The following is a 60030-nucleotide window of genomic DNA, read 5'->3' as shown; positions in this document are numbered from 1 at the left end:
AGTTAACTTTTTTCATCAAAAACGTTCTTACAGATAAAATGTTCGTATTGGTCTGTTCCAGTGTAGACAACAACATTGGTAAGAAAGGTAAATTCTGATTGTCGCGTGCCTTAAACGTAAAAACGAATGAACAGATTGTTTGATATTTTAAAACAAATAATGAAAATATATCTTTGCGGATGACATCAGCTTGTTGTCCAACAAAGAACAACACACACAGACAAAACTCACTCGGCTCACAGAAGAAGCAGAAATGACTGGCCTGACCATCAACATCAAGAAGACGGAGGTCATGCGGGTCAACAACAAGCAAGAAGCCCCACTACAACTACATGGAGAATGTATTACAGAGTCTGACCGTTTCACCTACCTTGGCAGCATAGTCAGCAAAGATGGAGGTACAGATGAAGATGGAAGAAGCCGAATAAACAAAGCCAGGCTTGCATTCCACACCCTAAGACCTATCTGGAACTCCAAGGCTTTGTCTCTACACACCAAGATCCGCATCTTTATCAGAAATGTAAAGTCAGTCCTTCTGTATGGATCTGAGACATGGCGAGTGATAAACACCATCACTAACAAGATACAGACATTCGTCAACAGATGTCTGCGTCACATCCTCAACATCAGATGACATCAGATGGCCAGAGGAGATCTCCACTACAGACCTGTGGGAGAGAACCAACCAAAATCCTTCCAGCCAAGACATCAAGAAAAGGAAGTGAGGCGGGAAATGGGTTAAATGCTTATCTTGCTCACAAGTTAGTTCAAAGAGTATGTAAAGCTTTTGTAAAATAAAAAAATAAATTCAACTTTCTTCGAATCATTACAAGATTATAGTTATTTAAACGCTAGCAAAAATAGTCATTCATTTCCTCTGACATAAAAAGTAGGTCCGCTGCTATGGAAACTTCATCTGAAAGCTGAACAGCAAGTGGTTCGTCTCTCACTCACTCTATAACAAAAACAATACAAAATATTCATCTAGTGTCGGTTCTCCATTTGGTGAAAAACTCAGAATTTTAGTAAAATTCGTGAAATGGAAACATTGTGATCTGATTATAGATTTACAATAAAAAGAGAATTTACTGTCAGAACTCTTTTTAAATTAAGGATGTTTTTATTTTGATACTGCAAAAATCGTTGTTTTCCCATATGCATCTTTCTTAAGAATCTAATCTTCCGTTGGCAAAATTCAGTTAAATTCTGGTATATATTTCCTTTACAAAAAAGGAAGGTGGGTGACATTTGCTTTCAAAATGGTCGTATTTCTTATTTAATTAAATCTCACTAAATGGTTTGCTTCCTAAACCTACCTGTTTTGTGATGGAATGAAAATTTTCATAAACATTTTCTTCTTCATAGCCCAGATTGGAATAGCAATCACTAGGTGCGGTTGCTTGCTCCCTATTTGCTAAGGAAGGAAGTAGCTTCCCATTGGTGGATGTCAAAGGTTGTTGGCAGCTGCTCTCATCTGCACAAAATATCACTAGGACTGGGAACAGTTGCACTTCTACATGTACACAAATTTATTTGCAGTAAAGAAGGAAACTCAAACCATGAGATGCTGTCGACTAGACTTTGCTGACAGATGAGACAATAACACATGATAAGTTTAAACAGGATAAGTGAAAACCAAGACATCAAAAGAACAGGAGGACAAATAACATTTCTCTAGATTCATGTATTTTAATTTATAAAATTTATTAAATCTGACTACACTGGATACTTTGTGGACCTACCTGTAACGTGGATAGAACCAAAATTTGCATAACAAGGCTCTTCTACAGATGCCGCATCTACATACACTTCATTGGCAGTGAACGCTTGTTGGTCCATTACGATTTGAGGAACGAGGTTGTTTTTTGTGAATGTCTTGGGCTGTACACAGTTCCTCCCACCTGCACAAATTATCATCCAAGAAGAGCCACATGCACAATAGTCACACATCTAATAATAATCTAAGACTTGATGCTACGGTCTTTAAGGACAAGTTTAACACCACAAAAAACTAAAATATTTTATACAATTTATATCGCAGCTTCCAATACCTGTGTTGGTAGGACTGTAGGGAAGTGAAGCTATAATGTGTTCTTGATAAGTTTTGACATAAATGATAGTTCAAAATGTCTACGTAAGCAGCTCAATGACTCGACACACACAATCAGCAGGTATGGAGGCAGGTACATTGTCAGCTTCTAGTTTGCCCTCCTCCTTAGACCCACCAACACCGGTCGGAAATCCAGGGCTTGACTAATGAAGGTATATGCAATGTTCTTCCACCCTCACCTTCTTGTCGACCAGATAAAATTATAAACAGGACAAGAATCCTCTTTGGACTGTTAGACTTGTTTTGACAAGCACGAATAGTTGTCTTGTTGTTGCCTATGTGCCTACCTGCGTCATTAGAGTTGTCTCCACTTTTACCGGGTCGAGCCATGCAGTAAATATTGTCAACAACATCAAAGGCCGAACTATACACGGCGGACGGTGGCTCCAGTGGGATATCAGGCGTGGTCCCTCTTCGTGTATAAGCCACATCATGTGTGCAATTGCTTTTACCTGCACATTGCAGCATTCAAAAGAATTAGGATCCACCGTCGTTGCTCTGAGGACACAAGTCATACAGACACGTTGATCATCATCTTTTTTTGTTACTAGTTTTTAAGCCACCATAATCGATTAAAAGAACTCAAAACTGAAATTGGTACTTCTTAGTTTTCATTATATTCTCTTACGGGTTCCCTTTACCATTCTTGTGTCTTTGCTGACAATAAAAGAGAAAACAACTCAGATCACAAGTCAGTTTTCTGCACCATCACATCAAATTTCGAGTTCTAGAATTAGAGTTCAAAGGTGCGATTCCAGCTGATTGGGTGGATTCCCCATAAATATACAACAGCATCTGTTGCTGTTATTCATATTTATTCAAAATTCTATTAACACCAATGGAACATTTTTCGTCTCACTGTATCTTTTTGACTAACCCTGTATATGTTGTAAGCAATTACAGAACAATCGCAAAAGCAGTTTTATTTTACGGTAATTCATAATTTTTAACGTAATAGAAATTATTTATATTATTATTTTTATCTTTACACCTAATTTTTGTTTTGAATATCTTTCTTTTCTTTAAATTTCCTTTTTAAGTTTGTTTTCTCGAGGCGTTTATATCTAAGGCTGGTGTCTAAGACAGCTTTGGGGTCTGGGTGAGGATGTGTATTTGCGAATGAATACAGTATATACAGAAGTAAAATGTGGTAAAAACTAAAGGGAAAAGTGTTCTTTGAACACTTGGTGGCTCACGTCTTAGCTTGAACACAACGACGAGTACGACAACGACAGTAACTACTAAAACACCACCCACAACGCAGACAACAATGATGATCACAGACTTGGTGGTGGCAGATTTTACTCCTGAAAAAAGAAAAACAGAGACATTGTATAGTGTGTACACAATGTTACAATCCTTCTGATAAACGATTAGTGAAAGCTTGCATATTGTTTGGGTTGTTTTTAAATATTTCTCCCTCTGTTGCTCTCTCTGATCATCCCCGTGTTGCTTCTAAAGCAAGATCTTTTTACTTATTTTTTATGGTTTCGGAATATCTTTGCCATTAGTCTTAAGATGTTCCTCGTTTTCTCTCTTTCGTTTTCATGCTCTTTAAATTAAAAGAGAAGACAGGCGATATGACAGTCTCTATTCCTCTCTCTCTGTAAGCTACGCGGATTGCGTGTGGTTTGCTTCTAGTTAATGTTTTATATACGTTTTTGTAGAAGTCTCGTAAAAATCAAACCAAAATAATGCTAGTTGCCTTTTTCAAGCTGTTTCTCAATGGGACGTAGTTAATACCTACAAACCTATTGCTCGTTAACCCTAGTTCAAGGGTTATGAAATGGTCATTAACGCTGATCATGAGGTTAGGGAGGTTGTTCGAGTTGTTACATTTGTTCTTAATGCTGCATCAAATGTATCCAGGTATTCAATGTATAGGTAATGGTGTCTAAAGCAACAAGCGTATACTGACTATATTTTCTTATTGTCAACATACTGCGTATAGTAAAATGTGTCCGGGTATTGCTTTCTCACTGGAGACATTTTAGGTAATCATTAGGAAAATTCTCTGCAAGAAACATTTCGCAAAATGAGGACTGACAGAGACTTAGCTAATGGTTACCTGATAATTTGCTGTGCTCACCTGTAGAGCTCGATGTGACCAAATCACGTGATGTCGGTGTACTGTCTGTAGTTGTGTCATCGCTGCTTGCAGTAGCTTGATGAAAAATACATTAGAAATACAACGAAAGATTTCATTGGCTGTAGAAAACAATGTATTGTTGCCATTTAATTTTATAACATTAATATTATACCGTCGACGACCTCATTTCTCTTTTATTGGTGTTCTGTGTAAACATCCAATCAGCGTTTGGAAATTTGTGAGTAGCTCGGGGAATCGGACAACAGGGATTGCCACCCTCGTCTATACCTACAGTGTGTGCATGTGTGACCCTGACAGTCTTATTAAACAGAATATTCGGTGAAAGAACGGTAGTTGGTAGTTGTTTCTAGCTTATTTCTTCAGAAACAGTATGTAAAAGTATTTCTAGACAGGAATGGGTACAAACAGTAAATACTGAAAGTACACCAGTCCTGCCACACGTGTGTTAGTCATCGTGTCTCTGGTGATGGTGTGAGGCGTGTGTCGCCTTTTACCAATAGGATTTCTCGGAAAGACCATCTGTACAAGCTGTCTATAAAAATGTGTGAAACTCTTTATGATTGCGTGGACTAAAGTTTGACAGAGAGAGTGGCTCAGTAGGTTTAAAGACACACGAGCCGCTGATGACGACAAAAGTGTCCGATGTATGTATATAGGAACCACGCAGCTTCCCTTGCTAACTTTCTCCAAGCGTAGTATTTATGTCCGACTGTACACAGCAGTAATATTATACTATAGGAGGCTGTTTTCTAGCTCGGGATGAAATTATTTTTTCTATATTTTCTATGAATGTACTACGGAATGCAGCTGATTAAAGGAGAGTCATTTAGTTTTTTAGACACAAAAACTCGATGACACACTCTGCTTTCTCTTTGTTTCACTTGTGGCTACACCGGTTTTTTTCTTTAGCTTTTAGGTTTTTGCGAAACGGAAAAGCGGAAATTGTTTTATTTTTACATGCCTGTTGTTTTATATATTGTTTGCAACAATTTAACCACCGCAAACAGTGTTGTATAGCAATACAACGACTGTATCCTCCGAGGCCTCCTGCGTACAATAGTATTCTAAACTTTAGACACATAAACGAGGGACATTTCTGCCTTTATGGGTAAATGGTTTCAAATTATCTACATCTGTTTGCCAAAGTAGATATTGGTCACCTACTGGACTCTGTGCCATCAGTAAGACATTTACTTCTGTTGCCAGGAGTGGGTATACAGATGTAGCTACAGCCACCGTTGTTTCCACATCCGTTTGGCCCTGTGACAATGTACACAATGTGAAAATCTAAATTATTTAAAATAGCAGTTTACTGACTGACTTTTGAATAATAAGGATAACAGCTTACATCGATACTCACATCTGAGCTTTTTACAATATTGCATTAAGGCGTATTTACTTTTATATGGTATTTCCATACAAAATTATTGATGTCTATTCTAAAAAGTTAAGACCGCCCTCGTACCTTTGTCTTCTGTTTCCTCTGCGTAGACATGTACACCATTGAATCGTCCTCTATACCAAGTAACATCATCTTGTTTTGTACCGTTTGCTCCATAGCGATGAATTACTGACCAATTTTTATTTGAAAATCCGTAACTGGAAACGTAAAATGAAAATGAATTGCTATAAAAACACTCTAACGAGCGCACATACACAGTATTTCGATTCTGCTATTTTAAACGATTGAAAAATACAGATGGAAATAATTTGTAGCAACAAATAGAACTTTTACTCTCAAAGAGTTACATCCTTTACTAACTGACTATATACAATTTTGAGAGTTAACAAAATGCCTCCAGTAATTGAATTAGATTATTAGTACTGATAGAAAGTTTTCGACTTAAAGTGAGTTTACAAGGTGACATGTAAGTAAAATGCGTAAAAATCTACCGACTGCCAGTCTGAAATGAAGAGTTGGTTCTGATAGATGTCCATGTCGTAGAAGAGTGAACCCTTTACAGTTAGAATCACCGAAGTGCTTGTGCCTTTCAAATCCACCCAGCCTACCTTCTGCGTGCCTCCATCTGCCCAGTACAGTCTGCCAACTGCACACGCACGTCACCAACATATATATATACACACACTCGGGCACGCTTATGTACGCATGCGTGTACTCACAAAGATAACAGACAGTCAATACTTTCTACATATTGGAAGAAATACACAATGCAAATACTCACAAGCAAGCAACAATTCTCCAGATATAATGATATGATAACAAAGAAGAAAGGGAAAAATGACTAAGAAAAAAAATAAAAGGATGAAGAAACAGATGAGGGAGAATCTCACCGACTGTGTCGAGAGCGATGGCGTTCGGTTGGTTGAGATACTCGCCCCCTGAGACCAGAGTCTGACGTCCTGTACCGTCATAGTTGGCTCGCTCTATGGTAGGTGTGGCGCCACGGTCACTCCAGTACATTACCCTAGTTTGGTGTTTTCACCCAAACAAATGAAAGGTTAATATTTAAACATTCATTTATACTGACTGCAGTAATAACTAGCATTATACAATTAAACTATAAAGTGTTGCAAAATAGGTGTTTGTGCGCGTGTGTGTTTGTGTTTATACCTGTGCAAAACCGTACTTTTTTACCTTAAAACTGTTCATGAATACTTCTTTTGTGAACATGCAAAGAGAGTACGTCTGTTTTATTATTTGTTGTTGTTGTTGTTGTTGTTGTTGTTGTTGTTGTTGTTGTTGTTTGTTGTTGTTGTTGTTGTTGTTGTTGTTGTTGTTGTTGGCTGAGACAAATTGTACAACATAGGCAGAAAAAACATCCTTGGTTAACAGAATTATTCTTTAGATCTTTGTTACTTAAAGAAGGCCAATAACAAAAATGGAAATCGCAACAGCAAAGAATGTATCAATTGCAAAATACTGAAAAGTGACATCAGGATGAGGGTAGATAAGTAAAGATCGAGGAGCAACGCTGTAATATAGACAAGGGAGTAACACCAAAGTAACGTCACCTGCTGTAGACCTTAACCATTATAGGTCAGCACAAAATATAATTTCTCAAAGATAACAATGATCATCGGAAAAAAACCACAAATAGATGCTTTACGAAGATTTAAAAAAACTGCAGGTATTCATATTATGGTTCATTATAGACTATACCCTCCTTATCCCTAAAGCGACACCTATCCACCAGCAGACCTACTAGTCCTATGGGGAGAGGCCAAGACTGATCTACGAAATGTACAGGCAAAGGTCATCTGGTGTTGGTGGCTGAGCTTCTCAAGATAAGTGTTGAAGAAACAATCAATGCCATTATTGCCTTTTAAGAAATAATTTAGGGAACCAAAGAAATTGTACAGTCACTGGCATGTACCCCTTTCAAAGAAAGAAACAGCTAATACTTCCCAAACTACAAGACCATAAGGTTAATAGTCCATCCCAGCAATGCTGTATAATCAGCAATAGTCATGACGAATTCGAGGGAATACTAGAAAAAGAGCAGGTTAGTGACAGGAAAGGCTTGAATAGATGTTCATTACTTTCATCCTGAGAGAGAAACATATATAACATCATAAACTTCTACATTAAACAGTATTGAACAAGTGGGTAGAGATATGTGACGCGCAATTTCACTATCAAAAAGCCCCTTCTTCAAGTTATTAAAGAATTGTACAATCGCTCAAAGATGGCAGTCCTCAACAGCTGACTGGGTGAGGTAATTTTGTTACTTCCAGGATGTGCATTCTTTATTAACACAATTTCCAAAATTTGATATTTATTTACCCATTGTGTTTGTCAAGTTCAATGTCTTTCGGCATGTCAAGCGAGGAGTTGATGACTATTCGATGAGTGTTGCTGTACATGGTGATCATGCCGATGACTTTATTGCCTGCGTCTGTGTAGAAGATGAGCCTGGACAGTGCGTCTACACACAGACCGTCTGGTACAGAGGCTGGAAAATATTATTTGTACTTTTAATTATTTAAAAGTTATTGTAAGTTTATCTTTTTGTTACTTGTTTATGCTTTTCCCATCATCATCATCATCATGACTACTTAGGCAATTATTTGATGAGTCTGATCAAAAGATCATTCTAAAAAGAACTTCTTGTAAATCTTTATACAAACAACCTCGAAAAGAAACTAATATTTGAAAAAAAACATGTTTAAATAATGTCAAATTAAAAGTAAAACGTTGTCTCTCTGGACGAGTCAAGGGAAACTAGGATCACCATATAAGGTCGTGAATCGTAACGGATATGCTGCCAACGTTCAGAGAAGTAAGCCAAGGCGGTTATAGAAATAAAAAGCAATGCCACGGTTATCATTAAGCGAATAAATTCTTTATAAATGAATAATGTTCAGCTTGTAATCATCTTAAACGAAAGAAAACATAATTAGAGAGCAATCTTGATTTATATATATATATTTATTATTTATTTTGAACGACGCGAGTTACCGGAGCTCAAATTGCGATCAAGACGAACGTCGCTGCCATCAATACTCGCTGATCTGATCGTCTTCTCTGCTCTGTCAGTCCAGTAGATGCGACTCTCCTGTTGGTCGTAGTCAATCGCATCAGGGTCTTGCAGTCCAGGGGTAGAGATGCTAATCCAGCTAAATATGTCGAGTTCCCGGCGGAAAATGTTCGGAGGTTCAGATGCAGTGAAAAGCAAGAACTTCTGAGGGATTACATCTGTAGATAATAATCGTCTACATACATTTAAAGACATTAACAAAGATAAAGTCGAGCTACATAAGGAAATAACAACAACCTGTAATCTCTTTGATGTAAGCTGACTACAGCTCCATACATTTTACATATTGCGAAAAAAACAAGAACAGACAACCTACATGACGTAAAGGCTTCACGTCCTTGTGCACTTGTCTGCATCCTTCACTCCCTCCCCCCACTGCGCGTATCCACGGTTTTTGTTCACATGTCACAAAAAATATGAACAGGGGAAGGAAAATCTTGGCTGGCTACAGTTGATTTCATAAGAAGTGTTTTGCTGAAGAACAATTTTTCTCTCCAATTTGGGTATGAAAGAATGTGTTCGTGTGTCTCTTTGTCTGTACCTGTCTTTGTGTGGTTTAATTAGTTTTAACCCTGATCTAAACAGTTTTTGTTTCAGAAACAATAAAACTTAATCTTTATTACGTTTATTGCCATTCAAGGTGGTAGATTTTAGACAAAATAAGATGTGGCGATCATCCAGAAATCAAGTTTTACATGATCTACAGATTGTTGACTCCCTTCTTGAGAGTAGAAACGTGTTTTCAATAAACATTTTTCTAAGCTAAATTTTATGTTTTTAACATGTTCACCAGATGGCTGTTTATCGATACTTGGCTGTTATACGCTTCCATTAGATATAAAATATTACGAAAGGCAAGTGTTTCTGACCTGTGGCATATTTTGCCTGAAAACCAGCCCCGGGTCGTGAAGAATCAGAATGGAATTTCATCCACATGGTGTTTGACGATGATCGTTGTTGATGCATTGTTGTGTTGCAGTAGTGACCCATATACGGTGACGTATCAAGTCCGCCATCTCTAATCTTGGTGAGAAGAAAAATGTATTCTGTCAAAGTATACACTAGACACTTACTGCCATCCTCTCACTAAAGATGTTTTGTGGGGGCGGGGGAATGGGAAATTAATTTTTTTATATAATTAGATAAAGCGCCGTTCAAATTTGTTTAAACTACTGCACATCTCTTTCCAAAATTTACTCATACACATACTAACATGCACAGAAGGAGGTCAATCCCTTAAGGTACGAAAATCCTTTCACAAATCTTTCTTTTTTTTTTAATCATTTTCATGGAAAGGAAACTGAACGAGTTGGCGGACGGTAGCCCAACAAACACTATGGTACTTGTCTTCTTTTTTATATCAGAGTTCCTAACTTGATAACGATGGCATCAAAGAGGATTGCCTTAGAAAGAGACTTTAATAAAAGACTTGTAATCGCTAAACGGTTAATAACATTATTTGTGTGTCTTAATGCATGTCTGTGAAATAGCCTAATGAGTTTGTTGTTGACTGATTTTCTGATTTCTGCAATTATGTTTTGTGTATGTTAGTGGATAGACTTGCATACGATATGCGTTTACACTGTGGAGTTCTAAGCGGGTAGAGAACACGGATGGTATGTTAATTAGGCGTGACGTCACTATGTGACCTCGCTATATCAAGGCTAACATTTGTAGGCGTGTATCTCGAGAACGACCTAACTTAGACTTTAAGAGAATAAGTGTCTTTAGCCATTCTTTTCGTTTGTCTCTATCTGTTTGGGGAAAATGGACCATCTAACTGGTAAAGTGCTAGAAAATGCCATAAAGACACACTTTATAGAGTCCATTAAGGACTTACTGTGAAATCAACTATCGACTAAAACCTCGAAAAGCTTCAGCTTTGAATTCTACTCATACCTGCAAATAGTCGTGGTCACAATTCTCCGTGTCATCAGCGAGCGCAAAATGGAGAAATGTCAGGGTTATGCGATATCCTGTTGCTGCTTTGATAATGTAAACACAGTCCTGGTTGGGCGGGTACTGACTCGGGTACCATGGAGACGTAATGGAGCCGGATGGAGCATTGTATACACCGCCACAAGCTACAAGACAAACAAAGTTGAGACGCCGAATGCATTCTTTACCAAATCTCATGTATTGCCCTATAGAAGATAATAATCAAAAGACCTTTCAGTTTGTTTAATTCATGATTTATTTAATTGAAAGTATACTAAGTGTTTGATAAGAAATAACATGTATTAAGTGTGTTGTTACTTTAAAGAATATTTTACTTTTCTGAGAAACTAATGTTTATTGAAGCAAAGATTGCGCTGCCAAGTGTGTTTAGTGTGTGGGTGGGTCGATGGTGCAGCAAACGCATTAAATAATAATTGGTAACAAAATCAATCACTTACTTATAAGGACTAAGGATTATGTTATATTGTGTATCATAATGTCTCTCTGTATAAACAATTACGTTTCGATTACCTTGCACTCGCTGGTGAACTCCAAATGCAATAAAAACCAAAACAAGTGGCGTGATCATTGGGTTCGCTGTAATAAACAAAGTCTGATTGACCTCTCCATGTTCATTTGGTCAAAGATTTAGAATAGATATAGTGTTTTTTGAATTTTAAATACTTTGAAGCATAGATACCATTCGTGTAATTTTCTCTCTACTAAGCGAAAATTTAGTTTTCTTTCTCAGAAATTTGAAATGTCAAACTAAGACAGTGAATGCCTGATCCCGCTGTTTGGATAAGACAATAGGGTTATTCAAGTAAATACTGGCTTTAAATGCCAAATCTAGCCCGTACCTTAATATGTAGTTGATGCTTAAGGACAAGCGTGTTGCGTCCGGTTATAGAGTGGTTTATAAGTATGGCTGTCAGACAGGTTATATATTCATCACACGCTTTTAATTTTTTCCTCGGACTAAATGGACCTGAATAAACTTTTGGGGCTGCTGATAACATGGATTAAACAATAATTAAGTTAATTTACGCTCTATCCTTGATGGTGACGATGACGCCGATGACGCCGATGACGCTGATGACGCTGATGATGATGATGATGATGATGATGATGATGATGATGATGATGATGATGATGATGATGATGATGATGATGATGATGATGATGATGATGACGACGATGACGACGATGACGACGACGATGACAATGACGATGACGATGACGATGACGATGACGATGACGACGACGATGATGATGATGATGATGATGATGCACACTTACCACGAGATGCGATTTCTTCGACTTGCTTAAAGAATCTTCTCCTTTCAGGCAAGTCCACAGTATGATGTGGCTAAAGCTGTGACAGCAACATCAATCCTGGTTTTTTTTAAATTTCTTTTTGATTAAGATACAGAAGAGAAAAGAACGAATTTACCACCTCCATCCAAGAAGTCATGCGTTGTGAACATTCACAAAGTACAAAAGACATCACTTCCTCGTCTGACTGGAACACAGGCGATCTATTGGTGGAACAGACGAATTCTGACGTCACGGCTTCACAGACATTTGATTGGTTAAACATACCAGGATGTCAGTTCAAGACTGGGCGTTACCCACAGATACAAATCCTGTTGTCTTGTGACTGAGTCCATCATAAAGTATATAATATATACAAGTTATATGACATAACACGCGGGAGTGTCTCAAGCTTCCCCCCTCCCCTGACCAATGACTCGTCTGTGATGGGCTGACCGTACCCGTACCCATGATCGTACCCGTACCCGCACCTAGAAACCTTTGCTGTTTTTGCTCCTAACACCCTTTCCCATAATGCTAGTTCTTCTTCACACCCTTTCTTTTTTACTCTATCATGTTACCCTCCTGTCTTGTTCTTTGGTTCTTCTTTGTGTTTTATGTATTTGATTTTATTCTTCATTAGTACTGTTGGTTATTCTTTTATAGTTGAAATGTTATTTGTTTATTTTCCTGTCCCTTGTATGCTGTCCATGATTCGTTCTTGTTAAGAGCTCCCTAGGACTGCGAGTATGCACTTTACAAATTTTGAATTTATTATTATTATAAACTCTCACAACAACTTTAAGAGACTGATAGTGTTTATGCTTTGACTTCTGCTGTAATTATTTTATCTCATCATCTTTTGTTTTGCTTGACCTTTGTTCGCCTGCAGCACTCAGTCTGTTCGCTAGCTCAGGAAGTCCAAACTTCACAAACAGTCGTCACTAGGTTTCATTTGTGCTCGGTTCGCGATAAACACCAGTGAGCAGAAGTGTTTCCACTCATCGATTTGTGGCTGAACAATGTAGATAACACCGTGATGAGAGAATCTTCTGACTAAGCTTTGCAATTCCTGAAGAACACGTGTCTGAATGTGTGCAAAAAAAAAAAAAAAAAAAAGAAAGAAAAAAAGAATGATAATATCCGTATGAATTTCTTTTGCTTGATTTTCCCTGGATAATTGAATTGTATCTGTCTTGTGCTATAGTGTTTGTATCATTTTATTGCCTCTAAAATACTTGTCTGATGTCTATTAAAATCGTGTAACGCGATGGAAAGTATTCATTATAAACCCCGTACATTGTGTACAAACTTCATATTTACACTAAAGGTTCTAAAAAACTTTCACAAATCGATATTTTTAACAAGAAATGTATGTATATCAGTTTTAGAAAATAAACTTTGCTCATTTTCTTAGTCTTGTGCAAACAGGACACAACAACACCAACAACAAGAAAGAGAACTTAAAGAAGTGAACAACAAACATGATCTTTACGTCTTCTACTCATCTGATACAATACAGACACGATGTGAAAAGTAATCATTGAGACAACATGGTAAGTTTCATGAAACGATGACAATGAAACCATTCATCAAGAGTCATCTTCCAGAGAGAAACAGCTCACAATAAGAGATAATCTGGAAAATGACGAATACACACTGCAATATATTTGTTCCCCCTTGTAATATGGTTTTATGAAATAAACATTGTCAGTCTCAACTCCTTCTGTGTTATTTTTTGATGCTTAATTTCGATGTGATTTACATGATCTATTTAAAAGCAGCTAAAACTATGACTATCCATCGTTCTTTCTCTTGGCTTGTACATAGTACCGCCATCTCCTCCAAGTCAACAACACCCTGTGGGTCGCGAGCTCGTAGACACTGGGACCTGACTGTCATGGAAGGTCTTTGACCTCTGGTACCGTGTGGTGGAGACATGAGACAACACTTTAGTAACCCTGGGGAAGATATGAGGAGAAGCTTTCAAGCTTTACACAATATTTCGCTGGTGATGAGTAAGAGCTCATAAAACCTACACCAGACACCGTGTTGTCTTTACACAATATTTGTCTGTGGATGAATAAGGGTTAATACTTCCTACAAGAGACACCATGTTGTCTAGCTTCATATTGGGTTCTGACCACTTGACTACATGTCTCTCAGCTCCTAAAAACTAACGAGGCTGGCTTTTATCTCAGTCAAACCGATGTCGTATTAGAGAGTTGCTCTATTGGTTATTTCCTTTTCAAATCATTTTTTTTTGCTCTGTTAAATAAAATTGTGAAGCTCTCCGGTCGGTACAGGTCTCGTAAGCCGATGAGTTCTTCCGGCTTAGAGATTTTTCTCTCTGATTTCATTTCTGTTAAAATCCGTTTTGATACTTTGCTTACAATGACAGGGCGTTGGAAATAAAATGTTTGGTGCAATTTTATTTCTTTCTTTTTGAAATGTAAATAATGTATCTGAAACCTGCAACTTTTTAAACACTCGCATGAAATGTTTAAGCCATGTTTGTCTGTGTTTTTGTTTTATCCAGACTACAACTCCTTGCTTGCTGGCTGCCTTGTATACCTTCTTCACAAACTCCAGAAAGTACAGAAGTCCACTGCACGGCTGGTTCTTAGAGCGGGACACGTGACCACGCCCTCCCTTCGTTGTCTACACTGGCTTCCCATCCATTCTGGCATCCAGTATAAACTGTCCGTGCTTTGTTTTAATTTCTTCACTGGCACCTGCCCTGATTATTTCTCTGAACTGTTCATCCCTTACACTCCAGCGAGACAGCTCCGCTCCTCGTCTGATGATTGTCTCCTTACTCTTCCTGTCACCACCACCACAACATATGACCACAGGATAAAATTATTGATAAAGTTATTGTGCAGCCAAACAATGGAACTCTCTCCCTTTCCATATCCGCCACCTACCCCACTATTGAAAACGCACCCCTTCTGTAAACATTACTCCCAACAACCTTTCCCATAATGCTTGTCCTTTGTCACACATTCTTCCTTTTGCAAACATCATGTTACCCTCAGTTCTTGTTTTTGGGTTCCTCTTTGTGTTTTCTGTATTTGATTTTACTCTTCGTTTAGTGCGGTTGTTCATCCTCTTACATCTCATGTTATTTGCTTGTTTTCCTATTCCTCGTATGCTGTCCATTGTCGTAAACTCTAGGGTAGAAGCACGTGCAGATGGTCAGAGGTAATAATTTCCGCCGCCTCGGCCTATCACAGTCTCTATACCTCTACAAAATCACTCGACATTTACCGCGTGCACTTGTACTAAACTGTTTACTTAATTGTAATTACGCTTTTAATTAACTCGCTGAGCCTCCAGCATGCATCACCACAATAAACAACTCAAAGCAATTTAGTATATCAGAGAAAGTTATTAATCGTCGAGAGGATTATACAAACTATAAAATTATCAAGGAATAACAATAGAACAGGCAAGTTTGCAAACGATCTAATTCTCTATCTTGGCTAGTTGTCCAGATTGTTCCGCTTACACTAATTAGTCACGTGGCATACATACATTTGATTGGTCAGTCACATCACCTGACATAACACAACAACCAATCACACCACAGCTAGTGTGTGACGCAGTTCCCAGCCTTCCAGCAATACTCTACTAATTTAGTTGCCTGATTGTCTAATTAATGTTGTCTGACTGTCTGGCTTCTGTTCTAGCTCTCGTTGGGTCAACATTCCCCCTTCTCTGACATCATCAAGGCACGCATGTTTCGCTCGAAGGCTTGTCTGTTACGACGATAGCGCCCTCTGGCCACGTCTGTCCTACATCACGTGACCGTCAGGACGTGAATGGTCTAACTTGCTCACAAGTTAGTTCAGAGAGTAGCCAAAGCTTTTGTAAAATACAAAAATAAATTCGACTTTCGTCGGTTCATTACAAGATTATAGTTATTTAAACGCTAGAAAAAAATCATTTCCTCGGACATAAAAAGTAATCCCGTTGCTATAGAAACTTCATGTGAAAGTTTCAGAAGCTTTTGCTGTCGGTGAAGTCAGAACTTCAACTGAAAGCTGACGGCCAGTGGTTCTTCTCCTACTCTCTCACTCTACAACAAAAACAATACAAAATATTCATCTAGTGACGGATCTGCCTTTGGTCAAAAACTCACATTTTAAGTAAAACTAATGTGAAATTTAAAAGTTTCTCGCATAATTTCTGTAACATTGTGATCTGACATTAGCTTTAATATGAAAAACGAATTTACGTTTGGAACTTCTGTTTAATTATGGGTGTTTCTTCTTGATATCACAAAAGCCGTTGTACTCCAATGTACACCTATATTAAAATGAAATATTCGGTTTGCCCATTTTATTTTAATCCTGGTATATATTTCTTATACGAAAAAGGAAGATGAGTAACATTTGTTTTAAAAATGTCGTATTTCTTATATATCTCACTAACTTGCATACTTCATGAACCTACCTGTTTGTGACCGGAATGAAAATCATCATAATCATGTTCTTCTTTATTGCCCAGATTGGAATAACCATCACTAGGTGCGGTCGCGTGTTCCCTATTCACCATGTATGGAAGTAGCTTCCCTTGGGAAGATGTCACAGTTTGTTGACAGCTGCTCTCATCTGCACAAATCATTGTCCGAGAACATGTACCGTGAGATGCTGTCGACTAGACTTTGCTGACAGATGTGACAATATCACATGATAAGTTTAAACAGGATAAGTGAAAACCAGGACATCAGAAGAACAGGAGGACAAATAACATTTCTCTAGAAGTCTAGATCCATGTATTTTAATTTATAAAATTTATGACACCTAATTACACTGGCTACTTCGGGAACCTACCTGTAACGTGGCTAGAAACAAAATCGTCATAATCAGGTTCTTTTACAGATGCCGCATCTGCATACACTTCATTGAGAGTGAATGCTTGTTGGTCCCTTGGGATAGGAGGAACGAGGTTGTTTATTGTGAATATCTTAGGCTGTTCACAGTTCCTCTCACCTGCACAAATCATCATCCAAGAAGAGGTACATGCACAAGAGTCACACTTTTAATAATAATTTAAGATGATAGTCTATATACCCTGCTTGGTGTGACGATCTGTCAACTGCTCCACCCTGACACCCACAATGAGCAGGTATGGAGGCAGACAGTCAGCTACCAGTTCGCTCCCCTCCTTAGAGATATCAACTCCAGAAAGAAATCCAGGGCTTGACTAATGAAAGTAATAATCTTCCATCCTTACCCTCATCTCGACCAGATAAAATTATAATCAGGACACCAATCGTCTATGGACCTGTTAGACTTGTTTTGATAATCACGAATAGTTCTCTCGGTGGTCCTACCTGCTTCATTGCAGTTGTCTCCGCTTTTACCACGTCGAGATTTGCTGTAAATATTGTCAACAACATCAAAGGCCGTATGTGATATGGTGGGTGGTGGCTCCAGTGGGATATCAGGCTTGGTCCTTCTTCGTGAGGAAGCCCTATCTTGTTTGTAATCACTTTTACCTGCACATTGCAACATTCAAAAGAATTATTATCAACGGCCATCGCTCTGTGGACACAAGTCACACAGACACGTTGATCATCATCTTTCCATTGTTACTAGTTTTTTAAACAACTATAATTGTTGAAAAGAACTGCATACAGAAATTTGTCTTTCTTAGTTTTCATTATATTATTTTACACTTTATGTTTAACCCTTTGGGGTCATCGTCGTCGCAAAAGATAGAGCAGCGCAAAGCACACGTGGTGAAGTAAGTGTTTGACATTCAATCTTCTGTATCACCATCATCACACCGAATTTCATGTTAGAAAATTAAGACCTAAGGTTTAAAGGTATGATTCCAGCTAGTTGAATGGCTTGCCATAACTATACAATATTAACTGTTGCTGTCATTCATAGTCAAAATTATGTTAACACTAATTGGTTATTTTTTATTTTAAATATTGATATTTTGTAATAATTATGTATATATTTTGAGCAATTATAGGGTAATCACAAAGGCAGTTTTATTTTCTGGTTCGTTCATAATTATGAACAGAATCCACATTATTTATTTTTTTATTTTTATCTATGTACTTAATCTTTGTATTAATTATCTTTCTTTTCTTTACACTTACTTTTTTTTAATTTCGTTTCCTCGAGAAGTTTACTTCTAATGTTAGGGTCTGCATGAGTTTCTATGTTTGTGAATGAATACAGTATGTGCAGAAGTAAAAGGCGGTAAAAGCTGATGAGAAAAGTGTTTGTTCTTTGGACACTTGGTGGCTCACGTCTTAGTTTGACCACAACGACGAGTGCGACAACGACAGTAACTACAACAACACCAGCCATAACGCAGACAACAGTGATGATCACAGTGTTAGTCATGGCAGATTCGGCTCCTGAAAAACAAAACAAAAAAACATTGTATAGTGTGTATACAATGTTACAATCTTTCTGATAAATGATGAGTAAAAGCTTGCTAATTTGTGGCGTTCTCACTTTCTCTCCATCTGTTGCTCCCTCTGATAATGGATGTGTTACTTTTAAAGAGAGATTTTGTAACTAAAGTTCTTATCTTTTTGAAATAATTTTGCCGAAGTCTAAATTAAAATCAAACCAAAAAAATTGCTAGTTTTCGGGTTCAAGCTATTTATTAATTAATGGGTCGTAGGCAAGACCAGCAAACCTGTTGCTCGTTAACCAGAGTTCAAGGGTTATGAAACGGTTACTAACGCTTATCGGAAGAATGGAGAGGCTGGTCGAGTTGTGATATTCGTCTTAAATGCTGCACTAAATGTATCCACTGCCAGTCTTTGTCATCTAGCGATGTTTCACTCAGATCGTCGCGTATACCCTGCTATTTATAGAATGTGGAGGTACTAGGGAGAGGTACCTCAAGAAGGACACGACAATTCCCGGCACCAGAAGTAGTCGTACTAACCCTCCTATGAAGTAGTGATGTAGTTGATATATATATATAGGTAATAGTGTCTAAGGCAACAACCTTATACTGACTTTATTTTCTTACTGTCGTCGTATAGTGTATAGTAAATTGTGTATAAGTATTGTATTCTCACCCGAAAAGTTTTAAGTAATCATCAGGAAAATATTGGCTGTCCAGGAAACATTTTGCTAAAATGAGAACTGACACAGAATTAGCTAATGGTTACCTGGTAATTTGGTGGGTTCACCTGTAGAGCTCAATGTGACCAAATCACGTGATGTCGGTGTACTGTCTGTAGTTATGCCGTAGGTGCTTGCTGGGGATTGATGAAAAATAAATTATAAATACAGCGAAAGTTTTCATTGATTGGAGAAAAAATGTTTTGCTGTCATTCAATTTGATAACATCAGTTTTAAAATGTCGAAGACCTTATTTCGTTTTTATTGGTGTTCTATGTAAACATCAAATCGACGTTTGGAAGTTTGTGAGTAGCTCGGGGTATCGGACAACAGGGATTGCCGCCCTCGTCTATACCGACAGTGTGTGCATGTGTGACTCTGACAGTCTTCTTAGACAGAATATTCGGTGCGAGAACGTAGTTGGTAGATGTTTCTAGCTTGTTTCTTCACAAACAGTATATACAAGTATTTTGAGACAAACACGAGAATAAGCTCTCGAAGTTCACCAGTCCTGTCAGACGTGTGTTCGTCATCGTGTCTCTGGTGATGGTGTGAGGCGTGTGTCGCCTTTTACTGTCACTCGTAGGAAAGACTTTTTGTATAAGCTGTCAACAAGAGTATGTGAAACTATTTATGACTTAGTGGACTAAAGTTAGACAGAGAGAGTGGCTCAGTAGGCTCAAAGACACACGAGCGACTGACGACGACAAAAGTGTCTTATGTATGGACGTCAGTTTACATCATCGTTCTTATTGGAAGAGTAGGAGAGGTCTCACAGTACGATAAAAGTATTGTTAAAAAAACTTTATATGTATATATATATATATATTTGGATCGTTTTACCACATGAGACTGAAGCACTACAATCTTTAGAGAAAAAGAACAGATATGTGCATGTCATTAGCAAAAAACATGTTTCTCTATTAAAAATATGTATTCTGCGTCAACGTTATGAGTAGTTTTCATTTCTGAAATTTTGAATCAGGACAGAAAATATTGATCCCGCACTCTTCAGTGTCTCTCTGTTTTCTCTTTGTCTTACTTATGACCCCACTCCGTTGTTTTTTTTATAATTTTTATTCATTTTTTTTTTTTGGTTTTGTTTTTGCGAATCGAAAAACCAGAAATTGGTTTACTTTTACATGTCTATGTTTTATTTATTGTTGTGGCAATTTGACCACCGCAAAGTGTAATAGCATGCGATTAACATTTAACAAATAGTTTCATGATACAGTGACTATCCTCCAAGGCTCTTGCGTACAATAATAGTATTTATAAAAGTAACTTTAGACATATAGACGTGTGTAATTTCTGTATTTTTGGATGAATGGTTTTGAATTAGCAGAGCTGTTTGCCAAATATGTATTGGTCACCTACTGGACTCTGTGCCATCAGTAAGACATTTACTTCTGTTGCCAGGAGTCGGTATACAGATGTAACTACAGCCACCGTTGTTGTTTCCACATCCGTTTGGTCCTGTGATAAGAGACAAGGTACCCGAACTGAAAATATAAACAGCTAAAAATAATAGTTTTTTGCTTTGATTTTTTTTTCAAAATAAGGCTAAACGCTTACATCGATAGTCAAGTCCTAGCTTATTACAAGACTGTATTCAACATCTTTACCTGTGTGTGGAGTTTCCAGGTAAAACTATTGATGTCTACACTGAAAAGCATTTAATACCGCCCTCGTACCTTTATCTTCTGTTTCCTCTGCGTAGACACGGATATCATTGTATAGTCCTCTATATATCGAAACATCATTTTGTTTTGTCCCATTCGTTCCATAGCGATGTATTACTGACCAATTTCTATTAAAAGAGCTGTAAGTAGAACTGGAAAAAGAAAGTGGATTGGTATAAATAAACACTCACAAACACACATAACTACATGAGTAGACACACAGCATTTATCTTCTTCAATTTCAAACATCCGAAGAATAAAGATGGAAGGAATTTGTAACAGCAAATAGATGTATTTCACTTAAAGAGCTCCATGCTTTACTAACTGTGTATTTGGATTTCTGAGAGTTAATAAATTATGATTTCTGTAGTACTTTAATTATATTATTAGAACCATTAGTGAGAACTTTTCCGACTGACAGCAAGTTAAACGATTGTCATGTAAAGGAAATGCATGAAAATCTACCGACTGCCAGTCTGATATGAAGAGGTCGTTCTGATAGATGTCCATGCCGTGAAAGAGTGATCCCTGTTCAGTTAGAATCACTAAAATGTTCCTGGCTTTCAAGTCCACCCAGCCTACCTTCTGCGTGCCACCATCTGCCCAGTACAGTCTGCCACCTGCACGCATGCATGTACTCACAAAGATATACAGACAGTCAAAACCTCCTACCCATTGGATGAAATATACTACCGGGCAAATACTCACAATAACACGAATCTTCAGCTGTAATAAAATAACACAGAAGAAAGAAAAAAATGAGTAGGAAAGTACAGATGGACGAATGAAAGGACGATGAGAGAGAATCTCACTGTTGGTGTCGAGAGCGATGGCGTTGGGTTGGTTGAGATACTCGCCCCCTGAGACCAGAGTCTGACGTCCTGTACCGTCATAGTTGGCTCGCTCTATGGTAGGTGTGGCGCCACGGTCGCTCCAGTATATTACCCTAGGTTGGTGTTTTACCCCCAAAATGAAAGGTTTCTATTTAAACATTCACTTTATATTAAATTGTAGTTATAACTTATCATTATACATTTAAATTATAAAACAAAATGTTTGCAAAATATGTGTCCGCACGCGCGTGTGTTTGTTTGTGTTTATACCTGTGAAAACCGCACTTTTTTACTTTAATGAAACTTTGCAGAAATACTTCTTTTGTAAAAATGCAGAGAAAGAATATTTGGTTGATGTATTTAGCTCAGTTAAGCTAGGCAGCTTAGGCAGAAAAACAAACTTTCTTGGTCAACAGAAAATGTTCTAGATCTTTGTTACCAAAGAAAGGCCAGAAACAAAGAAAACGCAAAATATAACTATCTACAAAGTCAATAATAGTTAAAAGTAACATCAGCAATATAAAGGAGAGGGTAGATAAATAAAAATTGAAGAGCAAAGCATCACCTGCTGAAGACCTTAACCAACACAGATCAGCACAAAATGTAAGTTTTCAACGAAAACAATGATGACGAAAAAGACCAGAGTGAGCTGCTTTACGAAGATGAAAAACTGTAAGTACCTCTTCATATTACAGTTAATTATAGACTATAAAATCCTATCCTCTAAAGCGAGCAGACGACACTTAGACACCTGCAGACCCACTAGTCCTATGGGGAGAGGTGATGATCTACACAATCTACAAGCAGAGGTCATCTGGTACTGACAGCTGAGCGGCTCAAGATAATTGGTCAAGCAACAATCAATGCCATTATTGCTTTGTACTAAATAATAATTTGGGAAAGCAAAGAGGCTCAGTACAATGTCAGGGTCACTGGCCAGTTCCCCTTTTAAAGAAATAAACATCAAATAATTTATAAACAACAGGACAACAGGACCATAAGGTTAATAATCATCAGATTCAGCATGTCGTGTTTAAAGTAATCAACGCTCGCCTCAGCGACTTTGAGGAAGTGCTAGAAAACATTCCAGACTTAATAAAGCAAAGGCTTCAATAGATGTTCATTTGCTTCATTCTGAGGGAGAAACATCTACAACATCAACAATATCTTTATATTATACAGTATTGAACAAGTGGGTACACGCGCAAATTCAGTATCACAAAGCCCCTTCTTCAAACTATCAAAGCATTGTACAATTCCTTAAAGATCACACTACTCAACATCTAACAGGGTGAAGTCATTCAAACAACAGATTTCGTTCTTCAAGGATGTTCATTACCACCTGTTCTTGATAACACCATGCAAAAAAAAAAAAAAAACCTTCACAACCACTGTGTCCATCGGCATGATGATCCTCTGTAGACTGCACTTTGCAGAGGACTTTATCTGAGCCTGTGACTGTGAACGGTGTACGGCAGGTGAGACTGGGAATGAATTTGTAGATGCGTGATCGAATGACTTATGGAAAATCAAATAAGTACTATATATTTTGTAAATGGAATGCCAGTCGTTCACTAAAGGAGTGAAACATGAAGGTGCCGAGACATGCTGCTTGTTGGAGGGCGACTTTGCCACAAAACCTGGTAGGTTCAGTTTTTGTATTTGTAAAAATATCCCAATGTTCCAAACCTTTGAAGCTGCAATTCAAATGTACTAGAGCAGGGGTGGGCAATTAATTTTCCCAAGGGGCCGGATGAGAAACTGGGATGGTTCTAGAGGGCCGGACTAATATAGTTAACTCAGTTTTACCCAATACTGTATATATAGTATATTTACTGGTGGGCGGCCAGCGGGCGGGCCGGTCAGAGACAGGAGGCGGGCCGGATCCGGCCCCCGTGCCGGCGTTTGCCCAGGTCTGTACTAGAGTCTACCTACAATTGATATTTTCACCCAATTTCTAGTGTAGGCACAGTTTTGGAGTTAAGCGAAAGGTCGGTGCTCTCCTACACAAGGAACCGTTGGCACAGGAGCAACTGTTCGTGAAGGACGCGGAGTAAGTGCTTTTTCATGTCTTAGGTGGAACCCCACATCTGAGGAGAAAGAAATAATGTGTTTGTTTCCGTGTCTGTTTAAGTGTGTGCGTGGGTGCGTGTGTTTGCTTCAGCAACCTTTCCAAAGTCAGAAATCTGCGAGATATCGTGAGGTTATTGACGATCACTGTATGGCTTATAATAGTTCTTGTTTTCTTTTTTCAAAAAGGTCAGTAACCATGCGATCAATGATGTTTTGCTTTCTGTATTAAAACAATTTTGAAACTTTTTATGTTTTTACCCATTGTGCTTGTCAAGCTCGATGTCTTTTGGCTTCTCAATGGTAGAGTTGATGACTATTCGATGAGTGTTGCTGTACATGGTGATCATGCCGATGACTTTATTGCCTGCGTCTGTGTAGAAGATGAGCCTGGACAGAGCGTCTACACACAGGCCGTCTGGCACAGAGACTGGAAAATATTATAAGTATTTTTTATTATTTAAAAAAACCAAGTTCATCTTTTTTTAGTTTCTGTTCATGCTTCTCACATTATCATCATCATCGTCGTCTTTGTCATCATCATCATCATAGAGCCGATTATTTGTTAACCCTTATTTCATCGAATACTACAGTAGTAAAAGGGAATTCTAAAAATAACTTGTAGATCTTTACACAAACAACCTCCTAAACAAAAGTAACATTTGAAACAAAATGAATGTTTTACATAATGTCAAATTTAAGGAAAAACCGTTGTCTCTCTCGACATCAACTGAAACCGGGATCACCATATAAGGCTGGGACTTGTCACCTACATGTTCCCAACGAGAAGAGAAACAATCCAGGACGGTTATGCGAGAAATAAAAGACAATGCCATGCTTATCATTAAGCGAATAAGTTCTCATAAATGAGTAATGTTCAGCTTTTAAATATTTATATACAATTTATTTATTTTTGATTGACACGAGTTACCGGAGCTCAAATTTTGAACAAGGCGAACGTCGCTGCCATCAATATTGGCTGATCTGATCGTCTTCTCTGCTCTGTCAGTCCAGTAGATGCGACTCTCCTCTTGGTCGTAGTCAATGCCACCAGGGTCTTGCAGTCCACTGGGAGAGATGTTAATCCAGCTAAATATGTCGATTTCCCGTCGGAAAATGCTTGGAGGTTCAGATGCAGTTGAAAGGGTGAACTTTGGAGGGATTATCTCTGCAGATAATAATCGTCAAAATCTTTTTGAAGATATTAACAAAGATAAAGTCGAGCCATATATTTTACATATTGCGGCAAAAACAAGAACAGACAACTTACATGTCGTAAAGACTTCCTGTCCTTGTGCACGTGTCTGCATCCTTTCCTCCCCCCACTACTCGTGTCCGCCGTTTGTGTTCACAAGTCGCAAAGAATATGAACAACGGAAGGGAAATCCTGTTTGGCTACAGTTGACCTCATAAGAGATGTTTTGTGAGACACGTTCTTATCACTTATTGCTGAAGAGTGTGTATCTGTGTGTCTGTGTCTATGCGTGTGTTTGTTTGACTTAAATAGTTTTAATCCTGATGTAAATAGTTATTATGTAAGAAACGAAAACACTTTAATTTTCATTACTTTTATTCTTTACCGTTCAATCGTGATCGACTTCAGACAAAATAAGATATGGCGGTCATCTAGAAATCGAAGTTTTACATGGTCTACATACTGTTCCCTCCATTCTTGAGAAAAGGACTGTGTTTCCAATAAATAATTTGTTCTACGATGAATTTCTGTCTTGATTATTTAACAGATGCCTGTTTGTAGATACTTGGATGCTATACGTTTCCATTAGATATAAAATATGTCGAAGTGTTTTTTACCTGTGGTATAGTTTGCCTCAAAGCCAGCTCCGGATCGTGAAGAATCAGAATGGAATTTCATCCACATGGTGTTTGATGATGAGCGTCGTTGGAAAATTATTGTGTTGCAGAAGGTACCCATATACGGTGACGTATCAAGTCCGCCATCTGTAATCTTGGTGAGGAGAAAAAATACTCTGTCAAAGTATACAGTAGAAACTTACTGTCATCCTGTCACTAAAGATGCTTTGGGGAAGCTGGAGGAAGGGGAAAGGGATTTTTAAAATAAAATTGGATAAAGCGTCGTTCAAACGTTTTATACTAAAATCTCTTTTCAAGATTCACTCATGCGAATACTAGGATGCACAGAAAAAATTAAAACCCTTTATGTACAGAGATTCTTTGTCACAAACCTTTCCTTATTTTTTCAATCATTGGAATGGAAGGGAAACTGAACGGGCGGGGGACGCAAAGGGGCAAAACCTATCGTGTTGGTCTTCTTTTTTTATATCAGAGCTCCCAACTTGATAACTGCTTTATCAAAGAGCACTCCATTAAAAAGTGACTTTAATAAAAGACTTGTTATCGCTAATTGGATTTTGTGTTTCATAATGCAGTCTGTGAAATAGGCTAATGAGTTTGTGGGGAAATAAGTTTTAGTTTGATTTTATATTGATTTCTGAAATTAGGATTTTTGTTGACGTTAGTAGGTACAGACTTGCATACGATGTACGTTTACACTGTGGAGGTCTAAGTGAGTAGAGAGGACCAATAGTATGTTAATTAGGCGTGACGTCACGATTTGGCCTCGCTATATCAAGGCTAGCATTCTTAGGCGTGTATCTCGAGAACGAAAGGGACGTTAAGGGAATAATTAGCTTTAACCATAGGTTTGTTTGTTGTTTTTTTTTTTGTTGTTTTTTTTTTTTTTTGTCTGTATCTGTCTGGGTAAAAGTGGACTATCTAAATGGTAACGTGTAAGAAAATGCGATAAAAACACACCTTATGGAGTCGTTTAAGGACTGTGGACTCAACTGTCGACTAAAACCTTTAAATCTGTAAACATTTAAACTCATACTTGCAAATAGTCGTGGTCGCAATATTCCGTATCATCTGCGAGTTCAAAATGGAGAAATGTCAGGGTTATGCAATATCCTGTTGCTGCCTTGATTATGTAAACACAGTCCTGATCATCCGGGTACGAGCTCGGGTACAATGGAGACGTAATGGAACCGGATAAACAATTATATACACCACCACAAGCTAGAAGGCAAATATAAATTTAAGACGTTTTAGGGATTAGTTATCAGGAGTCTTGTATTTCCTTATATACGGTAATCATCAAAAGGTCTTTCAATGTTTTTAATTCATGAATATTTCATTGAAAGTCTGTACTGAGTGTTTAATAAGTAATAAATGTAATAAGTATGCTGCTAATTAAAAAAATGTTACCGGGTATATACATGTATAAAACTTCAGGACAGTTTAAGAATGTGGAATTACTTTTTGATTACCTTGCACCTGCTGGTGAGCTCCAAATGTAATAAAACACAATATAAGTGGCGCAGTTATTGAGATCGCTGAAATAAAAAAAGCTCTGATTAACCTCTTCAAGTTTATAATGGATTTATTGGTTTGTAATTTTAAGGATTTTGGAATATATTTACCATTCATGTAAATCTCTGGCACAAAATGTCGAATCAGTTTTCTCCACAGAAATTCAAATATGAAATCAAGAGAACGACTACCTTATCTGGCTGTTTCGATTGTGGCGGAAGGATTTTTCAATTAAATACTATTAAATGCTTTAAATAATGTAGCAATCTCTTTTAGTGAATACTGTTTGTTCTTCTGAACAACCCTTTATCTGAGCTTCCAGTTGTATCATAGTTATTATGTGTATGATATCCTGTACATCTGGAAGAAAATGTATATGACTTTCATGGATAGTCTCAGTGTTCTTCATGGAATTAGTATCTTCCACCAATAACAAGCAAAACTCTGTTGTTATGTTGTGATATGTCGAAAGTAATCGTTGCTGCAATGCGCTTGTAAAAATGGTATTTTAGCATTCATTTCATAAGATTTTTATGTATACTCGCTTCCAGAAACTGGATAAAGAGGACTTACCAAGTGATGGGAGTCCCTCCATCTGTTGCGAGACTTTGCCGTTGATGTCAAGTTGTCAGACCTCAGTACAGTGAGCGCAGATGGAGCTGAGCTTTTATTTGTCTGTCTATCAAGGATGTAGAAAAGAAGAGACATTTAATCAGGTTCCTTTTTTGTCTTTAGTCAGGTTTGTCCATTTCACAATCTCAGTTTATTCTTCGTGTGTTGTACACTGGCAGTTAACCGTATCTTTGTATCTTTATTATTTTCAAATGTTCAACATCTTGTTTCGAGGCGCAGAGTGCAAATTTGTCATCACTTATGAAAAAAGAAATTATACAATTATTTGGTTTATGGGGAATATTGTCCAAAATCCTCCGAGCTGATACTGAATAGCTGGAAGAGTGCACCTTGACGGACAATTAAACTTGTGATAAGGATCTCTTTTAGAAATTTTCGTTTACCTGCAGTTTTTATATTGTAAGTTAATTTGATGTCAGTAGCAGATATCTCTACCTTAATCTATAAAGGATTAATTACCATTGACGGCCTACAAATTAAAAAAAATAATTAAAAAAATTAGATTATTGTTCCTTGTTATTTTTTAATGTGACACCTTTCGTTTTCCTTAAGAACAGCCTTTTGTCTTTAATAACAGTTTCGCGCTAGTGTCGGGTGTAGGTCACCAGGATGAAGGAAAAACAATGATCTCTAATTCCACTGAGGCAAGGTGATAGGCGTAGTTAACACAGCCAATTACTCGAAAACTCAAAAACTCCTAGCCCTTCAATTAATTCAGTTTTTCGAAAATCTGAACATCTCAAGTACCGTAGAAAAGACAATATTACACAATGGGCATTTGTGATCAAAAACTCATTTTTGTAAGTTTGCTGTAAATGTGTGATGACCACACAAGATGGAAGAGCAGGAGAGGTGGTGTGTGCTGTCTCTGTTGTTGAACAGCAGTTGGCAGACATAATACAGAATCACAGCAATGATAGAACTTTTCAAATGTGAAATTAGAAAACCAAACTCTCAGACCACCTGCAATTTCAACATATCTCATGAAAGTTATGAGTTTTCTCCAGCGGTATTCTACGCATGCGCGAAAAGCCAATCACAGTTGTCAGCTTAATGAACCCTGACCTTGATCTCTTACCTGCTTAGTCATTCTGTCTACAGTAAAACTCTACACCAAACCACTCATCCTAAAGGTAACACTTAACATAACCCTACCCAATACAATTCGTATTCTTTTTCCAAGCTTTTACACTAAAAACATAAAATAGAAAAAGCGCAGCATACAACAAGAAACATATCTCTGTCCAAACCCGTGTGTACCACTCTCACTCTCTCTGTCTTTCACACACACACACACAGATTATTTCCCCAGAAGACAATGTCTGATCATCGTCTTTAAGCAATGACTAGTTAATCAGTTGAAAAGTTCAAGACAAAATGAGCAGACAGAACTGATTTCTTTGGGGCCGAAATTTAAAAGCAAATAAATAAATAGTAATGCCACTAAGAATGAAAAATTGCTCCTAGAAACTCAAAGTATGAAAAAGTCCCCTCTCTATTAATATCTGAAATATTTCCAAAATTTTAATTTATGTCGTTGACCTACAATTTAAAAATGTTTTTTGGTTTTTCTTCCTTCCTTGGTATGTGACACCTGACATTTTCCTTGTCTGTAACATTTGGTCGTTAAACTCTAGTTTCTCAAAGTTATTTGAAGTAGATCTAAAGAATAATGAATGAAAAATTATAGAAAGTTTAGACTTTGATGTTGTTGTTATTGTTGGTGTTGGTGATGATGAAGTTTCTAGCACAATAAGATGCTGAAATGCGAGCAAAGTTGTTTGTGGGTGTAGCTACAGCTCGCCACACTCCAGCGAGAAGTGGTTTCGGGTTACAAACATTTCTGGTAAATACATCGTAGTAGTGGAACTTTTTTAATTCCTCATTTGGCTAAACAAGGAAATGCTCGTTACATTGTCCAATACGACTGTGTTCTTTTTATCCTGTGATCTTCTTGGGGAAGGGACGGCAGCTTTGAAGGAAAAAAAAACAAAGCAGCAACAAGGGCTTTACTAGAGAACAAACGAGAAGCCCATGGACAGGTTGTCCTGTGTGTTGAAAGAACGTGTGTGGAGGTGGTGTGTGTAGTTAAGGTGATCACCTACTAGTGGGGAAGTAGAGGGCAGGGAGTTACAGGGGGCGCAGGGAAGGCGGCGTTGGTGGATGGGAATGTGGCTGGTCGGAGAGGATCCCTGCAATATATAGGACTCCATACTCTCTTCTATCAGTTCATATTTAATTTTTAAATTTGTTATGTTTTCGATTCAATGAGTGTATTACGCTTATTAATTTATTTGTCTAATTGTAATGTTTGTTTATTTGATAAAATATACCTACAGGCTATACACTTCTCTAGTTTTCAACAAACTCGATCAGGTTGGACACGGAGCGAGCGGTGCTGGGTACTGGAATGAGTGTTGGCAAACCTGGACACCATGATTTTTACACCTTTACGACTCTTTGTCTTGTTAGCATCGAGAAGACTTTCCCTCGTGCCACCCACCTGTCAGGTGTCACCTTGTCCACACCTTCTCAACTGAGGGATCCCGTGGTATCGAGGTCCAGCTCAACAGGTGTAACTTGGGACGGGAAGGGACACGGCCATTCGGGTGATCTCGATGCTAGAAACTGTCATAGCTTGAGGTCTGGACACAACAGCAAAATACGACAAGAGAAAGGTGCTGCACATTTCTTGTCTGCATCAGTGAGCAGAGTGCAGTGCAATGGCAGTGTCACCGACCATAAAGCCTTTACACGAGTGATTGAAATCCCCTACTCTTTGGTGTAGGTCTGATTCGGTAGGCATGACAATGTCCATGTGGACATGATGCACGCCTACATACGATAAACAGACTTACCTTTTCTCGACAAAAAGAAATTCTTACTAATCGAAGAGGGAGAGCCAATTCTCGAAATTTTAATAAGCCATTCTTTGACACTACCGAGTCCTTGTACTATTTCTAGCAAACCTGTAGCCAGTGCATTTTTACTTGTTAGTTCTTCTGTAAGATGAGAAATTAAGAGATACTTAGATGGAAAGGGTACAGATATATCTATCACAGTGTCATCAGATTATCAGGACTGGACAAAGGAGCTAGAGAAAATCAGTTTTTTTTTTATTTTAACGCTTTATTAACACGATTTCTCTGTTTTTATTTTCATTATTTATATTTCATTATTACTTATATTACCATTCTTGTTTCAATATCCATACAAGTGGTTGAGTTAGTTGTGTTTTAAAGCTTAACATTCCGTTGTGCGAGCGGTTCCATTACACTTCTATCTCTGTCTTTATCTTATAACAGTCACGCCAGGTAAGTTCTTTAAGTGGGAGGACAACGGGGAAAACCCGGGTGCAAAACCTTGTATCTGCTATTGTGTGGAAAGAAGGAATGTTACACGCGATGCACATTCAGCTAGGCTATAAGGTTCATTTGTCACCAAAAGTAGTTCTTTACAGGTAGGTTGGCATTGTGTCTGGAAATGTGGAATGATTAGACTGCAAGTGTGCTGACGAATGCGAGTCTGCTGAGTCCTGAGAAAAAACACGGTAAGAATGAATAGTACTATGTGAACCTATATTTATTGTTTAAATTTTGAATTAAGAGAATGGAGTTCAGCCTATAGGTATAATTATTCCAATAGTTTTTTTATGATAAAAGGTTCTCCTTTGGGGAGAGATATGAGGGGCGGGGGCGCACTATTAGTCTCTTCCCTAGGGTGCATTAGCCTTGTGTCGGCACTGTGCGCCATCTTCTCCCAACCTTCACTGTTATTGTGAATTTCAATATATGATATATATAGCAGTTGAACCCTTAATGTAACTTAGCTTTGCTAGTTTTGTACAACTGACATAACTCACGACTGAGTATTCTGTTGAGTTCCAGACATACTGTCCTAACAGTTGAGCTCGAAATCGCCTCGGTCAAGCTCCTCTCTCTCTCCTTGTTTATCAAATTGCCTCAAAGCATGTTACTTGTTGACCCCAGTTCTTGTGCATGGTCAACCAATCTCTTTTGCCCCATGTAACTAGGCAGATTTTATTTCTGAACAATACTTTAGGGATTAGAATATCCCCACCAGATCCAGGACAAAATATTTCTTTTGCGCTGCCTAGCACCAGCCACCCATCAGGCACACTTGTTGGTGATTTCTTGCCATTTTCGACAATCTCGATAAGGTGGTACATCCTTTGCAATCCAAAGAGTCATGATATATCAAGAAAACAAATCATTAACAGAAAAAGCTAGAGACAATTTTGATATAGATAAACTTTAATAACTCGAGAAATTAGTTTTAAAAAATCTTATCAATTGCTGTTCTTTACTTTAAAAAAATGTTTCGTTCTAAGCGATGTACTATAAGATGATGGGTCGCCAGTTTGCTCAGAAAGAATCGCTCATTGTTGCTGAAAGTTGAGATGCTGATCGGTGACTGTTTAAATCTGTATAATATCCCCTTGAAAGCTTTTTACGAAATGTGAAGATCTGTAAGTAAACACCGAACGACTGGCTTTACTTCGCTCTGTTTACATGGCACAAACACGAGCACGTGCGAAGGTTTGTTCTTGATAATATAATAGACCATTTTTTTTGAGACTCTGATAGCCGTAAAGTATAAGTATAGTTATAATTTAACAACACACACACACACACAATTATAATTACAAACATTTTTTCAAAGGACAACCTGATAGTCATGAATATTCATGTCTCCACATCGCTGGAGTTTATTTGAGAGATGTTTGCCAACAGGCAAGCCAATGTAACGAGCTTTTTTCCAAGATTGACCCACGGTTGGCCGAATCTTGTGTGTTTGCTGGGACATCACACGAAAGTTCGTCTGCTAACAGTCTCATGAGGATATTGCGGTTACTTGGCGGGAGGACCCACCGGGTGTTTTTCGCTGGAATATTTCGAATTTTATAAACATTGGGAACAGAGGTAGTGCTAATAAATTGTAAAGTAAGAAAAAAAGCATTTACTTTTTCTGTATTACTTTTTTGCGCTGCAGTCGTAACTAAACATAAGTTCAAACATTTTGGTCAGTCGCCTCAGGACAAGTCTATGTAAGGAAAGACATTCCTGCAAGGAGCTGGGTAGTGCGACAGCAAGTTGTTGCGTGCGTCGTGCAAATAAATTACCGTCATTACCGACGGGCGACAGGATACAAGACACAGGGTCCTGAATAGGGCAACAAGGAAACAACGGTAAAAAACGGCTAAAACACGGTGAATTTATGTGATTTATTTTTTTTTAAACACGGTAAAATCATGGCATGTGCATAGCCTTACTTTAAGGCTACAAAGTCTGACGGAAGTTCATTAACTTTTGCATTAATGTTTAACATGCATGGCTAGGTTTGTGTCGGTAAATGTCTGACATTCTAGTCCGTTTACTGCCGTGTGCTGGCTTATGCTTTGTTCCGCATCAACAGTGTTTGTTGGATTAAAAGCACCGAAAGCCTAAAGCAAACAATGTAGTGGAGCTGTCTATGCTTGTAAACCAGAAATCGTAGGAAGTAACGCTCTGTTTGATTTCTTTCACAGCCATTTGTAAACAGCCATTTGTAATCAGCCATTTGTAATCAGCCATTCGTAATCAGCCATTTGTAATCAGCCATTTGTCAGCAACCATTTCGTCTTGACAATCACAGTGTCAGCTCCTGGAATTGCGGCAAAGTTGTTGAACATTAGAAGTTTTGCTTGATGCGGATCAAACAGCTTGACTACCTGCATAATTGCCAACCCTGGATGTGTGAAACGATTAGTGGAATGATTTCTCCTGTGTTGTTGGTACAATCAAAATAGTTCTCATGGAAAAAAAAATGATTGTTATGCCATCATCGGGAAGCTTCCTGAAGTCCTGTTTATTCCTGTTTACCCTGTGAGGGTGCAGACAGGTGCGACAGCCAGTAATGTAGACAACCCAAAGAACAAGCTGCAGCCTCTGCTAGGCATCGTGAGGCTGGAGGAGATGACCAGCGCCCAGATAGTGGATCTCGCCCTCGCCATTCAGGTCGGCAGATAACAGTGGAAGACAGCTGCACAATGGAAGAAAAAGGAGAATTAAAATCATCGCCTGACACGTCTGGAAGAACTGAATGTTATATCGCGTGAATTGTTAACCAAACATTTTCACTCCATAGAAAGCTTGAAGTGATCCAAAACCAACCACAGTTTACTTTAAATGTATACGACCAGCAAGATAATCATAATGACTCAGATGACGACGCTGACGATAATGATGATACAACGACTACAATGGCGATGACAAAAATAGTTGTTTCTATTATTAACTATTATCTAATCCCAAGATGTCTTATATCACTTTGATCCTTTACCCGTTTTCATTTCCCAAAATTGCATGAGAGGGTACAATGAGACTCGAGCTCTGACTAGTCGGTGAAGAAACAAGGAAGTAGCGCTATCCGATGTTACCTCTCTGTCCCCCCTCTGCTCCACTTTTTGAGGTAGAATTAAAAAAGCGGTGGTAACATTCACCTTAAAAACTTTTTAAAAACCCGACTACTCTACTTGCAGGACGCATGAACTAGCTCCTAACACAAGCAAAGAACAGTTAGTAAGTTGTGTTTGTAGCTATCGATACATTTTTTTCTCTTATTTGTGCGGATGCTAATTTCTATGCTTTTATCACCATGGTTATTTGGATATTCAACTTAAATTTTGCAACAAAAGTAAGAACAAATGCGTTGGGAAATTAAAAAAAAACTTAGACGGCACACAAATATTATATTCTCTAATAAAACTATTTTAATTTTTACGCTTTGACGCTCCCTATGTATTTGATGAATTTATTACTGACTTTTGTATGAAGCTGATAAAATGCACTTTAAAATTTACAGCGATTTAGTTTTTAAAGTTTCAAGATTTACCTTAATATTATTAAATTAAATAAAGCAGAACTCTTTAGGCATGACTACAAAAAACTAAGTTTCAAAGCACCGAACAGCGTATGTCCAAACAGGTGTGGTGTTGTCAGGAAGTACTGTCACCACAACAAAGGTAAATAATAAACGATTGGTCGATTGCCTTTAGTTAAGGACAAGCATAAGGGTCTGTGGAAAAAACAAGTAAGGCTGTTGGAATCACTGACAAGAAGCCCTGCTCGAAGAACCCTCGCTTGATGCTGAACTGGACAGGTTATCTATCGATGAAAAGTAAACAGGTAAGTATACTGATTAAAGGTATTCAGAAGTTTTACGAATGTGTCTGTGTGTATGAGTTCCAATTGCTAAACAACAAAAAGAAACAACACAGAAATGGCAACTTTGCCTTATGGATACTGTCGATTTTCTGGAACAGGAATATTCACACATGAGTAAAATACCACTAGAGAACATTTCATAAAGTTAAAGATAAAGGTCATCACCTAACCTTTTCAGATCTTTGAGGAGGGGGGGGGGAAGGTGTTCGATACCTCCCTTTTCTCAAGGCGAGCTATACATTAAGGTGGTACCCATCTCATTTCTCCCTCGCTTCTTTACTTTCTGCAACCCTCAATGGAGTCAGGTACCCATTACCGCCAGCTGGGTCGACTTGGGAAGGTTTGGTCTGTGTCATGTGGTAACTCTATAGGGGAGGTAACAATCGCCCCAACTAGGGTCTAGGGTGGTTTGTTAGCAATCCTAAAGGTCTTTATGGGTATATGCCAGTGTAGAAGTGTAATATGAGGTAGAGGTGGGAGACAGCCCTATGTAGTTCCAGTAAATTTGGACTCCAACGCTCTAACCACTCGGTTATCCGCTTCATAACTGACAAGATTCGCACCGTTGCATCTAGTCTTACCTGATTCTGCACTATGTATCTCAACTGCAGTTCAAAAACACATATACAACAGGCGCAACCTGTCTTGCTCTATTTTTATCATCTATGGGTATGACAAATGGGGCAGTCAACTGACAAAAATGATTTATTTTAATCACATAATCCCCATTGTGTAAGATTTTCTTTTTTCTTTCGTTAATGAGATAGTTAAAATTCCGAAGATAAAAAGAACTAATTGCAGGGCTACGAGTTTTCGTGTTCTTTGATTACGTGTCACACGGATGATGCGAAGCTGTTGTAGTGTCGCACAACACATCACGTTGAGCTTAAAAATGAGTACGAATGGGAGATAACTACTGCAACATTCAGGAATTGTTCCAGTATGGATTCTTTCCCTTTAACCGCTAACTTAAGGGTTTTTAAAAAAAAGTCAACCTATGGAATAGTTAATTAGATGAAATAAATGGTATCCATGGACATATTCTTCCCCGTGTATCAGATTAAAGGTCGATCTAAATCATCGGTAGGACGACTTTAAAATGGATAATCAGGTTATTGATGTTTTAATTGTTATTTCAGCAATCGAGATGATCACTCCTCTGTTTTTGTTTTTCTTAACACTTGGAATTCATCCGCAAGTTCAAGGTAATTACTAGTAATTTCCCATTACAGAAATGATTTAAAATTATTTAAAAATACACGTGTGTGTCTGTCTGCTTAAATGCATTTGTATATTTTATTAATTAATTGAGTATTTTATCAATACCGACTTTCATATGTTAAAGTCAGCAAACAGTTTACACACACACACGGGAGAAACTACTAATAAACACAAGTGAGAAAGAAGTACGTGGTGTGCAATTATAACTATGTTTCTTATTAGTAGTTGGAAAGGTTTTTTTATATTCTTTTCTTATTATTTCATTTACATTACTAAATGACTTTCGCTTAAGGAAAGCTGAAATAGTCTAAAATCTGTTTCTTAGCTTGTGGCGGTGAATACACTGCACTCACTGGTCTCATACTGTCTCCATTGTACCCGAGTCAGTACCCGCCTGATCAGGATTGTGTTTACATCATCAGAGCACCAACAGGATATCGGATTACCTTGACATTTGACAGCTTTGATGTGGCAGGTGACTGGAGTAGCTGCAAGCAGGACTATATACAGGTATCAATATAATTAAAGGTACACAGATTTAGAGCTTTTAGTTTACTTAATGTAGACACATGAGTAGATTATGCAATGTGTCTTTAAATGATTCCAAAGTATTTGTTTTTCTCGCAATTTCTCCAACATTAACTTCTGGGTTGACTGTGACCGCTTGATGTCTTTAGTCAAAAGTGTCAGCATCTGTCTCGAGAACAGTTGAAGTGCATTCAACTGATATGCCCGGAAAATTACCCACAATTTATTTCATGAAATTATAGCTTGGTAAGGTCGAAGTGAATGTTTTGACTGTCCCGCATCTCTTCGTTTGAAGATTAAAGATGGCGAGTCAGGGACATCACCATTCTTGTCTATCTACTGCAACACCACAGCGTACCCAAGACGATCAACATCAAACACAATGTGGATCAGATTCCATTCTGACTCTACTCAGTCAGGAGGTGGCTTCCATGCGAGCTACACTGCAGGTGGGAAAACCTAAATCTTCTGTGCAATATGTCATGAATGTTTTATACACGGTAGATACACACCTGTCACATGATCTGGTAAACATATAATAAAAACACAAAAATTAAAGTAAGGAAACTTGAAAACATGTTTCTGTTCAAGAAATTAGGGTTATGTCTACCTCTATGCAAACAATGTAAAATCATTTTATGAATAAGAACATTGTTTTTCTTTATCTAAATCATTCTACAATCAACAGTAAACGCTAAGCTTAATAAAAGCAAAAATAATTTTAACCACGGTAATTCCCCAAACTGCATCAGGAACAATAAGCTATTTATAAATGACAGTTTTTTTTTCAAAATATATGTTGAAACATCATTTGTTGCGGGCCAATAGCTTGCTTAACCTACATTTTTTTAGACATGAATTTAAATCACACTTAGTATATTTTGTGTGTATGTATTTGTGTGTGTGTGTGTGTGTTGGCAAGCGTGTGTGTTTTGTAAAAGTTTGTTATGTACAGATGGCAATGACTTTCTGAGGAATGCAGGCCTGTTCGTGTTTTCATCAAAATACACTTGTAAACTCTGTCAAACTGTAATCACGTTTCGTCAAGAGCATTAGACTTTTTATTTATTTCTATTTTGTTGCTGTTATTATATTATAACTCCAATTGTTTCGATTCTCTGCAGCCATAATTCCCCTAAAGTTTCTCCTTATTACCGAATCTAATCTACCGTGGTATGTGGGTATTCGGAACATCGACATCGACACGAATACACTGTTTGATATTCCTCTGGAGGGACTAAAGGGCCCTGCTGGTGTTGAATACGACCCGATGACTGGTCGTGTCTACTGGACAGACAATGTGGAGAAGACCATCCGAACATCGAACCTTAACGGCAGTGATGCTCGGCTTGTTCGCTATTTAGGATTGGGTAAAGTCTTTCATTTAAAAGCAGGATTGCACTATATATAATTAAAGATATATATATATATATCTTTTATTACATAATTAGCATGATTTGTTTTCTTCTTTTGCGAAGGGAAATACAAGGAATGCGATGGATGTGTATAATGTGGAACTGAATAGATCAATGTAAATTGATAATGTATTCTTTGTTTTTCTCATTGTCCTGCCTTAGTTCTCTATCGTTGAAAAGTTATCTTAAATAATTCGTAGATCTGTAGTAATTATGGCTCCAGTAGACTGGTACACACAAGTCCGTTAATTGTTTACTATTTAATTAAAATTCTCAAGAAATTAAATTTGTTTCTAGAAAATTTACGAGGTTTTCAACATCCTCATGATCTCGAACTCTAACTACTGTATTCAATATTTCAATATCTCTAGTAAAAAAAACATAAATAAGTTAAATAACAAATGATAATGGAGAAGGTTTGTTTAAAAATTAATAATTACAGTTATGTTTTCCAGCCTCTGTACCAGACGGCCTGTGTGTAGACGCACTGTCCAGGCTCATCTTCTACACAGACGCAGGCAATAAAGTCATCGGCATGATCACTATGTACAGCAACACTCATCGAATAGTCATCAACTCCTCACTTGACATGCCGAAAGACATCGAAGTTGACAAGCGCAATGGGTAAACATATTAAATTTAAAGATAGACTAATTAATTTAATGTAGAAGATAAAAATTGCTCAGAAAAATATGAAAAACCGTTGATAGCAAGATAATGTTTTTAAAAAATGAGTTAAATACAATTATGGGCACATTGGTCTAGTCTCAGATATCAGGTTTATAAGAAGTACCAAAAACTGTATCGAGTGAACAGGCTTCAAGAGTCATTGCGTCCTCGCAACAGTGTTTCAAAGATGCACAAACCGTCACTAAAAGATTCAATTGACAGGGGACGTAACGCTGCTCTAATAGCGCCATCTTACCATCAGTAAGACAAGCACAAAGATGATACAGAAATAAATACACTAATCAAATCCGTATACAAATGATGAATTTCAGCGCACAAACACACGCCATGCACATTCACCTACACACAAACCACTTATCTCTCAATAATATTATAAGGCGTATAATGTCAAATGTAACCAAGTTAATTAAAATATTTCAAGATAATCATTTATACGCAAATTTCATTTTTCGGGTAAAAACACCAAACTAGGGTAATGTACTGGAGCGACCGTGGCGCCACACCTACCATAGAGCGAGCCAACTATGACGGTACAGGACGTCAGACTCTGGTCTCAGGGGGCGAGTATCTCAACCAACCGAACGCCATCGCTCTCGACACAGTCGGTGAGATCTTTGCTTATCACTCCATCCTTCCTTTTTCTTTTCCTTTCTCATTTGTTTTCTGCGATATTATTATATATGAAACATTTATTCATGCATTCTGTGAGCTCTTTTTGCTATAATTTCTATATTTTGTGTGTCTGTTCTCTCTTTCTATCTTGTGGATGTACACGTGCAGAGGGCAGACTGTACTGGGCAGATGGTGGCACACAGCAGGTAGGCTGGGTTGACCTGGAAAGGAGGAAGATTTCGGTGATTCTACAACAATCGGGATCAGTCTTTAACGGCTTGGACCTCTATCTCAATGACTTCTTTGTGACGGACTGGAGGTTGGTAGTGCTATCACTTTATTTCTTTATTTCTATTGCATATTACTGTCAATTTTTGTATTTCATCCGACTTTATGGAGAAAATATGTTTACTTTTACCAAAACTGAAATTATGTTTCATTAAATACTTTCTTCTATGTAGAGATAAACCAGTTTCGTTCATTTTAAAATATAAAGTAACCTTTTCCAGCTTTCAAAATCTCAATCAGACGATAAAAACACGCCTATTTCGCTATGGGAAGGATGGCAGTAATGGAAGAAACATTTTCATCCATCTCTTAAAATTAAATGACATCCGCGTCTACGCTGAGGAAATAGAAGATAAAGGTCAGTGGGCAGGTCACGTGTAGACAGCAATAGTTTACCTGCAAACACACTGCACAGGCAAACACTGTCATGTGATGATAGGAGGATTCTACAACACGTTCAGACTTCTCACTACCGATGTCTAAAGCTTGGTTGTTTTTTAATAAGGGGACGGCAGCGAACACCCCGGTATGCCTACTTTTCATATTTCACATCTGGCTGCCTCATTGTTATTACAGGGCCCAACGGATGTGGAAGCAACAATGGTGGTTGTAGTTACATCTGTGTACCCACACCTGGCAACAGAAGTAAATGTCTCACTGAGGACGGAGGATCTAGTAGGTAACCTATTGATAGCTGGGAAATAGTTGGAAAAGAAAATCATGTATCATAAAGAGCAGGAATAATATTTTGCTTTTTTTTATTTGCTGATCCTTGTAAGCTTAAAAGGAAAACTAGTTTATTGTCAGTGCAAGTTGCACATCAAATTCTTGCAGTAAAAGTAAAGTTGCCAGCTACAGTAGTCTCAGTCATTAGGTCCGAAAAAAAAGAGAGAAGGAGAAATAATAATATATACCCACATTAGCTATCGCATAATAACTATTCTCAATACAGGAATATCCACTTGCAGTAGCAGCAAAACAAATATCTTTTTTTTAATTTTTCTCACTTAACTGTGATATTTATTTATTGTTATAATTTATCCAACTACAGCAAAAATTGAAAATCCAGCTACTGGCAGCGCAACTAAAGCAAGTGATCCCAGCATATCATCAGGTAACATTTAATTCATTTTGTTACATAATGTAGCTCTTCTAACAAAAAACACGGTTCTGATGAGAAAACTAAACCCATAAAAAGCTGGATATTGTTTATGGCATTTGAAATAACAAGTACGTGGTTTTAAATTCATCACCATGTACTTGCTGTAGTTATGGTGCATGGTAATTACGTGCATTTCCTATTTCAAATATCATTACCAGTGTCCTCACATAAATACCTATTAACAATTCAACGCCTGGTATCGTGGAGGTCGACCCAGTCCTCGGGGCATCTCCACCACCACCTACAAGAGGTATAAAAGCACAGCATGTACAAGAGTTCGCTATTCTTCCGTTAGAAATATTAGAACATTATGTCACCCATTCCTGTTTTTGCTTTTCAGAAGCAGACTCTGTGAGCACTAACACCAAGATCATCATTGCTGTCTGTGTTGTGGCCGCTGTCGTAGGAATTGCTGTCATCATCGCACTCGTCGTTTTCTTCAAACTAAGACGTAAGACGAATGACACCAGCTCGGGTGATGAGTGTCTCCCCGTCCTTGATGTCTGTACATTTGCAGTCATTGTCATAACAAATGTACATTTGTAGTCATTGTCATAACAAATGAACATTTTGTAGTCATTATCATATAAAAACTTTTGTTCCTAACCAAACCCTAAAAGTAGTTTGTACAGTAAACCTAGATGTACGCTTCTCAAGCTAATGAGCTAAAACGTGTATAGCGAACAAGAAACAATTTCAGTAAACTTAAATGTCTTTATACATTTAGCATATCTTTGGTTATTACAACCAAAATTAGTGACTGCAGCACAAAAAGGAACCTCTTTTATGACTGAGCTACAGTTGCTTCACAACATAAAGAAATGTTAAAAATACTTGGTTGAACACTTATGGGTTAGTAGACAAAAACAGAAAAACCAAGAAGTACTTCTATACCTTCATTCACAACAATTCTTCTCCAATCCAAAACTGTGTACAAAAATGCTTTTAAATCCTATAATGTCCATTGACTTGTGCTTTGATTGGACTTGAATTTTAATGACATTTACAAAGAACAAATACCCTCGCTACCCTACTTCGGTCCCCACGTGGTACTAGTCAAACCTGATGGAGGGACAAATGCTCACGAGTGAAATTTCGACCGGTATTTAAAAACAATTATATCTATTAACATACAATAAAGTCAAATGTGATACTCCCCTTGAAAGAGCATTTTGAAAACATTTCCGTGGTGTGCATTTTAAGAATTATAGGTTTTGTTTCTTTGCAGTAAAATCAAATCAAAGATTGTAAGTGTAAGGGGCAGAGAATTCAAAAATCGGGAAGTAGGTCAAAAGTTAGAAATCAAGAAAAAATTATTTACGCAAAATATAATATTATAAAGTACCAATCAAGCATATATGTTATTAGAACATACATTAGAAGTTACATATTACCAGTGTTGTCCATAGGAATGGGAATCCCATGGGAATCCCATGGGAAACGTCCCATGGGACGGGATGGGATGGGACAGCACACATTTGTATTTCCCATGGTAGTCGATACTGGATATTGCAAAATAAATTTACTGTTATTTCATTCATCAAGGATTTAAATCTTTCCTCTGAATCATCTATTGTATGTGAAGTAGCAGGAATTATAGAACAAAAGCCGAAAAGTGGTTTTCAGTGTTGTCCATAGGATTGTTAATACCATGGGAATCCCATGGGAAACATCCCGTGGGATGGGACGGGATGGGACAGGCATAAATTGCCATGGGGCGGGATGGGACGGGATAGAAAAATATGTCCCATGGACAACCCTGCATATTACTTACTGTTTTCTTCTCATTTTCTGCTGTTTGAGTACAAATCCGTGTCGAATTAAGTAACCAGGGAAGAACATCAACATGGCTCTTGATCAACCAAACCTTTGCCTACTTTCAAACATAACGAAATACCTGATTCGTTGACTTTCAGCTTTTAAAGGGAAGTAATCAATAGTGAAACATTTCCTTAGGGTTCCAGTGTTTCCTCCCTTTTGTATTCATTCATTACGCACAGTCTTACAGACTCAGACTGTACTGTGGTTACAGCAATACATTCACCAAGGGTGTGTGATACCTCAACGGACTGAGGATACACAGTATTTACTCTTATTGCACCTTTTATTCTTATTGCTTAAACGAATGATATTAAAAAATAATGGTCACTGTGTCTAAGTTCACAAAGAGGTGACCTAGGAACATACAGTCTTTCGGATGATGAAATGCGCAGGTCAAAGAGATCCCGAAGAACATGGGGCTTTCACGCAGATACAGAACACACCTGAAGTCGCACTGGAGTCACTGGCATCAGCATCAAATGCTCTTCATTCCGGTCTGTATGAAGAAATCCCAAGTTCTCAATCAGGTGATAGAGATGGCTACTCTAATAACGCAGGTAGGCACACTCAGAATGATTTTTGCTATCGTCAAACCAGGTACAACTGGTCGAAATACAATTAGTTTACAGAATAATACTTGTCTTCTCTTTCTGTCATGTAAATTATAGCGAGCAAAACCTGTTTATGGTGATCAAGATCATTTATTATACCTGGTCGAGAGGGGGTGAGCACAAGACTCCTTGAGGTGATGGCGGCTCTAGGGCGAACTAGTAGTTTTCGTACTTAAGTCTATGTTACTATATAAATCTTGTCATCATAACTCAAGTGTTTAAACTGTTTTGATTTGGGAAACATGCCACGGAGTTATTTGTCCATTGAGCCTACCACTCCACATCGTGTCAGGATATTTGTTTATACTTTTACTACTACTAAAAATAATAAGTCACACATCATGGTTTTCACGCACCCTGTTTCAAGTATTTGTGTTTACATGTTTCAACAGCCACAGAACTCAGGGTTGGAATATATTTCTCTGTGCTTCTCTGACGAAAAGCACAGATGATACATATTCCTTGTTCACTGCTTTCTTCAAAAATTTTGTCAAATCAGCTTTCCGTTGCACACCTTCTTATTGTTGCCTACCTAATGTTACTATGTACCTGGCTTCTCACACTATTACATTACATAATGTTTCAGACCTGTGTTCTGTTGATGAGCTCAAAAATATTTTCTTGGTCTACAATAAGGAGTTATCTGTCTTTTCTGTAGTCTATGGCTGTTGTTGTAGATAAATATTTAAAGTACAAGCATATAGAGGATGTTTATGTGGGGATGGTGCCATTCACATCCATCCACCCATTCACATCTTGTTTAAGACTCACACAGAATATGTTGTTACTTGACCCCAATGTTAATCTTGTCATCACCAATAATTTTCCCCACAGAGTAGATTATGTCGGCATAGATTATCAATAAATAGATGATTGAGATCGTACATGTTTCTTTTCTTGAATTATGTTTTATGCAGATGGCACAAGCTATGAACAACCTGTAAGAAATGAGTCCGTTACTTACATCACACCGACGGGTTCTCACTCCGATTCCACTCATCAAGAAGAACACCAATATGATGACTTGAATTCCTCCAATTAGCCAATGCCTTACAGGTAGGTTCCCTTAGCACACGGTCTTATCAGGTTTTACAAATTAAAATACATTTTTAAAATGTTTTTTCCCCATCACCCTATTTTTCGTGTAAGAAATAGTTTACAATCAAATAAATAAATATATATGGAAATGTTTGAATAATGATTATCAAATTTCAAATATCAAAGTTCTTTAGAAAAGGATAAGGAGAAAGTAGACAATGACTCAACTAAGCTTCTTATGTCGATAGTTAATCAAAATAAGCAAACATAATTTTTCAAAATAACAAAAGTAAAGACACAGTTTAACTCTATATGCTGTTAACTCCTATGCTGTTAAATATTCAGTGCATTAATAATTAGCACGAGAGGAAAAAAGGAATTTACTGTTTATACTTATTATCAGCGGGTGTACATTGATAGTCAAACAGCAGAACATTATTAAGCTTTGACACGGAACTAATTCAGATGTCTTAAAAACCCTCAAACAATGAATATTTAGAAACATTTTATGCCCTAGCGCTTGCTTAAAAATAAATAAATAAAAAACAACTTCGAGACACATTGTGTTGCATTGGATTTTAGTGATGCTACATTTTTAGAACAGAAGTTGTGTCTCAGGACGGATGCTCTTGTCTGGACATGACTATACCAAACCCCAGAAAAAATGCGACAAAAGAGGTCTTGGGCGGGTGGGTTACACCCTGCAGAAAAAAAGACAGAAGTAGTTCTACCAGCTTCACACCCTCCTGGTCCAGTCCGATTGTTTCTGGGTGATGTTGCTGTACCGACTGGTGATTGAGAATGTCAGTACAGTCCACTCTCCATCCTTGCCCTTTGACACTGGACCACGGTGTCCCTCCTAAGTGCAGTCAGCCTGTGAAGGAAGTAAAGTCGTTGTGAGGCTTTGTTGATCGGGGATATTACATTGTTTTACATGCTGAGTTTATTTGAGATGATGATACACTAAATGTGAAATAATCTCTCTATTATCAAAAGAGCGAGTAGAGTATTTCTAGAATAAAATAGAATTGTGTGGTTATAAAATTTACTGTTAGTTATTTACTATTAAAATATTCCAGAATATGATGTTAGACAAAATCTCTCATGCTACCGAAAGTTTGCTCTAAGTTGGTCGTTTAATAAAATATATAAGCAGTATTTTACACAAATTCATTTACAAAAAGACATTTTTGCCTTGGTTATGTTAACATTTTCTTTGTGTATGAATTAATATAAAATATGATTTTACAGTAATTTTGTAATCAAAGTGCATCCACTTCTTTAAATATATAACTTTTAAGTTTTACGTAGTCTCTCTAAATCGGAGTTGGTGAGTGATATCAAAACTGTGACCGTGTGAATATTTTATTTTATTTATTTTGAGTGGAACCACATGCTGGTTGGCCACAGGCTTATTTTTTTAAATCATTGAAGGGCACAACCACCGTCAGCACACATTAGCGTGTAATTGTTCTAATTGTTGTAAATAATAACAATAATTTATTATCATTTACAACATAATTCTAAATAATTAGTCTCCTGTACTTTGAAATCTGTTTGTACTACATTTTTATTTTTCTTTCATGTAAATTCTTCTATTTGTCTCTTTTCCTACAGGAGCGGACACAGTAGGGCCAGGGATTTCGTAAATCATAAACAGCAAGCTCACAATAAGACTGTTTTCTTTTACTTGACGACTATAAAATGTATTAATTGGCATAGTTTATTCCTTAGTCAGGTGTGATAAAGTCAGGGGAGGGCAGCACGAAAGTGAGGCTGACACCATTGCCAGGCAGGCCCTTGACTGGAACCCTCAGGGGAAGAGGAGAGCTGGGAGACTAAAGCAGACATGAAAAAGAACAGCAGAGAGCGAAGCAAAGGACATCGGAACCATATGGACCCAACTGAAGGGGGATGCCCTATAGCTGGTCCGCTGGCGAGGTGTTGTTGTGGCCATATGATCCTCGAGGAATAACAAGAACTAAACGAAGCATTCTGTAAGGGCATGACCTGTTGCTAATGAGTAGAGTCAGGGTCTTTGGTTGTGAGAATTGTAAAAATTCGTTTATGATGTTATCATTTCCCCGAGCTTTGCTTTCTTTAAGCTTTTTTAGGCAATTGGCAACCTCACTCTTAGATACTTCAGTGTTCAGATAGTTATTGCTATTTTCAGGTATGTGCACAAGTAGTTCAGTCTCAAATGTTTCATTACAAGAGTGATTTATCTTCTTAAACTGCTCTAAGAATTCATTGCAGGTTGGGTTTTTCTTTCTTTTTTTCACTGTTATTCTTGTTTAGAGTGTTCCAAAATGCCTTTGGGTCTTTACATCTTAGATACATAATTTTCATAAACCATTTTTGCTGCTTTCTTGTTTCTTAGCTTTAAAAAAATGTGTGTCTCTTCATGCGGCAGCTGGAGTTAAACCATGGTTTAGTTTTAGGCTTTTGACTAGAGACATAATATTTCAAGGTTGAATCAGAAGTACTTTGGGTTAAGCATTTTATTTGGATAATAGTTCTGCTACATGCTTTATGTTTATAGTGCATCCTAGTTTTCTTTGTGTCTCTGCTTGAAAATATTGGCTGTGTTTTTTGTTTTGGTCAAGTTATCAGATAAGGGCACCTCATGCAAAAAAAAGGGAAATGGCACACCTAAAAAGCAAAATCATCGTACACAATAGTAGTGTATCAACTGATAAACTGGCCATCTTTGTGTTGTAGTAGTATCAGCAGTAGTAAGATCCTTGCGTAGTGATCTATTTCTGTAATATTGGTTTCAATTCAGTGTATAAACACATTTTTTGGTGATAAAATCATAAATCTAGGTTTTGGTAAAATGTTTCCATATACACAAGTGCCAAGTAAACAAAGTATATAACAAGCATGGGTGTTTCTAATTTAGACATGAAAGGTTATTTAATGTCAAAGATAATGGACCTTTTCAAATGTATAACACTTCACCTTCAATCAAGCCATGTGGCTTTCCAATGACAAATAGGCTGATATAATATCAACATAATTTGTTAGCAAAATCTATAGCCCAAATCCATCACACCAGACTACTAGTGCAAGTGTACATAAAATCCCACTGTCTCAAATTAACTTGCCTATATGTTGCAGATTTTTTAAAAAATAGTTCAATGACAGTACATTAAGCAGTATTATAGTATGCAAATGGAAAAACGATATACCCTCTATGAATGTTTTTTTTTTGAAGATTGTAAAATACATATATAATGTAGAAATATGCCATAGTAGTTTAAGTAATAAATTAGACCTATTTGAAGTTCTGTAGAAACCATATCAAAAATTATTAATATAAGCACAGTTTGTGGAATCTGGGATGTTCTCACTAGTTCTATCTTTCACTCCTTCTCCACATCTTTCCTCTCTGCTCTTATCCCCCCCTTCTATACTGAATGAATGTGTCTTGAGAATGAAAATTTGTAATAATGTGATATTAAAAAATATATATATATATATTAAAAAAATAATTAATTAAAGTATTCTAGTATTAAAGTTTATGAATGCAATATTACTGAACATTTTATTTACTCTCATGTTTCTTTAAGTAATATATGTACAGTGATACCTCGGTTCTCGAACATAATTCGTTCCGGGAGGACGGTCGAGAACCAAATTGTTCGAGAACCGAAGCAATGAAACCCAAAGGAAATAATGGAAACTGGATTAATTCGTTCCAAGCCCCAGAAAATGCCTATTTACTGGCCTAATTTGTATATAATATGTAGAAAAACGTGAGTCTCAACAAGAAATAAGAAATAAAAGTGTATTTATTAAAACAAAAAAACAAACAAAAAAAATGTACTGTACAGTACAGTATAGTAAATTGTGTTTCATTTACTGTACCTGTACCAAACTTTATGGCAGGAGGGAATGAATGTGGAGGGAGGAGGGAAGGGGGATGGTTATTGTCACTGATGACGCAAGCAAGGCGCGCTGGGCCGCAATGAACGCCATTCGGCTCGACTCGGCTCATCTCGGACGTTCGGATGTTCGAGTTCCAAATATTTGTTCGAATTCCAAGAAAAAATTTTCTCGAATTTCCTGGTCGAATACCGATTTGGTCGAAAGTCAAGGCGTTCGAGAACCGAGGTATCACTGTATATGTGTGTTTTCTTCACACTTAATGTACATACCCATGCAAACTTAATGTTTCTTTTTGTGTAAGAGGCAGGGTTTCTCAGATAATAATACTCAGAAGAACTTCAGAACCTTTAAGAGCATTGCCACCAACAGTCTTCATTTATAGAGCATGTTGCATCTGTTTACAGAGTCCCTTCTTTTATGTGACATGCTACTCGAATGCCATTCTTCGCATGCATGTTTTAAATGATGGTTATAATATATATATAGCTGGTCAGAAATTTAAAAAAGTCTTCCAAACTGACCTACAAACAACAAAAAATAAAAATATAAAAAAAGAAGACATTAAAATGACAAAAAAGAAACATAGAATAACGAGAACGAGGAACAAACTGGAAAATCGGAAACAAACTGGAAAATTGGAAATAAACTATTTAAGGTGCGTTCGGCACCTCGTGTTTTCACAGATGATAACCTATCGCAATATCGTCACGGACCTTTTGTAAAAGAATCCATGTCTCTTTATTGGCTAAATATACTTTCCTAGGCGACAGGCCGACGTTGAATTTTATTTTGTTTTTCTATTCCTCAAATTTTCTCATGGTCATACAGGAAATAGCATACTACCGCATTGTTCTTTCCACATAATCTTTTATTATCGTTGACTTTTACCTCTTAAGTTCACAAATGAATGCCACTAGAAGTATATTGTTTGGCGCTGCAACAGATTGCTTGTATTACTTCGTCGTCGCTGTCAAATATGTCCATCAACCAAACTACATTCTCTACTTCGCTGGCAGCCGCCATTTTAACAGGCGCCCACGGTGGGCGAAGGGTTTCACAGAGTCTCACAGGTGCGAGCGCTGGTTTTCTCTCGCTGTTTGTACATGACAGTTTAGATCAGTGGTTCTTAACCTTGTTTGAAGTACCGAACCCACAAGCTTCCAGAAATACAAGGAAGTAACGCTCTGTTTGATTTCTGGCACAGCCATTTGTAATCAGCCATTTGTAATCAGCCATTTGTAAACAGCCATTTGTAATCAGCCATTTGTAATCAGCCAGTAATGTAGACAACCCAAAGAACAAGCTGCAGCAAACAATTTTTCTTTAAATCTATTTGACCAGTAAAATAATGATAATGACAAAGATGACGACGCTGATGATAATGATGATAACAACGACTACAATAGCGATGACAAAAGTAATTATTGCTATTATTACTTATTATCTAATCCCAACATGTTTTATATCACTGTCACCCTTTACCCGTTTTCATTTCACAAAATTTCATGCAAGGGTATATTGAGACCCGAGCTCTGACTCGTCAATAAAGAAACGAGGAAGTAACTCTATCCGGTGTTACCTCTCTGTCCCCCTCTGCTCCAGTTCTTGAGGTGAAATCAAAAGCGTGGTGGTAGGAGGTAGAGAGTGGGGAAAACATTCACCTTAAGAACTTTAAAAAAAAACCCGATTACTCTACTTGCAGGACGCATACACTAGTTCCTAACACAAGCAAAGAACAGTTAGTAAGTTCTGTTTGTAGCTTTCAATAAACTTTGTATTTATTAGTTGCTTTTATCACCATGTTTATTTGGATATTCAGCTTAAATTTTGCAGTAAAAGTAAAAATAAAGGTGGTGGAAAATATATAAAAAATTAGATACCACAAAAGTGTTATATTCTCTAATAAAACTATTTTAATTTTTAGGCTTTGAAGCTCAGAATGTCTTTGGTGAATTTATTACTTATTTTTGCATAAAGCTGATAAAATACACTTAAAGATTTACAGTGATTTAGTTTATTAAAGTTTCAAGATTTATCTTCATATTATTGCATTAAATAAAGCAGAACTCTGTGTTCATGACTAGAAGGAACTTAGCTTCCTAGTGTCAGGACTCCAGCCCCAACCCTTCCACCCTCGATTTCTCTAAACCCTTTTCATTGTGATTTTCATAGCCAAGGTATAAGCGCCAAATAAAGCTTGTTCAGCCGGGTGTGGCGTTGCCAGGGAAGTACTGTGCCCACAGCAAAGGTAACAGTAAACGATTGGCTGATTGCCTTTATTTAGGACGTGGATCACAAGGGTCTGTGGAGCCAAAGACCAGAAGGCTGTTGGAATCACAGACAAGAAGTCCTGCTCGCAGAACCCTCGCTTGATGCTCAACTGGACAGGTTAGCATATCGATGAAAAGCGCAGGTAAGTTTACTGATGAAAAATATTCAGAAGTCTTAAGAATGTGTCTGTGTGTATGTGTTCAAAAGGTAAACAAGAAGAAGACATAAAGTAACTGTAAATCCTCATCGAAGCTCACGATTGACAACTTTGCCTTAGGGATAATGTCGGCAATGATTTTCTGGATCAAACGTTTGTCACGTTCAATGTTAGAAAGTAAATAAAGTAATACTCCTAATAAATGTTGAACATTTTTCTTTTTTACAATTTTCTTGTAATTGCTTGGAAAAAGAAAAAGAACAGAAATATCTCCTTATAAAGTTTTTTGTACTTGTTTGGGTTACCAAACTAGTTTCGTTAAGTGTAAAGATTAGATTGAGTGATTTGGTGTCGGGTTTTATTGTAGAATGACTCAGAAAGCAAGAGGTCGAGGTCAAAGTTATCATTAAACACTCACTATTGGCGAAACATGCTTTACAGGCTAAACAAGAACAACATTTACTGACTTGTCCGTGGCTGCTCAAAGTCTGACGGTCTCCCTTGTTAACTATCGTCAGCACGACAATCATAGCTAAGGTTCAGGGCATATTTAAGGCTGTGGCGACTGTTTGAAAATTATATCAAGTTACGATTGCAGCGTACGAGAGCAAATGAGAAGAAATAAATAATTCTTTACTTTCTTTAATACCACTGTGATTGGCTTTTCACCAATGAGTGAAATACGACTGGAGAACATTTCATAGGGTAAAGTTAAAGGTAAAGGTCATCACCTAACCTTTTGAGGTCTTTGGAGTTTTGGTGGTGAGGTGCTGCCTTACCTTCTGCAACCCTATATGGAGTCAGGTACCCATTACCGCCAGATGGGTCGACTTGGGAAAGTTTGCTGTGTGTCATGGGATAACTTAAATGGCGAGGTACCAGTCACCTTATTTAGGGTCTAGGGTGGTTTGTTGCCAAGCCTAAAGACCCTTATGCATATACATATCCCTTCTTCATTGCTTAGTTCAAAAGATTCTGTCAATTTAATTGCTCACTTTATGTTTGCCTACCTAATCGTACTACGTATCTCGCTTCTAACACTAGGACATTCCGTAATGTTTCAGACCTCTGTTCTGTTGATCAACTAAAAGATATTTTGCTAGTCTACAAGAATGAGTTACATGTCTTTTCTGTAGTCATTGGTTGTTGTAGTAATTGAGGTAGCTAGGGCATGGAAATCACCCAGAGTTACAGTCTTAACTAAACTTTTCGACGTGTCCACAGCCTAGGGAACCCTAAATATTTAAAATGGTCCTTGTGTAGAAGCGTTTAGAGGACGTTTATGGGGGATGGTACCATTCACATCCAAACATTAACAGAGGTGAGCCAGGATGGCAGCAGCCATCAGCGAATATGCAAACAACGTCTGTGACAAATGGACAGTCACGACTTGTAAACATAATGGCTACACAGAGAAACATTCAATGCCATGTCACACCTTGTGAGACGGTGAGAGATGTCTTTTTTCCCTGCTGTTACCTGAGGCATGACTGATCTTCCTTTCTGTTCACGTGACTTGCTGATGATTGGTTGAAGGATTGTGGTGGTGTGCTTGCCCAACGTCACCCGTCTTATGGTCACTCTCCTCACCCAGTGGCCGGGCAGCTGGTCAAAGGATGAGGGGCGAGCAGGGTGGAGGAAACAAAGTGTTTTCAACAGTACACACCCAAACAAGTGCTCCAGCTACACCAGTTACCCGTATTTGTTCAAATCAATTACACCTGCTTCTTCAAATTAAATAGGTACTTGAAGTAAATGTAGTGACTAAACTCTAACTTCGTTACCTTTATATTGCTGAAAAGTATTTGCTTTTGGAAAGTTAATGATGCTGTTTTCACTGACATCTATATATATGCGATTTTCACTGAAAATTTTTATTTAGGTTTTGTTCTAGTAGGTAATTTATATTTTAATATATAATAGTGCTGTTTATTTGACATTTAACAAGAAATGAGTTTTGACTTAGCTTTTGCTGTATGGCTCATAACTTCAATAATGAACAAATGTAAGACCAACATCACACCTTTATAACTTTATAACTTCGGAAACAAGACATTTACTTGAGTTCTTCCCAAGGCAACGGCTTACCCTCGCTTCATAACTACGGCCCCACCTGTTTCATAGGGACAACCTACCTTGGGCTTGTTGGCAATATGAGGAAGATTTCCCCCAACCAATGTTAAGGTGACAGTGAATTCGCAAAGATCTCTTTCAATGACACAAAGGTGGAAACAAATACCCGACTTTGGCAGAGAACGAGAGGCATGACTAGACTTCATAGTCAGTCAAGGGTGAATTGCAATAAGAAGTAATAACATTGAATTGCATGTTCCTTTTCTAAAACAGTCTTTAGGTGGTAGCTGACTTTACTACACGGGCGACTCTTTAATCTGAAATCACATTAATAAAAACGCTATACACTTGACTTGTAATGTACAATGCTATGAAGTATAGCCTGACAACATATACAAAGAAGGGGATTTAAGACTAACCAGGAAGGAATTCTGAGTAGGTTAGTGTGTAACTATTTATGTTCATGAGAAAACAAGTCTTCTAAGCTTTAACAGCTTAGGTTGTATCTCCGTCCTGCTACATTGTCCGACAAACCTTCAGGCCATATTCACTCAACAAATGGAAAAATTCTTGTCAGTTGGTGAGTATTTTGAGTACTCACTGCTGTGAGCAAGTTAATAAGTAATAAGTGTTAAAATAATATGAGAAAGATTAACAAATATCTACTAACGTGAATAATTTTAGGGGTCTACACTTGTACTGAAATATTGTATCTTGGAAATAGCATAGTCAGGGTTATGATGTAGTACTGAAAGGTGTGATTTGTGGTAGCAAGCTTTGATTGCAAACGAGTTTCTCTTTTTATTCAAAGAAGGACAGATAGATGAATGATATATGCATGGTAGATTATCAAAAGATGCCAGGAATTAATCGCTCCGTCAAGAGGCACAACGAAGAAATAGTTTTAACTCACTTCATTTTTGGAAGTATTATTTACGATCCCATTCATATACCTTCCACGATTTTTTTTTGTAGTGAAACTCAAACTGTCACAGAAATGATCAGGGTGAGACCTCTTGCTTGTCTGAGTATTATGATGAAGGGACTGGTCGCGATGTTTTATATCTGAATTGATGTAACCATTAAGGGATTTCTAATTCTTTGCTCTTATTTCAGTGTATTAAAGATGAACTATAATTTTATTATATCACGAATAAGAGGGTCGCAGTTAAGGGTAAAGGCAGCTCGAGATACTGAAGAAGTGATTCCTCTCTACCTCTTAGTCTTTCAATGTATCGAGTGAAAATACAATATTTCTTGTCAATGCATTCAGTTAAAGTTCAGCATTTTACTCTCAGTCTATCAAGTTGCAGTCTAGCATTTTACTACACTCGCAAACAAGGATCAAGAATTAAAGTTTCTCCATTTTAAGTAGCTGTTGAGATCATCTGACACTGGGTTTCTCTCGATAGGACAACCTCTTGAATAGTTTCGCCCACAACACTTCAGCTTGTCTTTTCCCTCGCTGTTTAGAAATCAAGCGATGTTTGTGTGAACTTCAGGTGACTGCTACATTTTTATGAGATTAGTTTTACTTATTGTTATCGATGCTTCGCTATCCTGTCATCGTACTCACCCGCTTGTGTGTAGGTAAAGTCAGTTTTCTACACATTTTCTTTCTTACCTTTTAAATTTTTGTGTCACTTTCATGTGAATACATATCATTTGCACCATAATTCACGAGTCAGTGGGGACTGACAGCTTGCCACTAGTGGTCCTTTGTGGTCATAGAACGGAGTCGAGACTCCTGGTTGAATAGGTTGTCATAACACGGGTGGTTCAACCAACACTCGCACCAGACCATTCAACACAGCAAAACGATTCCCTGAGGCTGTCCAATTCTTGTTCATTTGGTTGTCGAGTGGCTCAGGACTTTATAGACTACGACAGAAATACTAATTTGTAACAATTCGACTCAACACAGTGTTCTCAAGGCGCCGAGAATCTCAGCTACGACACAACCATCCAAAGGTAGTTACACGGCGCACGGACAATGGCCTCCACGTTTTTGTATTTTATTACATTTGGAATTCACCAACAGGTGCAAGGTAATCATAAAGTTTTTCTACATCTTAAAACTGTCTTTAGTTAACTATAAGCTTAAATTTTAGTCCCATATAAGTAGACATTGTGTCTGTTACCAATTATTATTATTTCATGCGCTTGCTTCCCAACCCAGCCACCAACCGACACAAACAGCAGAATTGAATCATCACACATTGCACAGAAGTTTGAATTAACATCGTTCATCAGACTTTAAAACGGTTAATGGTGTGGTTTTCATTGCAGCAAACGAGATGATCACTCCTCTTATTTTGTGTTTTTTACATTTGCGATTCATCAGCAAGTGCAGGTAATTACTAAGTAAATCACATTATAGAAGACAACTGATTAAAATTATATATGAAACACAAAGGGGTGTGTCTGTATGTATAAATATATTTTAGTCCGTCTTTAAATACCGAGGTCATATTGCCTTTTTAATGTCGACAAACGCTTTTTACACTCACATCCCCACTCCAAACAGTAGATCGGGTGAAAACTACTGAGAAACGGAATATCTAGTAATATGACTTGTATTTTTTTTAATCCTTTTCTTCTATATATAATTTAAGGTACTAAATGATCCTGAGCCTAGTAAAAAGCTTAAATAGTCTAAATCTGTTTCCTAGCTTGTGGCGGTGAATACACTTCACTCACTGGTCTCATATTCGTCTCCATTGTAACCCGAGTCAGTACGCCGCCTGACCAGGACTGTGTTAATAACATCATCAGAGCACCCAACAGGATATTCGGATCACCTTGACCTTTGTCCATTGTGAAACTCGCAACTGATGGTTTTGGTTGCCAGCAGGACTTATGTGCAGGTATGAATATAATCAAAGGTAATAAAGATTTAGAGCTTCTAGTTCACTTAAGCCCTGTAGCAACATGAGTAGCTTTTGCAATGTGATCTCTCCAATGGTTCCAAAGTATTTGTTTTCTGCGCACTTTCTCGCGCATTTCTCGCGTATCAACTCTGGGTTGACTGTTCACAAACAAACAAACTGGTTTTCGTCTATACTGGTTCGATTAAGAACGACCTTAGTTAAGGTTTGTTTCTGTAATTAATGTCATAGCATCCATAAAGAAAGTTGCTAGGGGGATTGGTGGTGCTCAATAATTATTTACTTTTAATAAAGTAAAGCTGATACCAAATACTTCTCTTTATCAAATCCAAATCTAAGTCCACTCCTCTACTGTTGACACACACGGACTTACAAATATCGACATGAAAGAAACAAATGTCAGAATCGTGTGTACATACAGACTATATAACATTTGTTTTATCCCAACATTGTTATCTTCCAATATTAAGTTACCCAACGACCTGAGGCCTTACAGCGAAACTAGCTACCATCAATGGTCTCTGGCCGCTGATGTCTTTAGTCAAAAGTTGTCAGCGCTGTATCGTCGAGAACAGGTAAAGTCCACTCCCAACTGATATGTAAATGGCCAACAATGCCATTGAAAGAAAATGAAGCTGGGAAATGTGGAAAGTGGAGTGTTTGTGACGTCGCGCATCTCTTCGTTTGAAAGCTAAGTGGCGTTTATGCGACATCACCAGTCGTGGTCTACCTACTGGCATACAGCCGACAGGCCTCACTAAGAGACAACATCTCCAAAACACCATGGGATCAAATTCCATTCTGACTCATCCAGTCCTGCGGCTGGCCTCCAAGCGAGTGACACTGTCAAGGTGGAAACCTAATTTCTTACAATATTCATGAATGTTTTATTACAACGTAGTACATGTTACATATTGTAACTGTAGTAATAAAACTAAGAAATTAAACTAAGGACTATTCAAACATAATTCTTCTTCATAGAATTAGGTTTATCTCAACACATATGCAACAATGTAAAAGTCATGTTTGATAAAACTTTTTTTCTTAGTCTAAATGCACTAGACAAGTCCACAACAAACCAAATCAGTAATAAAACAAAAAATTTTAACCAGGAATTCTTCAAACTATCAAGGAACAAAAAAGCATATATAATAAAAGTTTACAGTTTCTTTCAAAATATCTGTTATAAAACATTGTAGTGCCAATGAACTGCTTCACCTACATATGTTAAACACAAAAAATTTAATTACATGAGTATATTTGGTGGTCTATTTGTGTGTGTTGGGCTGCGTGTGTGTTTTGTAAAGATTGTTGTATGATGGCAATATTTGAGGAAGATGCAGGACCTGTTCTCTTTTCAATCAAAAATTACTTGCAAACTTGTCAAACTTTAATCACTTCGCGTCAAGGCATTGCATTTTTATTATTTTTATTTTGCTGCTGTTGTTATTGTTTATAATCATCATCATAATATCATTTATGCATTATTACATCTCCAATTTTCGATTCTCTGAGCCGTAATTCCGCTAAAGTTTCTGTTACTTGAACTGGATTTTGGGGTATGGGTATTCAAATCGACATCGACACGATGACCAGTTTGAATTCCTCTCGATGGATACAAGACTGCTGCTGTGACATACACCGATGACTGGTGTATCACGGCAGACATGTGGAAAGACATTCGAAGATGAATCTAGGCAGTGATTCTCGCTTGTTCGCTAATTTAGGATTGGAAAGTTTTTCATTAAGCAGGATTGCACTTATATAATTAAAGATATATATATTATATATATTAATAATGCATGAATTTTTCTAAGTTTGTGATAGGGAAATATAGGGGAAGCATGAACTCAAAAGAGCAATCAATGAAGATGTACTCTGGATTTTTCTGATTGTCTGCTTATTCTTCTAAGTGAGTTCTACACAAGTCGTAAATTAGTAGGATTATGGATTCGTAGATTGGTCATACACTGTTTAATTATTTATAATCTTTAAATTTTATAAATTTCTTCACACAATTTTCAACATCTCATGTACAGTGCTTGACTAATGTATTCCATATTTCCATAGTTCTAATAGTCATCCTTTAAATAACAAATGATAATGGAGATGGTTGTTTAACAACTAAAATTAATTTATGATTTCTAGACGCAGGCTAGAGGCCTGTGTAACCACTGTCCAGGCTTATCTTCTGAACAACGCAGGGCAATAAAGTCATCGGGATGATCACCAATGTACAGCAACACTCATCGAATAGTCATCAACTCCTCGCTTGACAATGCGAAGGATATCGTAACTTGACAACGCAATGGTAAACATATTAATTAAAGATAGATAATTATTATATAGAAGACATAAAATTCTTCAAATAAATGAAAATTTGTTGAAACGTACAAGTTTCAATAAATGAGTAATTATGGGCACATTGTTATTCGTAGTATTAGGTTTCTAAGAAGAATTAGACAGTACCATTGAACAGCTGAGGAGTCATTGTGTCTGCAACAAAATTTAAAAGATGCCAAACCGTGACTAAAGATTTAAATTGACGGGGACGTAAGCTGCGCTGCGACACGCCACTTCCTTCCCTTTTTTCATTCTCGTCTTGTCTAACGAAGTGTTTGGAATTCTATGTATTAGCTATACGAGTAAGCGTTATGTGAAGTTAATCGCGACTTTACAATACTAGATAAGATAAGATGATACAGAATAAATACCAATCAATACATCTACAACCTTTTCGTATTACAAAGGTTTGTCTAAGCACACAAACACAGCAGGCAGATTCATTTACACACAAACCCCTCTCTCTTAATAATTAAAGACGTTAATGTATCATGTAACAAGTTAATGAAACTATTTGAAAGACATTCATTTATACCAAATTTCATCGTAACGGATAAAACAATCTAGGTAAAATAACCTGGAGCGACTGTGGCGCCACACCTACCATAGATCGAGCAACTAGAGGTACAGGAGTAGACTCTGGTCTCAGGGGGCGAGTATCTAACGAACCCACGCATCGCTTCGACACCGTCGGTGAGATCTTTGCTATTAGTCATCCTTCATTTGTTTTCCTTTTCTTATTTGGTCTGTGTTATTATAATTTTTGGAAGATTTAAATTTTCTTTGTGAGCATTCCAAATTTTTATATAGACGTTTTGCTATATATTTTTTATTTGTGTAGCTCTCTCTCTTTATGGATATCAGTGCAGAAGGCAGCTTCTGGGCAGAGGTGGCACACAGAGGTAGGCTGGGTGACTGGAGGAAGAAGACTTTTTGATTTACATCGAGCCAGGATTATATATTAGGCATAGACCTCTATTCAATGATTTTTGTGACAGACTGGAGGTTGGAAGTGCTATCATTTATTTCTTTATTTCTATTCTGTATACTGTCTAATTTCTCTCACTGACTTTAATGGCAAAAATATTGTTATATTACCAGATGTTAAATTATGTTTCTAAATACTTCTTATTATGTTAGACATGAATCAGTTTTGTTCATTTAAATGAAAGTAACCTTACTTTTCAGCTTTTTTAATCTATCAGTGGTTAAAAACACGCAATTTCTATGGCAAGGACGCAGTAATAATAGAAACTATTTCAACCGCCTCAAGAATTAAATGATATTGTTGTCTCGCTGAGGAAATTGAATAAGGTCAGGGGCGGTCAGTGTAGACAAGCAATAGTTTACCTGCAAACCTGCAAGACAAACATATCATGTATGAAGGAGATTTACAACACGTTGATTTATTACCGATTCTAAAGCTGTTTTTAATAAGGGGACGGAGCGAAACTGTATGTCTACTTTCTATATTCACATTGGCTGATCATTGTATATCACAGGACCAAACGATGTGGATAGCAACAACGGTGTTGTGTTACATCTGTGTACCCAACTGGAATCAGAAATAATTCTCCTGACGGAGAGATCTAGTAGGTAACCTTTGATAGCTGGGAATAGTTGGAAAGAAAATCAAGTATATAAAGAGAAGGAATAAATTTGCTTTTTTTAACTTTTCCCGATGCTTATAGCTTAAAAGGAAAATAGTTATTGTCAGTGCAAGTTGCACAACAAAGCTTTGCAGTAAAAGTCACGGTCTTTGCGTGGTTAGTGATTACTATGAGAAAGTTGCGAGCTGCAGTAGTCTCAGCATGGTCGAAAAAGGTGGAGAGCATTTAAATGTGAGATTTCATAAGAAGGAGAAATAATAATTATACTAGCTATGATAATAACTCTCAATACGAATACTTGCAGTGCAGCAAAACATATCTTTTTCTAATTTATCGGTAATGTGATATTTATTATTGTTATAATTTACAAATAAGCAAAAAGTGAAGTCCAGTGGCAGCAAACTAAAGCAAGTGGATCAGATATCTCAGGTAACCAGAATCATTTGTAATATGTCTTCTCAACAATAAGCTGGATATGTTTATGGATTTGAATAAAATAGTGGTTTAAATGCATTCAGCTTGCTGTATTATGTTCGACG

General features: G+C 37.4%; 3 protein-coding genes and 1 long non-coding RNA gene across 5 annotated transcripts; 2 read left to right on the top strand and 2 right to left on the bottom strand.

The window, feature by feature from the left end:
* Positions 1-507: 507 nt before the first annotated feature.
* LOC112556892 (low-density lipoprotein receptor-related protein 4-like) lies at positions 508-12160 on the bottom strand. Of its 2 annotated transcripts, XM_025226320.1 has the most exons (16): positions 11957-12160; positions 11189-11254; positions 10619-10803; positions 9589-9742; positions 8641-8877; positions 7966-8134; positions 6513-6646; positions 6118-6268; positions 5686-5819; positions 5385-5480; positions 4200-4274; positions 3307-3417; positions 2398-2562; positions 1743-1901; positions 1317-1474; positions 508-955 (listed from the first exon to the last, which is right to left on the bottom strand). In XM_025226320.1, exons 2-16 carry the CDS (start codon positions 11244-11246, stop codon positions 947-949), a joined length of 1995 nt encoding a protein of 664 aa, XP_025082105.1. In that variant the 5' UTR covers positions 11247-11254; positions 11957-12160; the 3' UTR covers positions 508-946. The 2 variants fall into 2 exon arrangements, with proteins under 2 accessions (XP_025082105.1, XP_025082106.1); XM_025226321.1 differs by lacking the exons at positions 9589-9742; positions 10619-10803; positions 11189-11254; positions 11957-12160 and adding an exon at positions 9036-9566.
* A 3206-nt stretch (positions 12161-15366) lies between these two features.
* Positions 15367-27694, bottom strand: LOC112556890. The gene is made up of 16 exons (XM_025226317.1): positions 27587-27694; positions 26971-27036; positions 26535-26719; positions 25478-25631; positions 24597-24833; positions 23927-24095; positions 21575-21708; positions 21232-21382; positions 20775-20914; positions 20458-20556; positions 19128-19217; positions 18246-18356; positions 17313-17477; positions 16810-16968; positions 16430-16587; positions 15367-16052 (listed from the first exon to the last, which is right to left on the bottom strand). Exons 1-16 carry the CDS (start codon positions 27606-27608, stop codon positions 15999-16001), a joined length of 2094 nt encoding a protein of 697 aa, XP_025082102.1. The 5' UTR covers positions 27609-27694; the 3' UTR covers positions 15367-15998.
* A 6832-nt stretch (positions 27695-34526) lies between these two features.
* LOC112556897 (low-density lipoprotein receptor-like) lies at positions 34527-47768 on the top strand. Its single transcript, XM_025226339.1, has 15 exons — positions 34527-34670; positions 36012-36077; positions 36419-36603; positions 36917-37070; positions 37746-37991; positions 38492-38660; positions 39198-39331; positions 39507-39657; positions 39848-39984; positions 40203-40301; positions 40678-40740; positions 41129-41239; positions 43002-43166; positions 44138-44276; positions 45876-47768. Exons 2-14 carry the CDS (start codon positions 36020-36022, stop codon positions 44260-44262), a joined length of 1797 nt encoding a protein of 598 aa, XP_025082124.1. The 5' UTR covers positions 34527-34670; positions 36012-36019; the 3' UTR covers positions 44263-44276; positions 45876-47768.
* A 2617-nt stretch (positions 47769-50385) lies between these two features.
* LOC112556915 lies at positions 50386-55002 on the top strand. Its single transcript, XR_003097854.1, has 3 exons — positions 50386-50562; positions 54575-54698; positions 54940-55002. It is a non-coding gene; the product is annotated as an uncharacterized LOC112556915 (long non-coding RNA).
* The last annotated feature ends 5028 nt before the right edge of the window (positions 55003-60030 follow it).

Source organism: Pomacea canaliculata, linkage group LG2 (genome assembly GCF_003073045.1).
Source record: "Pomacea canaliculata isolate SZHN2017 linkage group LG2, ASM307304v1, whole genome shotgun sequence".
Taxonomy (NCBI): domain Eukaryota; kingdom Metazoa; phylum Mollusca; class Gastropoda; order Architaenioglossa; family Ampullariidae; genus Pomacea; species Pomacea canaliculata.
This window is presented reverse-complemented; position numbering and strand designations above follow the sequence as displayed.

Bases quoted from the DNA above. Each gene is read 5' to 3' on its own strand.
- LOC112556890 (XM_025226317.1), bottom strand. From the start codon at position 27,608: ATGGAGGGACTCCCATCACTTG. The intron at 20,557-20,774 runs GTACGAGGGCGG...CTCTTATCACAG, and splicing joins AGAGGAAACAGAAGATAAAG to GACCAAACGGATGTGGAAAC. The intron at 16,053-16,429 runs GTAGGTTCATGA...TTTTTGTTGTAG, and splicing joins TTCATTCCGGTCACAAACAG to AGTGAGAGAGTAGGAGAAGA.
- LOC112556892 (XM_025226320.1), bottom strand. From the start codon at position 11,246: ATGATCACGCCACTTGTTTTGGTTTTTATTGCATTTGGAGTTCACCAG. The intron at 6,647-7,965 runs GTAAATAAATAT...ACACCAAACTAG, and splicing joins GAACTTGACAAACACAATGG to GGTAATGTACTGGAGTGACC. The intron at 2,563-3,306 runs GTGAGCCACCAA...TGCAATGTGCAG, and splicing joins CGTTGTGTTCAAGCTAAGAC to GTAAAAGCAATTGCACACAT.
- LOC112556897 (XM_025226339.1), top strand. From the start codon at position 36,020: ATGATCACTCCTCTGTTTTTGTTTTTCTTAACACTTGGAATTCATCCG. The intron at 36,078-36,418 runs GTAATTACTAGT...TCTGTTTCTTAG, and splicing joins AATTCATCCGCAAGTTCAAG to CTTGTGGCGGTGAATACACT. The intron at 37,071-37,745 runs GTGGGAAAACCT...GATTCTCTGCAG, and splicing joins CCATGCGAGCTACACTGCAG to CCATAATTCCCCTAAAGTTT.